The sequence below is a fragment of the Rhipicephalus microplus genome, unplaced genomic scaffold (assembly GCF_043290135.1).
Source record: "Rhipicephalus microplus isolate Deutch F79 unplaced genomic scaffold, USDA_Rmic scaffold_42, whole genome shotgun sequence".
Taxonomy (NCBI): domain Eukaryota; kingdom Metazoa; phylum Arthropoda; class Arachnida; order Ixodida; family Ixodidae; genus Rhipicephalus; species Rhipicephalus microplus.
In genome coordinates, this window is record NW_027464615.1 from 3,006,878 (window position 1) to 3,074,767 (window position 67,890).

Below are 67,890 nucleotides of genomic sequence, written 5' to 3' on the forward strand. Positions count from 1 at the left end.
GCATGCGTTTCTATAGCTATAGTAACAGCTGCCCAAATTTTAATACTGCGATAACTTCGATTCGTCGCAAGGTGGCTGCATATGGCACGGACGAGACGCTTCTTTGCGAAAGCGTGCAAGATTCTTTGCATCAAAGCTCATTTATGTTCTGCAGGTGCTGCACTGCTCTCTTGTGCACATTCATGCATGCCTCAGGATCTTGGCCTGTTTCATTTGGTGCTGTTTATGAGAACCCATGAGGAGAGACAACCCTTTTCTTCCGCCTGAAAAGGGGGGCCTCAATCAGGCGCATTTGTGAAGATTCACCCCCCCCCCTCCAAAACTCTGATACTGTAATTTTTATAACAGGGGTTTAGTTTAGAGTGTTTTTATAACATCGGCAGAACAACGTTAACCACTGCCCTTCTGAATAACATTTTCTCGAACCCCTTTATCGGCTGCCATATTCACATTTGTCTGGTCATGCCCCGCCGCGGTGGTCTAATGGCTAAGGTACTCGGCTGCTGACCCGCAGGTTGTGAGACCGAATCGCGGATGTGGCGGCTGCCTTTCCGATGGAGGCGGAAATAATGTATACCTTTGTGCTCAGATTTGGGTGCGCGTTAAAGAACCACGGGTGGTCAAAATATCTGGAGTCCTTCACAACAGCGTCTCTTGTAATTAAATGGTAGTTTTGAGACGTTAAACCTCACATATGAAACAATCAATCATTTGTCTGGTAGATTGTTTGGAGATGTAGATTGTGAATATCTCTTGCAGTGAAATTTTTTCTTTAAACTGCACTCTTTCACTCAACTAATAAAGAAGTGGTTCAATGAAAAACTCAAAAAATGTGCCACAGACAGCAAATTGTAGACTCTGCCGCTAACCTGAAATGATAGAGCTTTTTTTCCATTCATTGTTGTAACGAATTCCTATTTTGGGGTAATTTTACAGCAAACAATCAGAATATCACTTCCAATCACAGCTCATGGTATCCCGTTCCTGCTTTGCAAAAAAGCCCGACCAATACTACTCTATATGACCTGTTCAAGTTGTTTAGACTGTACTCACTATGCAAAAGTCACATCATCAATATACACGCTGGGCCACCATGGAGGACGAGATCCGTCTTCCAAGACGCCACTTTTCAAGTGCGCAGTGTTGTCGAGACTTTTGAACCCGTTCCGGAGTGACTTCCTCTCCTGGACGCTTGTTTGTGTTTGCCGGATTTCTGATGAGTGATGTTGTGCGTAGTTGACAAGTGATGGTGTTGATTCCATGCATTATAGATAAAAAAAAAAACCCGGCTAGGCTCAGTGGTAGAATACTGGGCTGGCATGTAGTTCAAATGCCATTGAGTTCAAATGCCATTGGGTTCTTGGTGTTTTAAATGTGACGCAGCTCTTCGACTCAAGGGTGTAACACCATTTGTACGTGCACCCGTACGAATGTGCCGCAACGCGTTCACCTCGCCACGGGTGTTAAAGCGATACCAAGAATGTCACGCAACAGCTACACATTGACGTGACACTCCGCTCACACACTTCCCTCGCAGATGCGTGCTTACGTCCCTCTCTACCTCAACCACAGCCCACCCGCTGCAGCTGCCGGCTCCTCCAGCCGCTCACAACACACTTCTTTCTCGCTTCACCATGTCCACCACCCTCAACGCTCCACCCCACGTGGAGTAGAAACACCCTTTTGGCTCGTTTATCTCCGATAAAATTTACATAAACCACAACACGCATCCCATGTCTTTGTGTTTTAAACAAACGTTTACTCGAGTAACGCTACACCGAGTTTAGCTTCAAATATTTCTTCCAGCAACCCAGTCGACGCCCATTTCCACCGAGTCAACGCCGTGCGCACCACTGCTGCTTCTGGTCCCATCAGGTTTACGTTCGGAGAGATGGTTCATACTTTTTTTTATTTGCTGAGTTTTCTTTCTTATGACATGCGGTAGTGATTACCGACACCGGCAGTGGCCACGGTGGACAACTACGGTGCCGCACGCGACGCTTGCTGTAATCTCATAACAGCTTTCGCTGTCAAACATGTGAGCAAACGCATTACGTTCTGGATTTCATTTGCGATAAATAGTTTCCATAGCCATCTATATCTGTATTGTAGTTGCGCAAAAGCGCAGTGCCTCAGTCAGTCGGCAAAGATCCATTTCGAGATGTGGGAAGTGACCTTGTTGCGGTGTCTGCCGAATGACAGCACACGGCGTGCTTCTCGCATGTTCTGAACAAGACACTAATAGTCACAGGTCTGTTGCAGATAGCCTTTACTGGACAGAAAACCCTTTATTATATATTCTACTTCTGCCCACACTCGCTGTTTTGCAAAAAAAAGATATTTAGCGTTTGCTGCAAGCTCGGCTTACAATCTGCAAATTGGGAGGAGTTGTGTACGAAAAAGGACGCCAGAGAACACAAAAATAATGAGTTACATGGTTCTTGTCTTGGCCAGCGTCGACTACATGACGTGTCACTACAACTATCATTTTCGTCGTTTATGTTAATGAAAATACTAACTGTAAAGGAAGTTACCAATAGAGGCATTGCTACACCCACTCCGGCAAGCAAGTTTGCAAGCATTTGTGGTTGTTATGCGTATATTTGTACTGGTAGTCGTTGCAAGACCACAAGTTTCATTTTATTTCGAGGACTGCTGGCACCACCGTAAAAACACCCAGTAAGTACACTCAATACCTCACTAATGTCACGTAAAACAAAGATTTCTTAACTGAAATTCGTTTTCCTAACTACCTCTCTGAAGCTAGCTAAACAAATCAGGTTTGCAACAAGAGTGAAGCGCTTCAATTGCAACTATTAGCATGTGGTAAAATAAGTAAGGCTAAAAGCTCACTTCTTGACTGCCTGTTTGGGTGCAACTAAATAGAAACGATAGCACAAGCAAGCTATGACGATTAAGCTAATAAAGCTACTTTTGTTCTGTGCTTGCTTCAAAGAAAATATTACATGATAACAGCACACATAAAGTAGTCCACGTGCTGATTTCTTGCAATATATGATGACCATGAGGTACTACGCCCCACTTGAGCCCTGAATCATCTTCTAAAGCCGTCATACATAGCCCGTGCTTCCACACATGCCATAGCTCATCTCGCGTACGACATGCGAGGCGAGTTGTGACCTTAATTTACGGTGAATCAGACATGATTCACCTTCTATACAAGCCCGACGTCTTCTACGGGGTGGTATCGGCAATACGAGGGCTATTCTTTCAGTAATATAGGATCCATTCGGCACCACCGACAGCGATGGTGATGCGAGGGATGCTCCTGAAATATCATATACTTACCAGAGCCACATTTATTCTACATCGCTACTGAAACGCACAATAAAGGAGCTTAGAAGGAATCATTATCAAAGTGGTTTCAGAACAGTAAAAGTGTATGTATTGAACGTTGCTATGATATGAGCAAGAGTTACCAAACAACATCACTGGCAGTAATCTTGGAAAGTGTTACGCGAACATTTTTCTTACTTTGGAAACAGAATTTAAAAAATTTTGCGTTTGAACGATTTATTTCGAACATGCCTGATCACAGTATTGCACATTAAAATGAACAAGTTTTTCGAAACTTCGAAGAAGAGAGGTAAAATCCTTACGAGGATGCCTTGACGCAACCATGCACAGTCTCGCGAATTGCTGCGGAATATTGCGGGTATTACAAGGTCTCGTAAAAAACTTGTCCAAGCTGGTCAAAACTGGACCGATTTTAGAAGCAGTGCTACATGAGCTTCTGAAAGCTTTAGATAAGAGCGCAGGAACATTGAAATGGACAAAACATCATACTGTCTTATTTTGCATCTCTTACACCATAGCTCATTAGGTCTGACAAGAGGATATAATGGCAACGTAACATGATGCTATATCATTTCACACTAGAGCCCCGTTTTTTTTAGGTTTCGGTGATCGTTAATGAACCTCTGCGGGGCGAAATTTCCAAAGCCATGCATTTGGGCCTCTCTCACTGTAATATTTTGTAGTTTCGGGATCCTAGATATCGCCAATATTAATATTGTTAGTAATACTCCTAGTTCATTATTATTATTATTATTATTATTATTATTATTATTATTATTATTATTATTATTATTATTATTTGATGACAAAGTAAAGTCCGCTGCCAAATTTGTCCCATTTCAAAGAATGCTTGAGATCTTCGGTATGAAATGTTGGACGTTGTGTAAGATGCGTGCATTTTGTTATTGATATGATCGACTGCTCATGAGAACACTGCGAGGTCAAATATTGATTGCTCAAAGTGTGTCGAATAGAAACAGTAGCCCCCTAACACAGACGTCTGTCTGCTGTAGCACTTGGTGAAACTTGATAGATTAGAATCACTCATTCATTGCCCTCTTGTAAAACAGCAGACCAACGTTTTAACCATATTTTTTCGTTTCATCTAGAGCAGTAGAAAAATACCACAAACTATTTATATAGCGAGCAGCTTTACGCTTAAATTATTGACTACAACTCATTGAACAAACAATTTGTGAAAGAAAGACGGCATGTTACAACGGCTGTCACATTGCAGGTACTGTAAGACATTTTTAATACCCTAAAATTATTTGTTGTAAAGCAAGAAGTTGCTTAAAAGATAACAGTAAATGTGTCCCAAGTTTGTTCGCAGGAGCACCACAGGATGATATAATAACCGTCACTAATGCCCGCGTTGTTTGTTTCGGGCCATATCCTCTTAGATGTTTGTTCATCTCCAAATTGTTAATGTACAAACAAAGGCTAAAGATGATATTAGGTAGCATTCAGTTAAAACATAGACTTGGTGAGTAATAAATGTAAGCAGCTTACCTGGAGGAGAAACTCTCATTGCATCATACGTGGCGTTAGTAAAAAGGCTGATGGTTATAAAAATCCCCTGCAAAGTTGTGTTGACCCTACAGGTGTTGGTTTTGTATCAGTGTATACGAATGATGTTTCTATGATAGACAGTAATGGTTACCATTCATGTCCTAAGCAATATTCCCTCTCAAAGAAAACAGAAGTATTAGTTGCATTATTCACGAAATCAACTTTGCAGGTTATTTTTCTTCGTGTTGTCAGCATAGTCCAGATAGTCGTATTTGGTGTGTAGAACTGCAAAAAAATAGAAACGTAATCGATGACAACGAAAGAGAAGGCAGAAGCATCCAGTGTTAGAGGAAGAAGTTTCTGAACCTTGTGAAACGTGCCGGGACAATTTTATGCTTTTATGCTTACTCATTTTTCTGTTGCTGCAACGTTGAAAGATATTGCGGGAAACGCTTGGTTTCATAGCAGGACAAAGCATCGTAACGGCATATGAGCGTAAAACAGTGGAATTACTCGTTGACTCATCAGATAAAATAACACAGTTTTCAAGACATGATAGTTTAAATAAATTTATTAGTGGACCTACGAAGCTTGCTATTCGCACAATGCTCTTGCAGTTGAGCCAAGGATATATGTACCAAGTTCACTTTGATGAATGTCGCACTTTACCAGCAATGTGTTTTTCAAAACGTAATCGTTTCATTCAGTATAACTATCTTTTTTCGCTAGTAATACGCACACATAAAAATTGCTATTGCCGAACAAAAAGAATACTTTTTCTAAAGAGGCACTGGTGTGTTCCGTATTACATACACGTTTTGTTAGAAATATATTTGCTAGTCTAACGTCCAGCCTGGTTGACCTCTACATCAAGTACAGCCACTGTGAGGACAGCGCCTCAGTGATGGCCTCACTTCATTCTGTTTGTGCCGCAGACCACTACTGCCAATCTACGCATCCTCAACAGGCAAGCACTGTCCTTGTACCTTGAAAGTATTGTGCCTAACGAGATTAAGGACATCAGGATAAACACGAGGAAGAATGTTTTGGCAATCGACATGATGAACCCGAGCGGACTGAACACGCTACAGCATGTGTCCGAGCTGGGAAACATTAAAGTCCGATCCATCATACCAGCAAATGGTGACACCGTAACAGGAGTTATCTATGATATGGACACTCAAATCATCAATGAAACTTTTCCTGTACTGATAAAACCAGTGAGTGAAAACAACGTCATTGTGCATGCTGGTCGCCTAGGCAACTCTCGTTGTGTGTGAATAACATTCAAGGGTGACTGTCTTCGCTCTTACGTGAAGGTTGGTCATTTTCGTCCCCAGGTTCGCCCATTTATTCCAAAGCCTATGCAGTGTTTCACGTGCCAGACGATTGGCCACGCTAAGGGCGTTTGTAGAAATTCCGCAGTGCGCCCCGATGCGCTGAACACCACCCAGAAGACGACTGTAGTGCAACTACGTTGAAATGCTCCAACTGCCACGGCGCTGACAGTGCTTCCTCCAATGACTGTCCTCAGATTAAGAAAGAGATTTATATTCTGAGGCGAATGGTGCGCGACAACTTGACTCACAGAGAATCTGCACAAAAAGTAAGGCGAAGGCGCCGTCATCGTCGAAGGTCCTCACGAAGGACAGTGCAAAATCTAACGAGAGAATCAGCAACTCAAGTGGAATCGACAGGCACGGCTCCTAGCGTGAAAAACATCTGCGCTGGAAGAGAAGATCCTTGGAGATCTCTCTCACCAAAAGAATTGCCACTCCTTCAGCCTAGACGATCTGTTGAGCCTCAACAGAAGCCGCCTACACGACCTGTTGAGCCTCAACAGAAGCCGCCTCAAGAACAAGCACAAGATGCTGCAACGGCCGGGAAGTCAGATCATCGCGTGATGGTGATGCTAAGATCATTTGTGGACACCATTCACGTGTTGTTAAGCGACATGAATACACCGTCAGCCAAAAGTGCCCTTCAAGTACTGGACTCGCTTAGTCCAGTGCTAGCAGCCCTAGAGTAGACCATGGCTTACCCACCACTGTCTTTCAGGGTTGAGGTTCGTAATGCAGCAATACTGCAGTGGAATGCCAGGGGACTGAGATCGTGCATTGGTGATTTTCATCGATTTCTGTACGTCAATATGTTTCCCGTAATCCTCATTTTTGAGGCAAACTTATCGAGTGCAATACGGCTCTCGGGATACCAACATTTTATGTTGTCTACCTTAAATAAAAGCAGCAAGGTTCTGGTGTTCATTCGCCAAGACCTCACTGTCACACCGGTCCCGTTATTAGGGAGGCAATCGCCGGGCTAATTCCAAGGGTCGAAGTATCGGCCCCCCGAACCGCACCACGAAAGCGTGGACAATTTAGAAGTGGTCCTTTTTGGCGCGCCAGCGGACGCCGGCTGTGGTCCAAAGAACAAGTCAGAGCCGAGAGTTGATAAACAAACAAATTATATTCTCAATAATGGCAGATCGAAAACAATACACAAAAATGCACACTCCACAATAGTTGCATACAATATGTCACCAATCAAACCAATCAATCAACGTACTACACAATACAATCAGCCACACTTGAAACAACGGACTCGGACAACAATACGAGCTACAATGCAGTCGCATGCATTCAACAACCAAGACACTTAAAGACTAAAGAGATAGAAAACCTATTCAGTCCAAAGTTCTTGGAACCAAAGTCGAGATGATACTCTTCCGAGAATCACTCACTCAAAGTCCAGCGTTGTTCTCGTTCCGCAGTCCTCGAAGTTTCTCTTCCAGGAAACCTCGCGTCTTCAATTGGCCACTCTTCCAACTTCAACTTCTTCGCCGGAACACGTCGGCTTCACACACGCAGCTGTTGCCCCGCGTCTTCGCTCGATAGCGGTAAACACACACTCTTGCCGGTAGCTCGAGTCGTCACCCCTCAGGTGGAAATCCTCTTCACCTCCGGCCTCGTCCCTACGGACCAAAAACTTCGCCGACTACACGGCGGAATCCTTACGCGCTCTGGCGTTCACTTCCGTCTCCTCCTGATTTTTCATCTCGGCCGCTCGATTAAATACCTTCCGCGCCACCTTCCAGAAATTTCTCGTCATTTCGTCGGCGCGATACGCAACGAAGGCTGGGGAGAGGTGCGAGACGGTTCGACTGCCCTCCCCGGAGGATGATTCAACTCGGTTTGACCACGCCCCGTTCGTTCTAGAAAAATCGCGGGCTTGCTGGGTCGCCGATGCGGGGTGAGGAGGTTCGTCTGCGACGCCACGCTTCCGCGGGGAGAGCGCGCGCCCGGGGACCTTGGATGTCTGTTTTCTTCTTTTTTTTTCTTTTGACTTCGCGGCGTCTCTTTCGCGCGTTATCGCAAGAATTTGGCGTCGCGCCCTTTTTTAGCGCTCGTTCTGCGACACTGCCCCCCACTTTAAGAATATTATCTCATAATATTCAAAACCTCACAGACGAGCGCGAACAGTCACCACACACTCTCACAGACTGTAACACCATCAGTCGCTCATGACACTTCACATTCACAATAGATCACTTAATACAATTGTACATTGTAATTCAATTACACAGCACATGAAATATACCCACAGGCACACGAGTACAACACTCCACCACATATTCCCAATAATACAAATGTACCAAGTTCTCGCATTACAACAATGGTCCAATACTATACATCACATCACAGCACAACACTTCGACACTTGTGACACAGGACAACCAGAACATTAACACAACATATGTCACCCAGCACTGTCAAACCCATTCTGATTTGACTTCAGCACTTATCCTGAGTACTTCGAGCAGCGCTTGCGCCCCTTTTTGCGGTGCTCGCTCGATCTCTTTTTGTGTTTCCACGTTCTTTTTCGGCGAGCCCTTTCCAACGACGATATCTGAGGCGTCGTCTCAGCCGTGAACGCGTCATTACATCCGACGGGTCCTGTCTGTTTATTTACCCGTTTGATCATGCCTCTACATTTTGCCCAGCTGGCCAACTCCGTCTCCTTTACACTGTCGGTCGGTTGAGGTCGTGCCGACGTAAGTCCAGTTGCTCTGCCCGTGAACTTATTCGACACGATCGTCTTCTCCTTCACTGTCTCTTGCGCCGCGGCTTCGCCTTGGGCTCTAGTGAGGTTCGTCACGGGCTGCTCCTTCACTGTGTCTCGCGGCCGCTGTGTTGGCGAGGGCTCTATCTTCGGGTCTTCTCCCAAACATTCTGGATCACTCGGCCCTCGCGCCCCGTCGATGTTTCCGATGACAAGGTCGTACAGGGGGGTCGTCATGCATAAAGCAGTAACCTTCCCGCTGAAGTACGGGGTTTCAATCTCGATTTCTGCTTCGGGAAGCATCCGAACTGTACGGTCAATTAAGCAAACCGGTTTCGTTTTGCCTGTTAACTCCCTTTCCCGTACCAAATCTCTCCGCACGATAACAGTGGAGCTACCGGTATCTCTTAACACCGTAATCTTTTTGTCCGCAACTTTTCCAAGCAGCGTTGGCATTCCTTTCGTAACACCGGTTGGCTGTTTTGACATTACAGCCCCCACAATAGGAATTTTCTCCCCATTCTTCAACTCTACGAATCCATCAGTGACGGCATTATTATCAGATTTCGGTGCTGCTTGCACACAGGATACCTGGTGAGTTTGACTCACTCCGTTCCGACAAGCGTCTGCTTTGTGCCCAGTCTGACCACACTTGAAACATTTTACTGCCGTAGGGCTCGTAAAGATCGTTCGACAGTTTTTCGCGCGATGACCCACTCGGTTGCACAGAAAACATCGCGGAATGCTCTCTGGTGCACGCTTCTTTTTTTCGGGAGCCAATTTCTTCGAATCATCGGGACAATCCTTCTTGACCTTGGCCAAATTAATGCCACCTTGCGCTTCCAAGAATTGATCAGCCAATTCCAGCATGTCTTCAAATGAGTCAGCCTTCCTCTCTTTTAAGTACAGTGACAGGCTTGGGTGGCAACTAGTAAGAAATTGTTCTCTGATTAGCAGTTCTCTAAGCTCATCGTACTCCTGCGCTGTCCCTGAAAGTTCAATCCATCTGTCGAAATAATGACAAAGTCGGGCGGCATACTGCGTAGCCGTCTCTCCATCAGCTGGCTTTCCTGTCCTAAATCTGTCCCGGAATCCTTCCACGGTAAATCTAAATCGCTTCAGCAAAGCAGCTTTCACCTTTGCATAGTTGGCTGCATCGGTCGGCGTCAGCCTACCGTACACACTGAGCACTTCACCACTCAAGCAGGTACTTAAAGCAGTTGCCCATTGATGTTCCGGCCAATTCTGGCTCTTCGCAATCGTCTCAAATCGGTGAAGGTACGTGTCAAGGTCGTCCTTCCTTTCATCAAACGCTACGAGCAGCTTGCTTGGGTTCAAGCGGAAGCCGTGATCTTCCCGTTCGCTGCTTTCAACTCTAGCTTGGACGGGAGTTTCGCTTCGCTGTTGCAAACGGAGCCGCTCGAGTTCCATCTCGTGCTGCCGCTGCCGTTCCCTTTCAGCCATCTCCGCTTCTCTTTCTTCTCTCGCCCTTTCGGCTGCCAACTTTTCTCTCTCCAGCTCCATCTTCAATTGCTGCTCTCTTTCTTCCTTCAGCTGTCGCTCTTTTGCCTCTCTTTCTTCTCTCGCCCTTTCGGCTGCCAACTTTTCTCTCTCCAGCTCCAACTTCAATTGCTGCTCTCGTTCTTCCTTCAGCTGTCGCTCTTTTGCCTCTCTTTCTTCTTTCAGCTGTCGCTCCTTTGCTTCTCTTTCTTCTCTCGCCCTTTCAGCGGCCAGCCTTTCTCTCTCCAACTCAGCTGCCTTTTCTTCCTTGGCCCTCTCTGCCGCCAACCTCTCTCTCTCCACCTCAGCTTCCTTTTCCGCTTTGGCTCTTTCGACCACCAACCTCTCTTTTTCCAGCTCGCCTGCTTTTTCTTCTTTGGCTCTCTCTTTTTCTTCTTTTTCCTTCTGGGTAACCCACTTCCGTAGTTCGGCGCCAGAAAGACCCATCTTTTCACCAAGAGCAACTAACTTTTCGAGATCCATTGTGTCTCGCAACTCGCAACTAAAACCTTGCCGCGTGCAAAAAGTATGTGCCTAAATCAGTCTATCGGAACACTCCCTTGCACTCGTTAACGAGAACACTGAACAACACACACAATCGTTTCGATAGCACTATCAACAACTCGAGGCTCTTTCTCACTACTTTAGACACACTGTGCACCAAAAGGTCCTGATTCGCGGACGCCAGATTAATTGTCACACCGGTCCCGTTATTAGGGAGGCAATCGCCGGGCTAATTCCAAGGGTCGAAGTATCGGCCCCCCGAACCGCACCACGAAAGTGTGGACAATTTAGAAGTGGTCCTTTTGGCGCGCCAGCGGACGCCGGCTGTGGTCCAAAGAACAAGTCAGAGCCGAGAGTTGATAAACAAACAAATTATATTCTCAATAATGGCAGAGCGAAAACAATACACAAAAATGCTCACTCCACAATAGTTGCATACAATATGTCACCAATCAAACCAATCAATCAACGTACTACACAATACAATCAGCCACACTTGAAACAACGGACTCGGACAACAATACGAGCTACAATGCAGTCGCATGCATTGAACAACCAAGACACTTAAAGACTAAAGAGATAGAAAACCTATTCAGTCCAAAGTTCTTGGAACCAAAGTCGAGATGATACTCTTCCGAGAATCACTCACTAAAGTCCAGCGTTGTTGTCGTTCCGCAGTCCTCGAAGTTTCTCTTCCAGGAAACCTCGCGTCTTCAATTGGCCACTCTTCCAACTTCAACTTCTTCGCCGGAACACGTCGGCTTCACACACGCAGCTGTTGCCCCGCGTCTTCGCTCGATAGCGGTAAACACACACTCTTGCCGGTAGCTCGAGTCGTCACCCCTCAGGTGGAAATCCTCTTCACCTCCGGCCTCGTCCCTACGGACCAAAAACTTCGCCGACTACACGGCGGAATCCCTACGCGCTCTGGCGTTCACTTCCGTCTCCTCCTGATTTCTCATCTCGGCCGCTCGATTAAATACCTTCCGCGCCACCTTCCAGAAATTTCTCGTCATTTCGTCGGCGCGATACGCAACGAAGGCTGGGGAGAGGTGCGAGACGGTTCGACTGCCCTCCCCGGAGGATGATTCAACTCGGTTTGACCACGCCCCGTTCGTTCTAGAAAAATCGCGGGCTTGCTGGGTCGCCGATGCGGGGTGAGGAGGTTCATCTGCGACGCCACGCTTCCGCGGGGAGAGCGCGCGCCCGGGGACCTTGGATGTCTGTTTTCTTCTTTTTTTTTCTTTTGACTTCGCGGCGTCTCTTTCGCGCGTTATCGCAAGAATTTGGCGTCGCGCCCTTTTTTAGCGCTCGTTCTGCGACACTCACTTACATCCTTCAACCTCTACCACCTCAAGACGGAAACCAATACGTATGCTTAAGAGTGAAAAAAGGAGGCTCAACATCATTGTGGTTGGCGCATACCTATCACCAGAAAGCCAGTTCAATCAAAAAGGACTACGAGATATCATAGCGTTAACTCCTGACCCGTGTGTTATCAACAGGAATTTTAACGCTCATCATACATTATGGGGAAGTCAGAATATCAACATGAAGGGCACAAACTTTGTGTCTTTTGCCTCCAACAACAAACTTTAGTTACTGAACAATGGCAGTTCTACAATTTTACGTGGCTCCACATACAGTAGCTGTCTCGACTTGGATTTCGTTTTGTGAAGCTCAGTGAAACATACTTAATGGTTTACGGATATAGAAACGCATGGGAGTGATCACATTCAAACATACGTCAAGATCAGAGGATTGTCGCCTTCTAAAGTGCGCGACATGGTTAAATGAGTGGGCTGGAAAAAAATTCAGTCTCGTATGGAAGACCAATGCCAAGAACACATATGCGATTTACAAGAGGCCATCAAGAACACTGTAAAAGACTGTGTGTACGATCCCATGCCCTCTCAGAATAATGGACATCAACATAGAGCTCCGACGACGAGCTGAAAAAAGACACCGGTGCACGAAGGACGTAGAAGATTTACGGACTGCTAGACGTATGCATAAGAAGATCAAACTTCGGTTGGACAAGCTAGAATTCTAACGCTGGATTACTTTCTGCGAGTAACTCGACCCTCGTAAGCCTTTATCGCAGACATGGAGGATGGAAGGAGGTTTGAGGTCATCCCCCATTCAGAAGTCACCATTCAAGGCCTTAGCCCTTTACCAAAATTGACCAGATATGGACGTTGCTGAAAAGTTCTGCGCCGGACTATCAGAGCAAACTACAGCACTTAGCTCACCACTATTGAGGAGTTGTCCGCCACCACGTGGTTCCTGTATAAACTTCCCGATCACCATTCATGAGCTCAAGGCAGCACTCGCTTCACGCAAACGTAACTCCGCACCAGGACCTGATGGAATCTCCAACAGAGCCCTGTGTCGTCTGGGTGAGCGCGCGAGAATAGCTCTACTTCAGCTATACAATGATTGTTGGCTAGAGGGCACTGTCCCCTTAAGTCGGAAAGCTAGTAGTCTCGTACCACTGCTAAAACCTGGCAAATAACCATTAGAACTCTCCTTCTATCGCCCGATCGCATTGGCTAGTTGCGTGGGTAAAGTGATGGAGAGAATGATTCTCGGCCGACTTGAGTGGTACTTGGAGTATCATGAGATCTACCCAAATGCCATGGCGGGCTTTTGACGTGGTCGACCATCGATCGATAGCGTCATCTACCTAATCACGTACGTTGAACACGAGAAAGGTCATAAGCGTCTTTGCGCCTTCCTGTTCCTCGACGTCAAAGGAGCCTATAATTACGTTACACATGAAGCCACCCTTACGGCACTAAAAAGAATTGGAGTGGGGGGCCGAATTCTTAAGTGGGTAAGCAGTTATCTCCAAATGCGACCCTTTTTTGTGAGTACGGAGGCCGGGAACACGTGTGCACATTTCAGTTGTCGTGGCGTCCCTCAGGGTGGTGTACTGGGCCCCATGCTATTCAATATAACACTGATCGCTCTCCATATGCACCTGCCAAACAATATTTATCTATCAACATACGCTGAGGACATCTGCATCTGGACATCTGCGGTAACTCGCCTGCAGTAACGAGCGACAATACAGAGAGCTGCTACTGCAACTGTTTTGTATTTTCGCAATCGAGGCCTGGAAATTTCCTCCGGAAAGTGCGCTCTTCAGGCATTTACGCGCAAACCCATGTCGAATTACAGAGTGTCAATTAACGGTCAAAATATACCATATCGTCGGTCTCACAAATTTCTGGGTGTCATAGTCGACAGAGACATATCATGGAGCCCTCATGTCGTATTTGAAAAAGCGATTGACAGGCGTATGCCATTTTTTTCAAGCTTCTCGCTGGAAAGACTTGGAGAATGCAGCCTAATGCTATGTTACGACTGTACAGGGTGCTTTTTCTTGGCTTTTTACGGTATAGTCTGCCTACATTATCAAACGCCAGCAAAACAAGTCGACGCATAATACAAAGCGTTCAGGCACAGGCGCTTCGAATATGTTCAGGTCTGCCTCAGGGTTCCTCAACAGTGGCGACTATTGCTTTAGCCAAAGACCACCTCGTGCTGACCCATATTGAACTTGAAGCTTTGAGAACACACATAAGGCATGTGGGCCGGACTCCCCATCACCACCTAGCCTCTCTGCCAGTGGATAGACCTCATACTTCCTTTTGTCGAACAATAACTACACATGGTGACTCCCTACCAACTGGTTTTACGCCCGCGGCGAGACCTTCAATTCCTCTATGGTGTCTCAAACAGCCAGTCATCAACTTGAAAATACCAGGCATCCAGAACAAACGAGATTTCTCAATACCAGCCCTCAAGCAGCTCACCTTTCTTCTGCTGTACGAGAATTACCAAGACGGCACCCACGTGTACACCGACGGCTCCGTCCTGGCACACAGCTCAACGGCGGCGTTAGTTATTCCAACGCACGCCACAACCATCAAATTCAGGACAGCCCATGCAACCACAACAACGGCAGCAGAGCTTGCAGCGCTTCGTGCTGCGCTGCGTTTCATTAACGACCAAAGCACGCAACGGTGGAAGATTTTCTGCGGTTGCAAGGCGGCACTGCAGTCACTTCTGTCAAATCTACGCCGTGCTCTACACGAGCGGTTGGTATTTGAAACAGCAGAAATGCTACACCATATAACAGAGAAATGGCACCACGTTATATTTCAGTCGTTTCCAAGCCACAGTGGAATTCGCGGTAACGAACGAGCTGATCAACCTGCCCGTTCAGCCCATACAGAAGACAACAACCAGTCAATACCTCTCTCAAGGAAGGACGCTGCTAGGAGGCTCCACATGCTTGCTCGTCAACGCTCCATGGCTCTTTGGAATGAGCCTCTCTTTACGCACGCAAGGTTACGATCCCTTGATCTAACGTTAAGCTTACGGCTTCCAAAAAAAAAAAAAAAACGACGAGGTGACGCTACTGCTCTGTGCAGGCTATGGCTGGGATTCGCGTTTACCCATGCGTATGCGTTCCGCATAGGGATGGCCGACACCACCGACTGTTCACACAGCGGAGATGAAGAAAGAATTCGACATATCCTGTGTGACTGCCCGGAATACAACCTGGAAAGACAACACCCTTGTAATACACTAAACAGGTTAGATGACCAGCCGCTGTCAGAAGAAAGAATACTGCGCCATCGTCATGACTGATCGTCACAGAAGAAAGCCGTGCAAGCGCTACTGGGCTTCTTGCGAACTACTGGCGTGTCGGAATGCATCTGAGTGGACTGATTTTGTGTGTGCGTGTGTGTCAGTGTTTTTCTCCTATTTATTTTTTAAGTCTATTTTTCTCTTTCAACCCCCTCTTCCTCAGCTCCAATGTAGGGTAGCATACCAGATACTAGCATCTGGTTACCCTCCCTGCCTTCCTTTTTTCTTGTTTCTCTCTCTCTCTCTCTCTCTCTCTCTACATCAAGATACTTTTGGCCTTTATTGAATTCAATCTACCAAAGTAGTTCAGACTATCGAATGCAGAAGAGCACTTTTGCAATAATTTCGAATACATGCATAGTTTAACCTCCATCCATATTGCACAGTGCGTGAGGTCCCAGCATTTTGCTTCCATTGAGGCACATTGCTAGAAGTCTTCCACCAACAATGTGCCTACAAAAGCACAGGAATCATACGTTCAATGTAGACTACACTATACTCTTTAAAAGTGGTGCTTGAATATTACGTGCAACAATGGAAAGCATGCTTACAGGCCCAATTTAATTGAAATAGAAAAGAACACGCACCACCAAATAAGAAAAAAAAGCGAAAGACAGCAGAGATCGGTCTTCCATCATCTGTTGTTCTGCATTTTTTGTTTCCTAATGGTACACGTGTTCTGTATTCTACTAAGCGTGTGCCAAATAACCCGAAAGAGTTTCATTACCTAGAGACCTAGTCTGAAGCTGTGTTGCCACGAAGCATTCTCTCTGGGAATCTAATTATCACGTATGATAGTGGTTTTTTTTTATCACGAAGGCCATCAGAGCATTCGTGCATTATTTTCGGCCAGTGTACTTTGCCCTGGATTCCTGCGGATGATTCAGAAGGGTAATCTTCTTTGGTTGATAGCTGATTTTAACTTTCAATTCAAGGTTACGGATCTTTTAGCAGCTCGCCGTAAACACAGCTCTTGATTGCAGTTGTGTCGGGCACTGCTGGACAAATATTTACTTAGCAGTTAAAACGAAGCCAGCTTATCCTAACCAGTTCGCAAAGTTGCTAGATCGATACACAGCTCTATACCTACAGAATGGACCCGGTAATACTAACATGGGCGTTTAAAAGGAGCAAAAATAAATTGGCTTTTAATGTGTTCTTTCATGATTGTTTGAACAATTCTTTTGTGTCCCACTTCCTAAAGCTGTGCAAAACATCTACCACGTGCAGCTTGTTTTGGAAAGACATTATATCTGTGAATGTGTTAAAACTTAAAAAATACCGAGCTACAGACGTCGGACAGAGTGGTGTTTTGAGAGACAACAGAAACAGCGGAGCTTGCACTAACTCTCGCGAAGCTTGGGCGCAACAGAGAAAGTGGGCTACTTACCTAGCCTGAATTAGATACGTTTCTACATTCAGACCTCTGCTTCTCCAAACACTTGCTGTACTATACAATAAATGACTAGGCTTTCGGTCTTTTAAACTCTTTTTGTGTCTGTTTTTCCTGCCTGTCTTTCTCTATGTTGTCCATCAGCCTTTATCTGTTTTTGGAACAGTGGAAAATTTGTTTTTTGTTATAATTTACTAAAACGAACGCAGCCGGATATAGAGTTTGTAAATAAATGCAGGGGCTGTTGTTGTAGGGGCATTGTATGAAGCCCTTCATGCTAAAATATTTATAGTCGACGAATCCAGTGTCTAATATACTGTCATCAGCATGACATTCACCAAAATAATAATTCTGCAACAGTTTCATTTCTACGCCTCAGTTTTGTTCAGTAGATAATAATGAATTATTGCCTTTAAACTGAAGTAAGCGCAGTTTTTTCACTTGTGGGTAATAAACATCTCGAAGGCTCTAGTTGCTACTGCGTTTGATAAACATTGCTGCAATTTTTGCCCGTTAAAAGTAACGGTAACTTTTCTTAATTGAAATGATTTACTACTGCATTCAACTGAATCGCTTTGGTAATGGTGGGTGTTTTAGAAAACAATTTTTAACTATTTAAAATCGGTTTGAAATATACTCGATTTTTATGGGCAGTTTATTTGGTTCTGAAATGCACTGTTTCTAAACCATACCAATTTTTGATCCAGAAATCGGTCGCAACGTTGCCGGTGCCGCGGAATTTGCACAGATTGTGTGGCTGAGCCAATGTGACTGACTGTGCACAGCGTTGTTGAACTGACATTTCCGCCAGTTAATATGGAGCGGGCCTTGACACGTGTGAGAGTCGCAAATATTTTATGAGATATTGGAGGTATCAAAATTATGATTAGAGTACACACAGTATATGAGAGGTCAGACAAGTTATGAAGATTGTACTAATGCTCACTCCTAAATGTTTCGTTGTTATGGTGCCACCTTTAGTAACCTGGGGCCTTATCGTTGTGTCACTCCTATGAAGGTCCTTTGCTCTGTCAGTGTTATGAAAGTGCCAATACGCCGCAGATGCTTTTTGGCTAAGACCGACTATAGGTGTGCGCACTGGGCAGGGGGAGGGGGGTCAAGAGGGGGCGCAAAGCCTGCTTCTTATATTGACAATATAGGAAGGGGGCGCTGCGACGAGCCTTCATCCCCCTTGAAAGAGAACTCTGCGCATGCTTAGGCCAAACACGACCTTAGAAAGGCCATGGTGCGCTACCACTTAATGCACTGGCAGAAGTGAGTGAACCATACTCGGGGACAACTTTCTGGGGCAATGAAGGGAAAGCTCTGTGGGCAGCGCTACTGTGCTTGTACTCCTCCGCGAAGTAGTCCGGTTCAGCTCACGTTTGGAATGACAGCCATTATCAAGTAATTCCGCTGCACACAATTAGATACATCCGCTCACTTGTGAGTGAAATACAGTACAAGCTCCTTCGGCGTGTCGTCCGATTATCTGAAGGGCGACTCGCACTCACCTAAAGACCAAGACAGGATTTCGATCATGAGGTGAACGTAAAAGGTCGGACGTTTTTAGGCGCACAAAAACGCGAAACGACTGTTTAGAAAGCAACAACAAATAATGATGCCTCCTTGGTGCATGTACCATCTCTTTATAAACAGCATCTAGTAGAAGATAATGTTGTTATTTTTTACCAATTTAACGCGAAAAACACGAACGCATTTGTAGCACTTTTATTCTACAGTGGTGGCACATGCCCACCTTGGCTCTGTAGCCTTTCCTTCATTGGCTCAGAACGTTATCGCTGACGATATCTGTTTTATTTGCGACGCCCCGCTACATGGTAAAATACCCTTATTTGAGAAGGAAAAGACAAAGTAATTATTCTAGCGCGGACAAATGAAACATCCCAAAAATAAAGCACGCTCCTAAGTAACAGAGAAGTCTATTTGGGCTCAGACTTCGAGACAGCCACACGATGTGTACAGTTTCAAAGCTTCATTATAATGTTGATGTTCACCAATGTCGCTATTATCTTTTCTATCATTTCTTCGCTGCCATGATGCTGTGTGTCGAATGATAGGGCCGTAAGTTAATTATTTAGGAAACGAAACCATTAGGTGGCATCCAACTTCACAATCATGCCTTTACATGTGGCGCAGTCTTTGTGCGTAAATAATTGTGTCCATTCATTTTCTACCCCACCTGGCTATTTTGTAGGGATGAAATGTCATTGATGGGAAGCGTGTCAGCTGCTTCACGTGCCGGTACGGTGTCATCAAACGGCGATGCTACCGTGCTCAGGTAACTGCCCTAAACGCTGAACTCCTCGCTGGTAACTTTGGATGAGCTGGTAGAGCTGTTTTCTCGTCGGGAAACATCGTTAGTCCAGTTGTTCACGTGACAGAAAAATAAGCTGAGAATATGTTGGCGTGAAGTGTACTTAACGACGTCCAATATTTTACACTAAATAAAGCAGTTCCCTATTAACCTTTTGGTCTGCACACTTTGTTTATAGTTTATTAGAAATTATTTACCAGTCTCTCGGCTGAATGAGCCACGCTAGGTGTTACAAGACCAATAATGCTATTTAAAAATCACATCAGTTCAGTATGGTCACGTATGTACCCGTGTTTCCATGTAATGGTAAAAAAACGGCACATTGATCAATATATGGATGAGTTCTTAAAAAAATTATATAAGCAAAGTTAGAGCTAGAATTCACGAACGATAAATAACAACACAAGTGAGCTTTCTTTCGGAAAGCGTGTGCATCATAAGTAAATTGTCAGTGAGCGATCGTAGAAGATTGAATTGGCTGTAGAAAGCGGAGAGGCACATATACTGCCAAAACGTTTGTCAAAATATATATTCCCGTTAACCACGCACGTCATGCTGTAACTATAGGTGAATCCTGTATGACTACCAACCTGTGTGATGTCTGGTGCCTGAAGCCCAGGAAGGTGAAGAAGGTTATGACATTTTATAAAAATAGTTAGAGCTGAAACTGTAAGCGCTACTAGAATATCGTACCTTGTCATCTTCGCGGTACAATAAATAATAAATCCTTGCGCGCTTAAGTAGCTGCTTAGTAAGGCGCAACCAGTTGTTACAGTGCTTTCATATATCTTTTGTAATGAATATTTTTTTCTTACAAAATCTCGAAAGAATACAATGCCTATTCAATATACAAGGCACGGCTCATTCGTTTGCCTTCTGCTCACTTGTGTTATATTGGTGAAATCAAATGATGAGTTTATGCTAGGCGGAATAGCTGACTGCACATATACTACAATAAATGAAGCTTTAGTAGTCGTGATTACATTATATGGAGGTATTATGAGCACTCATTTGAGAGTTTGTGACACCCGCGGCCAGGGTTCGATACCGCGACCTGTGGGCCAGCAGCCGAGTACCTTAGCCACTAGACCACAGCGGCAACGACAGGCAATAAAACATTTTAAAAAGGACAACCAGGTGCATATATTGCGCATTGTGCAACGAGTGGGTCGTCGAATGCTCTAACGCTTTACAAAAGTTTATTCTTGTTCAACTATTAACTTTTGCGCATACCCACTGTGGGGACTGGCGTGGATTACAAAAACTTCTGGTATAATTTTCTTCGTTGTCAGCCACATCACACACAAAAAATGAACAATTTTTCTTGCAGGTATGCTGCGAGTACCACGCTTCTCCGAAGAATCACGAAGGATGGCATAGTGGATGCCTGCCTACTAAGTAATGATTATTAACGTACCCTGCAGTTATGCTTGCAGCAGGCTTTTAACACTATTAGGGCAACTGCTATAGGGCCACTTGCAAGGTAATCACTACGCCATAAATCATCATAACTTTTATGTAATGGAAAGACATTCACTAAGCCATCCTTTCAAGAAACGCGGTACCCGCTACACACTTGCAAGAAATTTGGTGCATTTTTTATGCTGTGGCTGACGACCTTAAAGAATTATGCCAGAGCCTCTACCAATAGGTGGGAACAATGGGTGACAAGGTCGATAAGCAATTCACAATGTTTGATGCCGAATTGTTCCTTGGCTATCCTAAAACGTTTTACAACTCATATTAACACAATTCCCTTCGCGACATCAAAACTACCTACGGTTAGTTAGCAACATAGTTTCAAGCACCGGCAAAGCACAGTGGTTTAACACTGGATTGGCACGCAGGAGACCCGAGTTGGAATTCCATCATAACCCTGGTGTTTTTAATCTCTTAGTTTTTTCCCCTTTCGCGTGATAGTGATTACGGACACTGGTGGTGGTGTGGGTAGCGGTGCTGGTGGTGGCGGACAACTATAGCGCAAGAGATCCTTGTGATCTCAAACAGCTTTCGCTATATTATATGTTCTGCACAAAGTGATTGTCGCACTTTTACAAACTGCTGCACCGAATTCTGTGTGCCCTCTCTTAGTCGATTTTTTTCTCAACTCCCTACTGATTAGCACAATTCCTCACTACAGTTAAAAATCCTGCGATGATGTATATGTAAGATGCCCTTCTTGGGTACAAGTCAACCATAAATACGCTCCAGCATGAAAATGAAACACGCTGCTCACACAGCACGAAAAATACAAGAGACGATGATGCACCAGAGAAGAACAGTGTTCCTGTCCCTTGTCTCAGTTGCTGTGTGCCTCTTATCGCTATGAACCAAGTTGCCAAGATGAAAGCCATCATTCCGAAGTTGCCCCCTGACCTCAATAATGATACTTTTCACAGTCCAAATACAATTACCATGTAAAAACTTTTACCATTGCAGCATATTTAATCAATAACATTTGTAAAATAATACAGCAACATATCAGATTTAACTACGTGGGGTTCACTGTCTTTTCTAAAAAATGGCTGCTGGTTGATGTCGGAGTATCTAAAAAAAATTGATCGTAAAAAAATGACAGCTTTAAAGTGTTACTGTGCAAACCACCAGGAATGCTTTTAGCTACACGCACGCAGTGCGTGTTGAGAACAACCACCGAGCTCCGCCTGCTGGGAATCACGAACACTGCGGTAGCCAACGACAGGCAATCTTGTTGTTGCGCTTGTCACGCTATCATGTTTTGAGTGCCCGCGCCATGCTGTCTACGTGCACGAGAAATGCAGGCAACGAATCGAGTCTCTAACATGTCCGGGAAGCCAGCGCGTGGCCACTATGTTTTGCGCATGTGCACTGCTTACACGTAGAAGATCGACGCATGCGAAGCCTCGACGTACGTGAAACTAAAACGGTCTATTATGTTAAAACCAAATTTACAACAGATTCCGCACACCAATTTCGGAGTCGTTCCACGGTCAAATTGTATCGGCCGCAAAACAAGGAACGAAAATTGTTGAAACCTTATTGCCACAGGGCTCAAGGGCCGCCGACGATTGAAGCGCGATAATAAGTGAAAAGGGTACAAATAATAGAAACACAAAAAAAGAATGAAATTTTTCCCGATAGTTGTAACGTTAAAAGTGCCGAAGTTAGCTCTAATTTTTTTTTGCAATTTGTCTTACACTTAGCTAGGTAGTTGATTGCTTCATTTTATAATACAGTCCCTTTGATGGCGGGTGTATCCACTCAATCTGCTATAAGGGCTTGCGATTAGTTTGGCGCAAAGGCAGATCAATGACCCATCAGTCAATTTTGCGTGGTGGGTTGTGTACCCTTGTTTGCTGCTTTTCTTATGACCTGTTCACTGGCGTGACGTTTCAGAGCTGAACTATTTCACAAAATGTGTAGATAGACGTTCCTGTGACTGTTGACTGCTTCTGCTGGCGCACGGCTGGCGTGCCTTCACTTTTTGTGCAGGTGAATGCGCCACGCGAAGCGGTGAAAAGTTATAAGGTTCTTAGAGTGATATTCTCAAGGATGCTTACTCGCTTCCATAGTTTTACACGATAGGATAACGTGGGTTTTCTTACTTTTGACCTATTGGGCTCGTGAACAAATGTATTACAATTTCTCCTTGTCCAAAGTTTTTGGTGTACACTGAAGTACACAATTGAGGTAATCAAGCAACCTTTCTTCGTCAATCTTTCTTTTTAGTATTTTCCTTTTCTCTAGTTCACGCATATTCCTAACTATAAAGACGCAATGAGATCGCGTATATATAGGCACCTAAATAAGGCACGCTTATTTAAAGGCACGTACTAAAAGAAACTTAAGAGATCAGCAGTTTAGGAAAAATTCAAGTTCTCGCCATGAAGACAAGTGCGCACGTGACGTCTATACTAATTCCTGTCTTGAAATTATATATTCTTTGTCTTTTCGTTCTAGTAATCCCCTCCCCGCCATACGTAGGTGTCGACGGTGACAACAAGGCGCTGACTATTAGATAGAGGGGCATATGTGAAAGTTACACTATCAGTTTCCATATACCTTGCTTTCCTCGCTAACCCTGGACCCGGTGGACGACACGCAGTGCACACGCGCACTCCTCGCAACATACCGCCAGCAACATCTCTTCCGAGGCCGTTTAATGTGCTGGCTTATGAAGCATGCGCGCATGACGGCACATGCATGCACAGTGGCACGAATGGTTCTTTATCAACACCGCTGTGGGTGAGGGTGCGAGTTGATCGAAGATTGCCACAACTATTAGAATGCCGAATTCGAGCTGTGTATTTCTATTACAAAACTGTAGAATGTCCTAACTATACTGGATACCTGTTAAAGCGGCGACCGACGATCACGCACTGTATAGGCTGGCAAACATCCCGCTCTGTAAAGCGGCGAGTACTGCTACAGTCGGCAGTATAATCTGAACCATAATGATACACGTGATCTTTATGCATTATAGATAAAGCGTATCGCTAGTATTTGCTTTAGTTTGTCAATAAACTCGAATATTCGTGCTATACGCGCCATCTCACTGAAGCTGCCTGAAGCATGCAGTCTGGAGATATCGCGAAAACTGAGGGAAGGCTTGCGTCGTGTGGTGGTAACAGCTTTTTGTAAGTGAAGCTCAATCACATAACAATAAGCAAAGCAGCGTGAGTGACAATACTTTCTTCGATGAAGCATCATCCCGATGGTGTGAACGAAGACAAACGTGAAAAAATTGTCTTCTTTGAATTTCGAAAAACGCAATATGAAATTAGAAATAATTTTCTATAACTTTGTTAGCTTGCATATAGTACGAACGAGAAAGCACCCCTTGAATGACCTCGGAGCACGGGCAGTGCCGCTGTGCGTTCGATATGCTTTTTGAAGCAACGTCGCACTCTTATGTGCCCAGACGTCGAAGTACTCTTTACGGTCCAAAGTATCGCCTAAGTTTCTGGATCTGTCCACTCTGACGCGCTGGCGTTTAAACACAAACATGGTCTACGGGATTGTAATGTACGAATCATTGTCAGATATCATAGTGATGGCAGTCAGGAGTATTCTCGCGGCCATCATATACAAACGGCTGACCTATTGGGCTTCATCGGCTCATTCTGGATAAGAGAAAAAATCAAGGTTGTCTTAACCTGTGACTCTTGGTTACATGGTGTCAAGCGTCCTTGCAGCGTTCTTTCCGTATAAACTAGCCTGAAATGTACCATCTGTTCTTTCCTGTACCACCGTATAGTAGGCGAACGTTGCATGCAAGAAACAGTGTCCTGCTTCTTTTATTTAACGTCTAAATAGAGTACGGCTCACTCTTACAAGAAACACAAGCAGTGGTGGTTTTCGGCTTTTTGAATTGACTAGGAGAATGCAGCTTCACAGAAGTATTCATCGAGTACAAGCATATTTAGCCGTTTATTTGTCTGCTGCACTCCGTTATTAGTCACTCAGTCAGTCAACAAGCTTTATTAATGTCCTAAGGAACTACAGTGTCATAGTTACAGGTGCCACCCCCGTGTGGATAAAGGGTGTGTAATGACTTTGTTGGCCAGGCTATACAAAAATCGCAATTCCCGGATAAATAATAGATGGCTGTACCTCTCGTACTTGTGTCATGCTAAAATGTTTTATCTCACAATTGCTGAGAAATGACAAGCTACAGGTTTTCCGAACAATTTTATTCAAAGCAAATAGCATGCGAAAGCTGCAAGTGCGCTTCCTTATGTTAAAGTTTTGTTAATTCAAAAAGACCCATTTATCACTTCAGATGTGGTCGCCATTACCAACGGGACCTCTGTCTCTCATTTACAGACAACTTTACTTGTAGTGCAGGTGGGCGCATATGCGTCTACATAGTTGTTTTCAGCTTTCTTCCTGAATAACGAAATACATTTTGCATTGAACGGCCTATCGTATGAATCGCGCACGCGCAACTCGTAGATTGCACCTGCAAAATAAATAAAAATTCAGACATTTTATGCAAATTCACGGACAATCGCGAAACTGACGACTATTTCAAGAATTATACTTTATTAGAGCATTACAGGAATTCATCGAAATAACAAAAATGGGACGTTACCAATTCGTCCAGCTTACATATTTCAAGTCTCTTTTTTTTTGTTCAGCAGGGCGGGTGCGCATACGTGTACGAGCAGTACAAGCTAGTAAATCCCCGCTGCATCAGCAACTATATTTGAACATCGTTCAAATAAATAAGTCAGTGCAAACATTGCTACGCATGCGGTTCCCCTTAGCGGCATCATGTCATTGGTGCACCCAGCTATGTTAGTAACGCACTGTGACAAATTATTCTGTGCATTTAGTCGACCCAACAAGAGCGAGATGATTGGAATGCACGCAGCCTATATACGTCCGGCCAAAATGCTATCTTTATCTCACCAGCACGGACGCACATACGCGTGCAAGTAATAAAAGCGAGTCAATATTGGTTACAATAACGACAAAAGTATCACAATCATTTTGCGAAACCTGTAGGAATCGTAGAAGATAAACGCCGAGTTAAATACTAGCAAGCCGTGAGAGCGAATGTTTGTTATTATTGTTCGTCTTTCATTATTTCAAAATATTTACTTAAACTGTTGTATTGATCGATTACGGCGACCCCCTCTCCTAACACGGCGTAGTGGCTGAAGCACTTGAGTGTGAGGCAGATGATGCCAAGATGAAGAAGTAGAGAACCAATCTCCGTTTCCCACTACAGTACTTAAGTAAAATGAGCTTGGAGCTGGTGGCAGCGCCGCCTCTAAGAGTTAGAAGTGAACTCGCCGAGTTGCTATCGCCGTCATGTTCCGGATATGAGGAGGCGTCTATGCATACATAAAAGGTACAAAGAAAAAGAAATTAAAAAAACTCAAGGCAGCCACCAGAGATCCGAACCAGCGACGCTTTGCTGCCCAGCGGGCTGCAGTAACCAACTATGCCAGCTGTTTTCAATCAAACAAACAAAAGTACAATCACAGGGAGACAACAAGCACTCAAGCATTACAGATGAACACTTAACGGCTAAGACAGCATGAGTTCTTAGCATCGGGAGCTCTTACATCTTGTTTTACAAACAAGAAAGGGGTGAGGCGAAACATCTCTCTAAGATAGAGTACCAGTACGGTGTAAAGCCTACACTGTAAGCAAAAACTATCCGAGTTTGGGGTTTTTGCGGCTCATGACCTCTGAAAACTCTCTCGGGTTAAAAATTACTACCTCGTGTAGGAGTAAAAGATGGTACATGACATAGTTTTACCACCACCTCTCAGGCAAGTAGTAAAAGGGTGTCAAAATCCAGTTTTACCACGTAGGGAGTTTTCTATCACGTGATTTTTAACCTGCGTTTCAGAGTTTATTACCACGTGACTGCAAGGTGCGGCTGCTTCGGCGGCTTTTGCCCCATACCCCCCATTGTGACGCTCTCAGTGAATCATGAAGGTACGCGATGACCACTGTTTTTTTTTTTGGTATCGCCGTGCCTCAGGACTGACCTCGAGTCAACGCACTTTCACTGGAACTGGGGGCAGCATAAGCACAACAAGCGAGAACAGCATTCTGTGAACGGAAAAGAAAAAAAAAGACGGGGGGGGGGATCTCAAAAGAAGGAAAAAAAAGAAAGAAAACCTGCTGTGGAAAGTTGTGCTGCATATTCTCGCAAATTGTTGGCTTTTCTTCGGTGGTGGCCTTGGAGACAGACGGTGCAAGAAGCTCGGTATCTGTGTGTCTCGTTGGGCTGATGAATCTCGCGTGTTTCCTACATCATCGAGCGATTGTGCGCTTCCGAGCGCCTCCGAACCTGCACGTCACGGATATCTCGCTTCCGAGCCGAATCGCGAACATCTGCCAGTGGTAACAAAATCAATCTGGTGTCATCGTCCATGCTTGCCTACTGGAGAAGCAATAAACAAAATGCTTCACTCTGTCGTTGGCACTGAGCCGCGGCCGCCAGTGACCAGTGGGAGTGTGTCGCCGGGACAGGTGAAAGAAGCATCGCATATATTTTGTTGCACAGTAGGCGATGTCTGCATGAGTAAAGTGCTGCCCGAATCACCCACCTCATGCACCAACTGTTCTCAAAGAAGTAGCGCGAAGCCGATGCGAGGCAGACGGAACCAACAAGTGGCTGCCGGTGAGCACGAAGAAAACCTGGACGGTGGTCTTTCGTTGGAAGTATGCATACACCACCCCGTCCCTGTAAGATAGCGGTCACGTGTTCATTTGTGTCTGAAATGACGACGAAATTCGCACAAAATGTGTGTTCTGCGATCGCCAGCTGTGTTTCATTGGATAGCCGTGTGCAGCTTGTGTGCAGGCGTGCACCGCTCCTCTACGCCCGTTGTGATGAATACGTGCTGCTACTGTGTTTGTGCATCGTCACTCAATGAAAATCATTGAGCTACTATGGTTTGTGCGTAATTAGATATATTTTATGGACTTGTGCATCAGCAGTGCTAGCACGCGTGGGGCCATGAGCCCGGTTTGCCAAGTAATTATTGGATACTCAAAAAGGTGAGATCGGGTAGATTTATAATGAAATGTCGGTGTGACATTTAGTGCCCTGCAGCCCACCTTAAGTTTACGCTTGCACCTTCAACCGTTGTTGTTAATCAATGCAAAAAACGAGCTCTCCTATTGGTACTACAGGGCCGGTCGAAAAGTCATGCCTATATATATACCGGATTGTCAAAGTGTAGTTGAGCAACGCGTGCAGTCTGTTCGAGTGGTGTATTATTTTGCAGTTGTTGTGTGTGCGTGTTCGTCTGTATGTGTATCTATGTGTCACCAATTCTGCCGTTCAATAAATTCAATCAATTCTGCTATTTAAAAAATTCGTCGACTCTGGGCGAATGCACTCGTCAATTTTTATTTTTTTACCACCAAAAATAACTCCCAGAAATCGCCTCAAAAACCTTGTGAAGGCAGTAAAAATTTACTCTCTCGATACCCGCTCAAAACCTCAAGGGTGTAAATAATTACTACTCTCCCTACGTTCAAAAACTCAGTTAGCACGAGAGTAAATTTTTACCTCGATAGTAGGTGGTAAAAAAAAAACCCAGGAAAGGTAGTGCGTGAGAGGACAAATGGTTTACCCAGTTTTTGAGGTTATTTCAGGTCATTTTCGTTTAGTGTGTAGGTCTTCGTAAATGTCTTTGAGGTAAATAGCCATTTTACTGAAGTGTGTACTTGAAGAGTTGGTGGGTTCTGCAACCTCGGACTTTTTAAGTGAACTCATTGAGCGATGCGCCGAGGCTATTCGTCACACATGCAGTTTTTTACCGGAACCGAGAGCGATCGACAGGGTCCAGGCCGAGATCCGGCCAAAATATGAATCGTGAGTAACCCTTCTGCAACACTGAGATGCCTTTCACTCCGGCTAATGTTTACATAAGCTGCTTCAAAACAGCGATGGAAAAAGAATGGTTCCTACACGCAGCGTTGTTACGAGTACTTGTTTCTTATGTTCAGCACCGATAGCCATGCATTCAAATATGATAGCGAAGAAACATCTGCACACTTTACCAATTCCTTTGCGCAATGTAGCACTTGCTCGTTAATGCAGCGTTGACGAATCTTCGTATGCAAAGCTCGCTTGTGAAGCTCGCGTGCTGGAAATAAAGCTACTTATTATTCGCGAATGCCGTCTGCAACGTGTGCCACAACGCCGAGCTCATTGGCGTTTAGCTTCGCCCCGTATTCGACGCTTTGATCTTCGCTTGAGTTGGTGATGATGGGGTCGAAGTCAAAGTGCCCAGCGTACGCGACGCCGAGAGTGCTTCTGCTGCTATGCTCTGTTTCACCACTTCGGTTCAGCACTACCAAAGTGACGGGGTGTATGAAAGCCACACGCTTGCGCCGCAAGACATAATCACACATGCAAGTGCCTTAAAATTAACAGGATTGGTTACAACTTCCCCGTCCTTTGGTGTGTTTTATGCTACTTCGATACATGATATGTTTATTCTTCTTCGTATTTACTTGTTACGCAAATAAATATATGTGTCAGCTACCCCAGATTGCCGTGCTTACAAAACAACTTGGCATCATCTATGCACAAGTGATTTCCCACTTCGATCTGGACTTTCTATTGCTACACGTCCACTGCGCTGACAGAAATAAAAAATGATAAAATCTGCCGTCGATTTGTTTCATTTCACTCTGGGACTAAAGTATCAGATACGTCTTGTTGATACTAACAATATATGTTACTTTCTTTGCAGCACCTTACACACCGGACAATTGTTCGGACAATATTTGAGTGTAGCGTCGTGTACAAAATTGCAAGAAGAAGTAGTTAACAGGAAATAGGTGCTCGTTTCCTGTGAAGGAAAGGGGGCTCTTATCTGACGTGAGTGTCAACGTTATGTCACACTATAGCCCCGTTTTCGGTATCAGTGTGTTTGCTGCGTTTGGTTTAGCCCACCATATGTGCACTACATGTGCACAGCTAATCAAGCTACGAAAAAGAGCCACCGCACCTGGCAACGGTTCACTCAAAATAAAACAACTGTGGCATTCGCTGCTGCTCGCTTACTGATTTGCTTGACATCCTTTCAAATAATGCCTAGGACCAGCCATAAACTTTGCAACAAGGAAAAATACTTACGAGGGTGACTGTATGTGGATATAAGGTTGAGGAATATTTTAAAGACTCCACAGTGAAATCCTGGGTCGGCATAGAGTAACTGCTCGATGCGTTTCCCCATGATGCCTGCAGGAAATAAAACATCTTCCCTCTGGAAAATATATTCCTCTGAAATATACACTGTATTGGGAACATACTGCGGTAACAGGTTGCCATGTTCGCTACTTTTGCGCAAATTTCACTATTTCATGCGCTCGTAGCGGCAGCGAATCATCTTGGCTACTCTGTATTTTGCGGCTCGTTGTTCAATGAACAACTCGTTGAAGAAAAAATATAATGATATGTAGTGATATTGCAGCTACTAGTGTTGAAACATTCAGCGTCAAAAGAGTAGCCCAGACATATTTTCATCTCCTAAAATACAATACCGCATTTTCTTTGCACAGAACAACACGATTTTAGACACATGACCAGTATACATGGTAAAAAATCTAGCATGGTACCTAATTTTGGGCCAATGCAGTGTTGAACGCGTATTTTAGAATAACTGAATGTATGAATTCTTCAGTAATCAAATGAGGGTTATAAAACATGGAACTGAGCAGTATACTTGCTTATTGAGAGTTTTGTACTCACTGGCTCTGTTAACTCGATATCCGACAAATTTGTTGCGTCTCCCGTTATAATTAGTCGTCTCGTGCAATGAGCATTTAGGCAGCTACATTAACGTTTGAATCAAAGAAACTTTTCGGGGAATCATTATTGGCCTGACTTAATGCATGGGAGGACAAAGGGCTCGAACTTGTTCTGTCGATCAATCCATATCTTTTGCTTTATAGCTGCAAAACCCTTACTCTTCTGCTCACCTAAGTTTCTGTCTTGCCCTCACCCGTCTGCTTCGTCATGCAATCCAGTCTGGTATTCTTGATGACCAGTGGTTTTTTTCCTACGTGCTGTGTTAGCATGCCTAGCCCATATTTTCACGTTTTTTTACCAAAATCTTTTTGAAACCCTTTGGTCAATGACCACTTAATGCCCCTGTAGCTTGCACGTTTTCTATTCAACTGATCGTGACGTTGTCCTAAATTTAGGCCACTGGTTGCTGCTCCGTAGGCTAGTAGCAGTATGATGCAGCTTTTGTATACATTTCTCTTGAGCAATCGATCATTTACGATTTGAGAACGCGTGCTGAATATACTCCGCCTAATAGTTGTTATTCTAACTACTGCACTCCTACATTTCTGTGGTACCACGGAACTCATACAGTTCCGCGGTATCACTACTCCTGAGTAAATGTATTACTTTAACACCATTTTCACTCGGCAATCATTGCTGTGTTAGAAAACGCTCGAGAATGTTTGCGAAAAAGACAAGAAAATCAGAATATGAACTGCGAGAACTTTAGGTTGAGCTGAAATATGAGAAAAAGATACAGATTAAAAAAGAAAAAGATATACAGAAGAAAAAACAGGAAGAGAAAGAAACTGTGAAATACAGAGGAAAAGAAGACGCGAAGAATTGAGAGAAAGTAACAGAAAGGAGGAGATAAAAACTAAGATATAACGAGGAAGAAATCGAAAAGTAAACGGAGGAGGAAAGGAATAGACTAAAGCAGACAGGAAAAGCAGAAAAATCACGATGTGAATAAAGCAAAGGACAGAGCAGAAATGAAAGAGCAAAAATAAATAGAAACAAAAAGTTGCTCCACTCAGCACTTCCGTAAGGCTTGCGAACCAAGACTCGCGAACAAACTGCCGTGATGTTTTAAGCAGGCGTTCTGTCACACATTGTGAGAAATTCGCAATGAATGATGTTATTGTGTGAAGTTCATAAAGAAGCCATTCTCGCGATTATGCATGAAAAATGTCTACCGTGTTCTATGCTTCTCTCTCCGCAGATATGATAAGGAAAAAGCAGTCAGAATATAAATTTGGAGAATAGCGATAAGAATACATGACAGGCATTTTTATAGCTGTAGACTTAAAAAAAATTTCGTGAAAGGTGACAGTCCACTCGTATCGTAGGATTATCCTACCATCCTACGTTGGCTGCGCTTCACACGCCAACACCAGCAAATCTGAGTGTACTCGGCATACACGAAGTGTTTGTTAGACTATATCGCAGGTAGTCTGTAAATTATGCCATATTAATTTTAAGAGCAGCTGCTAGGTAAATAATAATATTGTAAAGGGGTTGGTGGCATATGTACGATATATATTTAAGAATAAAAGCGCAGGCAAAAGTCACGATGGCTGATCGACACACTCGCGAACCTGTCAGCTTTTTCTGCCTTTCGTTTTTCTTCACTTAATCGCTGTAACAAGACCCCCAGGCGTTGGAGTGCCGTCTCGGACTTAGCCTGCAGAAGTGCGAGAGAACAAGGGCTTCATGCGCGAGACATGTACAATGTCAGCTGGTGACAATCTTGGTGACGTATCAGAGTCAATGGCGCTAGCTCGTAGTTCACGTCGCTAACTTGACGTAAGGCTAAATAGGATCCTACGAAGCGGGACTAGAGTTTTTCAGAGACCTATACTGCGACACGGTGATCAGATGAGCCCGCGATTACCTGGAGCAAACGTTATATTACGATACCGGGGGTCGTAGGGGGCTTTTTGGATATCCTGTCATCCGGAGAGACAAGACTGGGCAACATGAGGAGCCATGTGAGCCCGATCATTGACTTCGCGAGCGTACACGAAAGCAGATGGCGCGAGATGCAAGGTGGTTTCAAATGGCAATATGGGGTTGCGATCATACAAAAAATAAAAAGTTGAAAATTCCGCCGTTTCATGTGGAGAGGAATAATATGAGAAAGCCACATTGGCCAACGTGGTGTCCCAGTCTGGATGATTTTGGGAGACGTACATCGAAAGCATCTCTATGAGCTTGCAGTTGACACGTTCATTTAGGCCGTTAGTTTGTGGGTAGTAGGTAGAAGATAGCTTGTGCTCAATAGGCCACCCTGAACTGTAAATTATTATAAGTAGAGCTGTGCAAGTAGCAAAGTTTTGATGATGAAGCAACAGTAAAAGCATGGCCCAGAATGGTAATACGAAGCCGGCCGAATGAACATTTCTTAAAATTCAGCTCTAGCCCAGCTGAATGAAGACTGCAAGAATTGCAGCGAAATGGGACAGGTGGCTGTCGAAAGTAGATGAAAAGAATATCACATTGCCTAGGCAGCAGAGACAAGTACACCCCTTATAACCACACAGGAGAAGGTCCATCATTCGTTCGAATGTCGCAAGGGTGGTACATAGTTCGAAAGACATGACCCCAAACTGGTATAAATCATCAGGCGTAATGAGGGCCGCCTTCTCGCTGTCCATTTCATCGGCAAAAATCTGCCAGTAGCCATACGGAAGATAAATAGACGAGAAGTATGTAGCTCCGTGCAGGCAGACTAACGCATCATCAATGCGTGGTAGCGGTGATACCGATGTAGGTGGCTGGTGACGTGACAGCCGCACATGCTGAAGAGAGCACAGGCGTGGTGGGGCAGTGTAGGTTTCAGCGACTCTCTGAGGCAGCTCTAGCTGAAGGACGCTGGTAGCACAATCGATAAAAGCGGAATGATTCGACAAGAAGGCCAGGCCTAGGATAACATCATAGGGGCAGTTGTCAATCTCGGCTAAAATGACAGCAGTAGTGTGGTCGACTATACCTTATCGGGCAGTGCACAAACTGACAACCATCGGCATGTCGCCATCGGCCACACAAAGCAATTGGTCAGCTGCTGTATGGTGTCAGAGCTATCTTTAAACGTGTGCGTAGGCTTGAACTCATGACCGAAATGCTTGCGCCGTTGTCGATAAGTGCTTGCACATGTACGCCATCTACTTTAACGGCTATTACACTTCATCTGGTGGGAACAGAGAGATTTTCTGCAGAAATCGTCAATGAAGCACCACCTTCGGTGGCCGATTTCTCAGATTTCCGAGACAGTGTGGCCGGAAGCCACAGGGGACGAGAAGCGCCATGGCTGTGGGGAACGGGATCATGGTTGACGTGTTTGCGGTGAACAAGACTTGTGCCTACATGGTGCAGGCGAGCGGCTGTCCAAGTGTTCCGAGAATAGTCAGCGGCATTGGACACATGGACAGCTGAAAAGTTATGCGCAGTACCATTGACACGGGTTGTATTGGTCGTCACACGGAATGCCGGAGACCATGCATGTGTTGCGGCAGTAACGAGAAATACGGCTAACGCGGTAGCACCTAAAACATATGGGGAGGTCATTCGTAGTTCGCCACTCAGCTTGGATGCGAGTGCGTGGAGGAGAGCGTCGCGTAGAGAAGGCAATCGCAAAAGGGCGTTCGTTGACACTGCGTGCGGTGACGGGACACACGGAATGCACTCCGATGTTTTCAAGCTCCTGGCGCACGATGGCTTGAATAAGAAGTGGCATCAGTGCTGCGCCAATAGAACACTAAGGGCGCCGTTGCGTCCTGTTTTCGACGAACGGTGCATGTCAGGTCTTCCGGCGGCAGTAAACGTCGTGGTGCGGATTGGTCTTCGCAAGTCGACGTTGCGCTGGTGTTTGAAAGTCTCGCGAATGGTTAAAGGATGTCGTTACTTTTCACTTGTTCGAACTGTCGACACTCTTAGATGATCGCGCCCATGGTGGAACAGCCCTTGCACGTAAAAAGCTTGAATGAATCATCAGCGATCCGTTTCATCACATGCCCCACATTGTCGCCTTCCGTCATGTCACTGTCGGCCTTCCTCAGAGGGCCATCACGTCTTGAATGTATGAGTGGTATGGTGCCGTCGGGGACTGGGCACGGCAGGCCCATTCCTTTTTGGCGGTGATCTTACGGCTGGCAGGCTTGCCAAATACCTCTCGTATCTTTTATTTGCATTGGCCCCAGCTTGTGAGTTCGTTGTTTTCATACCACACCTCTAATGTGCACCTCAAGTATAACAACACGTTAGACAACTGAAGTGCGGGATTCCATCTGTTCGGCCCACTCACGCATTCAAACATGACCAACCAACTGTCAACGTCGATGTCATCGGTCCCGCAGAATGTACCGGGATCTTTAAATAGCGTGAAAACGTAAAGTGGCGATCCCATGTTGACGTTGACACGGAGAGCTCAAAGTCAGCTATGGCTGGGAAAGTGATGTGACGTCCGCTGCGAAGCTCTGTTGCCTGATGTACTCAGCACCTCTCACCATTATGTTACAGGGTTGGTGTCATATGTACGAAATATATTTACGAGAAAAAGCACAGACAAGAGTCACGATGGCTGATCGACACACTCGCGCACCTGTCAGCTGTATCTGTCCTTCGTCTTCCCTCACTTCATTGCATTAACAATATCGCTAACGTGTGGAAAAATCACACCGTATGCACGAAATGAATCATAAGTAGACGAAATTTGAGAAGGGTAGGTCCAGGTTAAACCACAATGTTTCCGTGAAACGTTAGCCCATTAAATCATTAGAAAGATGCATGACTCTGTGTATAGTAAACAAATCAATTTTATTTTGTTCTTGTCCGGTTGTTAATTTGTTTCCTTGTTTGATCTGGATTGTGAGGCCCTCTCGTTATACGGATTTATCGTCCATGAAAAGAAGGGAGAGAGGCACTAAAACTATGCATGTCCATCGGATTGGGGTAGGTTGCACATGGAAACATCAGTGAGCGCGTATTTGGGAAGCATGTGTTGTACGATGCAGACATTGGCAATGAGGCCCATCCATCCTTGCGTTTATCCATGCATTCATCTGTTCGTGCATCAGTTCATTCATGGTGCGTGCACCAGTTCATTCATGCGTTTGTGCGTCCGTCTGTCCATGAGTCTATATGTCTGTCTGCCTACCTCTCTGCCTGTGTGTGCTTGCCTGTCTGTCGGTTAGTCTGTTTGTCTGTTTGTCTGTCTGTCTATTGGTTCGTTCATCAGTCGATCACTCACACTACCGCCACCTGCTGAGTGAGTCATACAACTAAGGGTTACGAACCGATTTCAAAGAGACTTTTATGGACAGACCCACGGCTTTAAGAGCTTCACTCTTAATACATTGGTTATAACTTATTGGGCATGAACTTTAGCATATCGTTTTTTTATATAATGTCTATTACCAAATGAAAGTTCAGCTAAATAAAAGAACGAGGTATTTGAACCATAAAAGTTCTGCCTCTATACAGTAGCAATATTGTCAACGCCACTTTTAACTGAGAAAATTCTGCCTCTGTCACGGTTTACGTATATACAGAAAATTCCAGCTGACAGTTAGTTGGACGGTCCATAAATTTTACACTGAGTTTGAATTACCTTCCGCCGAGCTTGTCGCCATATAATAAACCCTTGTATCAAATTTGTTGATCGGTCATATTTACATTTATAAAAGTACACCGGGAACTGAATTAATCAAACGCTAAATACATTTAGCTCATTCACCACTTCATTCCTAATAGTCTACGACATAACCTTCTTTGTATATCATCTCCTGCGTTTTAACAGCTAAGTCTAAACAAACCGTTTCTTCAGAGTAGATTGCCGAAAGGTATGATTTTAAGAAGGAAGTGAAATAGGAAAGGGCTTAGCTCCACTACTCACTACTGCTTCAATAAAACTGAAAATGGAAGACAACAGTTCAGTCAGCACACCGAACTGCTGCGAAGCGATGGTGGTGAGCCGAAGACGACAAGTACGTAAAACGTGAGAATACTAAAAGAACCAGAAAGTCAAACAAATCGCAGCATTGAGAAGACCCCGAAGAAAAAAAAAAGCCGTTATTTACTTAAACAGAAATATATGATTTCATCTCTATTCAGGTGATTGTCTATATTGCTCTCAGGCTAATATAAGAAATATTTCAAATTAGTTTTCTTATGTTTGGGAGCGTTGCGCATGGGTGTGTATTTTGATCAAGCGTACGTAGGAAAATAACGGATTTCATTTGTTGGCAGAAAAATAATGTTGTGAATACTAAAACTAATGTGATAAGAACTCATTTAGCAAGTACTCTTAAGCAGAAATGGCTGCCTTGAAATGAATCCTCCTGGCTGATTTTGCAGTGGTTTTTTAGTGGGAAGCGAGTCGAGGTAACAGCGAAAACAAAGCCCTGGTCCTCATTCTCAATATTGATGAATTTTTTCTGAAAGGAAGGTTTTATTGCCAGGGGAACGATTGTAAAGTTAGCTTCTGTAAAAAACGCATAGTTGAAAACATGATTTGTGCTTGCTGAAGACACCCTACGACAGTTTTTGCGAATTCAGAGCATCGCGCGCACATAAAATAAAGAAAAACATCTTGGTCACAGTAACTTAGCAGCAGAAAACTCGTATTATGATGTCTTGTGGGTGTTACGTTTCACTTTGATATGGGGCGATTTTGAGTATCAATCATAAAAGATCGCAAATGGCATAACATACCTGTGGTTCGGGAAACGATTGTGGTGGGAAAATATACTCAGAATAATAAAACTCTGTGTGATCAAATGTGACCACCTTAGACTAGTGACCGCAATAGTCTTATTGTGCTGCATATCGACTGCGTGTTAATCGAAATATTTTTTCTACACAAAGTCAGGAATAGTATGTCAAGAAATGTGGAGCTGCTAAGTAACAATGATCCAAAGACTAGAAAAAAAAAACGCTATAGTTGGTAGTTTTCCACACCCCCTCCTCTTTTCGCCACCTTCGCCTCTCATTATCACCAGTTTTCCTACCATTATGGTTGAAAATGATGAGACCTCGCATAAAATGCCGCATAAAAGTTTCTTTTGACGTAAACATACAGCCTGAACATTTGCGTAAAAAGAGCAGGAGTATGCATTAAAGGTAGAATTGCATTTCTCATGCCAGAACATTGGCGTCAGGTCACTGCAGCCAGCTGAACGCAGTTTTACGAGAAGGGTAGTGAAATGTAAGTACGCTTTCTGACAGCCCCGCTTTCAGTCTTGGCACCACTTCTGCCTCATCGAAAAAACTTTCTCAAAACACTGCATTCTACAATGCAACTTAATCCTATTCTATTTTTATTTAAAGGCGTAAAGTACAGGCACCACTCTCCAGGCTATAAGTTTGTGGATGTGGAACACCCATTTTTTCTTGTCACATACTTTATGCTAAATGAAAAAATAAATAAATAGATAAATTTTTCCGCGAGTCCTGTGAAGTTTCCTGCTCTTCTATTTATTTCTTTTAATTTGACTCTTCTACGTAAATGTCAAGGTATGTACCTTGAGCAACATGAATGTTATTTATAGCAGAAAGACAGTGTAGGAGCGACTAAAGTGAGTTGGATGCATTTGGAGCATCGTAACCTTCTAGAAAAAAAAATAATCATCGTTCTTTCACTTAGTTGTATACAAGAAGTTCGATTTTCATAGGCGTTTTAACGTGTTGCAAAGGACTCTTTAGGAATATGTTCGAAGTTAGACACTGTTGATAATACAGAGCCTTCATTAACATATTTGAATAAAGTTATGCATGTGAAGGCCACTAAGCTTATATCAGACATTTAAAAATACCATATGAAAGCTAACGGCTGAATAACGAGAAATAAACATCTTACCTGGTGGGTGGACGATCATTGCGTCAAAGGTTCCTCTAGCGAAAACGCTCACTGATATAAAAGTTCCTTCCAAGGTCTTGTTAACCCTAGGAGTGTTTTAATAGTGTCAGCACAGCATGATGAGTGCTTGATTGCACACGATGATGTCTTACCATTTCTCCCCTTTGCAGTAACTTCTCTTGAAGAAAACGGAACTGTCAGTTTGATTAGCAACCTCGTCGACTTTGCATGTCACAAGCCGTTTTGTTGTCCGCAAGGTATATATTGTCGCATTTGCCGTGTAGAACTGTAAAACACAGAACATTCCTGTTCAAATCAAAATCAGTTATCTGCATTACCATTAGAAGAGCCGGTATGATAATTACGTAGCATAAAAAATTAATAAAGAATCAGATTGATCATGAAACAGTGTTCTGCCACCCGTGTGCTAACTTCTTTCTTAAAGGAGTGCACATTTCACCTTTTACTTGCAGTTTCTTTTTTCACCTAGCTGGGTATACATGCATTTTATGTTACAATGTGAGTAAATATGTTTTCATCGCCACAATACTAAGGAAGCAGAAGAACACTATTTGCTTACTAATAAAATATAATCGTATAAGCTGGGCTGTCCAGAGGGTCTTTTCCTATTCGCGTTCCGTTCTATCGGGTGCATATAAGATGTCATACTACTGCATTCATACATCTCTGTGAGATCGCTTAGAAATCATTCGAAACATACAATAAACAGACACATTGTTGTTTAAACCATTCGCGATTCACATTCTTCTCGTACCTATGGTGATTGGCATAGTGGTATTCCTGCCATGCTAACGTTGTGGGGAAAGTTAATGATGCAAACAAAGCTTTACTGTAGCAATGAACCTCCAACCCATCAACAGGCTATTTCAAACGTTCTTGTTCTTTAGTTTTAATGCGAGCCCTGCCGTGGTGGTGTAAGGGCTAAGGTACACGGCTGCTGACCCACAGGTCGCGGGATCAAATCCCGGCTGCAGCGACTGCATTTTCAATGGAGGCAAGAATGCTGTAAACCCAAGTGCTCAGATTTGGGTGCACTTGAAAGAACCCTAGGTGGCCGAATTTCCGCATGCCTCTACTTCGGCGTCTCTCAAAATCATATGGTGGTTTTGGGACGTTAAACTTCACATATCGATCTATCTTTGTTCTTATGTGAATACAGATGTCAAGACCACAACCATTTGCCAACATACTGGCAGCTTTAACACTTTGTTCAAAATCGCCCTTTTAACAATTTATTACATGACACATCATTGTTGCATTGTTTCATTAGGCAGCACCATATTTCTGGTATACATACGCTATTGATTTTACATACGGTGTGCCAACTCAGTATTGCTTTTGTGATTATAGAGGTAAAGTAGGTAGTCCTGTGACTGAGTTACGCATAATCCACAGCAGGAAAAAACTTGCGTACTAGGCAATAAAAACAATTCGGCAGAACGCACGTACCTGGCAATCGACGGTATGTGAAGCATGCGAAAACGTGTTGCATTTTTTTTATTTAGCAACACGTCATGAAATGATGCTAAATATAATTAAAAGCTTTGCATGCACTGACATACGTTGAAGATTTGCAGATGTTTGTATAACCAGTTGTTTGAACTTGCGCAACGATGCCTACTGGAACACGCGTATTAGCTACACCAAAAACTAATATGAAGCGCTGATGCTTTCGAGGTTGCTGGCCCTGGACACTGCTACATAAATAAACTTCTGTGCATTGCACCTAACCACAATTGATGTTAACCCGGTGTGACGGCTTTGTCAAAGAAGTAGGACTGTAATGTTTTTATTGCTGCCTACCCAATAAAATTGGGTAGGCAGCACTAGAACCACTATTGATGTTTCCAGAAGATTAGCGCCTATTTGAAAAGTAGTATTGAGACCTGGCGGTGCTCTGTGGTACAGTGCTTTATTGCCACGCAGAATGCTTGGGTTTAATTCCAGCTGGTACCCTGACCTTTATTTTTTGCACTAGTCTGGTGTACGCTAGCGATGTCGGATATCTCTGAACGTTTCCGCATTTGCATTGCCCATGTGTGTTCTCGTCGTGCCTGGGTAGATACAAAGTTTCAATCACCTGTGACACATACCCACATACAAGTGGCACATACCTACCCGTAGAAGGTCCCCGTCCTGATTGTAATACTTATATGCATGCCTGGCGGGAAGTGTTTAATGACGTACGCGACGGGATTGTGACGTTATTCATGTCTTCACCAGCGCGTCATATTCGTCAAATAATCTTACGTTCCATGTAAAGTTTGGTTCACGCCAAGTTAAGGGGTTGAACACGAGAGCACCCAAACGTAAGCTGTTAGATAGATAGATATGCTCAAAGTCGTCCAAGTTCGCTAGGAAAAACTTCGCTTCAAGTAGTTGAACGCAATAGGGGGATCCTGTTCCTAGTGCGTACTTCAAACACTTAGTGCATTAAACCTTTTCGAATTGCTATGCACCCACTACGTTGCCTTAAGGAAGTAGGCCCAGTGGCGTGTGGGCCTTTTTTAGTATGGTAGTGGCTTTTAACCATGGAGCCATTAGGATAACCAAATATTCTGACGCCTATTGGCTATGGACCCTTGTACACGCATTATTGGTGCAATATTTCATGCTGCACTGTGAAGCTTGTGCACAGAACGCGTGTGTTTGGGAAGTATGAAAGCTACTTTCGCTGCATTTTCAAGCAGAGGAAGGTGTTTTGACTGTTTTCACAAACAGAGGCATGGCCGTGTGGTACAACATCCGCTGGTCGCGCAAACGACGCGGATTCGATCCGCACTTGGACCGAAACAACACTAGATCGGTTCCCACTCTGCCAACACCGGATCTTTTGCAAAACGAGCTTTTTGACGCTATCACGTTCATACATGAATATAGTGTACAGTGCGGAAACACATAAACAAATGTTGTGTAGAGAACACGCACAAAGGCCCAGTTGCTACTGACATTTATTCACCCCGGGATCTTTGAATCGCTTTCACTCTCTTGTGACGCTCAATGCGAAGCTGGTGAGCTGCTCTTCACCCACTTGTCTGCGGCGAGTGCCTGATTGACGCTAACTAACAGTCTGCCCTGCTAGAATTAAAAATCATCAGTGAAAAAGCTGAGAAATATAATTTTTGGACAAAGTTTGCAGATTTGCAGATTTTGCATTCAAAGCACGTGCTGTGTCCATGACTTCTGGTGTCGTCTGATAACATCAATGTTTACGCTTGAATGTAGAGCGAGGACGTTATTTATGACTGTAATCTTGCCTTTCTGTGAGTCAAAATAACTATGGTCTGTTGTAGATGACTCGCCATAGTTCTTATACCTTGGTTTCCATGTGTGCGCTGCAGAGCCATAGATGTATACAAGTGGCTGCGTGCATTCGTTTGTGAAGCCTGGTTGCTTGGTTGAATTACGTTGATCGGACTTTAAAGCGTGTCACATATGGCGTGTCACGTCATACAAATAATTTACGTTATCATTCCAGGCAAGAACCTTCACGATATCAAAGTTTTAAGCAGAGACTCTGTATGCGCGTCGTAAATGCCTAAATTTTAAACGGGAAAAGGCTGAGACTACGAGGAGAAATTGAGCGCACGATGGTGATTTGACATATTATGAAAGGCAGTGCCAAGCTCTTTTATGCAACATACTTTTGCAACTTTAAAAATTCGGCACATTCCACGCAGCTTGAGCATTGTAGTTATTTGAAGCATGCGAATTCGAGGTCAATGTGTTTTAACTTTTATTAAGCAAGGCTTTAAGTCGCGCTCATTATATATACAACTCCACTCCCCGACATACGTTAGACAGCCACGTATGTTTCATATTAGCAGTTGTTTAGAGTTGCATAACGATGCCAACAGCAACATGAATATTAGCAACACTAGAAGCGGTAAGCCAATAAGAAGCGGTGGTGTTTGTGCTGGGGATCACAAGCATGGTAGGCCTCAACACTGCTACACAAATCAACATTAGCAGATGACATTTAACTACAGTTCACGTTAACTTAACATGACAGCTGTATCATAGGAGTATATTTGTAATGTTAATAAAATTTGATAGCCAGATTTGACCACAATTGAAATTTCCCAACATTAGCGTCTATTTGCAAAGTATTTCCAAGACCTTGCGTTGCTCTGTGATCGATTACTTGATTGCAACGCAGGATGCTGGGGTTCAATTTCTACTGTGACACTGACATCTATTATTTTCATCCGGCCAATGCTGGCGATGTCAGCTTTTTCCTGATGCCATTTTTGTGCCACATAGCCGCATACGAGTCGCAGATACCCACCCTCGTCTATGTGACACTGTTTCTTGGAAAGTGCTTGATGACCTACGCGAAGAGATTGTGACAGCATTCATGTTAAAACCAATGCGTCATATTCGTCAAGCCATCTTACGCTCCCACAGTAATTTCGGTGTATTTCATGTTAAGGGGGTGATCATAAGAGCACGCAGACATAAGCGGACGGATGGACGGATGGAGAGACAGACATACGGACGGACGGACGGACGGGTGGATAGATAGATAGATAGATAGATAGATAGATAGATGCCAAAAATGCTCGCAGTACACGAAAAATTCTTCGCAATAATTAAATAGCCATTTTTCTTGTTCATGGTCCTCTAATACCAGCGTCACACGGGCACTTTTAATTGCGATCAGGGCAATTCAGATCCGTTTTATTGATCGTGATGAAGTTTATGACCGCTGCTATACGGTCAAAGCTAATCCTGTTCGAGCTTGGTTGGGTCAGATAAAATACAGCAGGTGGCGCTTGCGAGCCGCAAAACAGGGTAATACAAGATAAGGCAAGATATAACTGCTCAATTAGAGTAAGTGAGTGAATTCCAATAGAAAGCAAACGTGCGAGGAGAATAAAGAAAAGGGGGGACGTGAATGAGCACAAGTACGCGGGTATTATGTGCCAGCGGTCAGCGCAGAACCGTGTTTGTTGACGGATTATGAGAGAGGCTTTCGGCCAGCTCTGGGTGTAAGCAGGCTGATAATGCTGATTACCAGATTCAAATGAAAAACGAAAAGTGGAGCTTGTTGCGCAAGTGTTCAGAGCTATACAGAGCGTGCCAACCTGCCATCATCACTGACAGCCATGCATTTCTTATCCGGCAGCTCTGCGCCATCAAAAGCACAAATGTTACTCAGGAGCGATCAACCGCATGATCTTATTTATCTTTAATCATAGCCTAATCACGCATTCCCCTAACAACTATTTATATAATTGGATGTATAACGAAATTAAATAGAAGTATTATAAACTCTACGCGTCACTTTTCAATGCGTGTAACGTTCGAAGTAACCTGTTTTCCATGCATTGTTCTTTTTTATTTAGCAATTTGTTAGGTAAGTTTATTCTGTGATCCCAGTTTTATTACGATTATATTAGCTGCTCTTGATTCAATATAATGAGTGAACATTTCCTAGAGAGAGAGAAGAGACGTAGCAGAGGTAGGGAGCTTAACTAAACTATGCGTCCAGTTTGTTACCCTACACATGGGGAGAGGGAGAGGGGAGAAAAACAAGAGAGAGAAGGATAGACACATGTCACATCACACACACAATGCCGACTTTCACAGACGGTCTCTCAATGAAGTTGCTGTCCAGTATCTCAGGAGGGCTCGTGTGGCTTTCTGGGCTGATGTGCTGCGCGACCAGGCTCCTAAGATCTTTGCTTCATTAAATGGCCGGTCATCAGTCTATTCAAGGCACACCGGAGAGTCCGGTGATCTTCATCAAGTTGGGCACAGTGGCACAAGAGATGTTCAATAGTCTCTATAAACGTGCAGCTTTCACACATGGATGAATCTGCCATGCCAATGCGGCGGTTGAATGACTTAGGAAGCGCTACCCAAGTCCACAGCCGGCACAGGATTGTAGCGTCCCGTCGAGTAATCTTGGATGGCAGTTGTTTCTGGAGTAATGGCTTAAAGTTCTTAGGGCGATGATTGGAGTTAAGTGGAGAATTTCAGTGCGCAAGCGTGGCATTATGCGCGATGTGACGAAGTTCTCTAGCTGCGTCTACTCTTGAAAAGGGTATTAACAGTGCGGGCACACCATCGTGGGCACATCGGGCAGCGTCGTCGGCGAGGTGGTTACCACTGATGCCACGGTGGCCCGGCAACCATTGTAAAACAATGTCGTGTCCTTGATCAGCGGCGCGATGACAAATTTCATTCATACGATACACCATCTGGTAGTAGTTTTCACATCGTAGACTTCGCACGCATTGAAGGGCTGCCTTGGAGTCGCCGAATATGGCCCGTCTTCTAGGAGATTCTTGCGCAACAATCTACACAGCGGATCGAAGAGCGGTGAGCTCGGATCCCGTAGATGTCGTGACGTGTGATGTCTCGAATTTGACGGTAATTGATCGAGATGGTATGACAAAGGCATCTGTCGAACTTCCCGAGAACGAACCGTCCGTGTAAACATGAATTCGGTTAGCATACGACAAATGCCAAAGGTCTAGTGAGATATGTTTGAGGGCTGCAGATGACAGGTTTGCCTTTTTAGATATCTCCGGCACTTCAAGGTGCACAGTGTGTTTTTTCATGTGGCACTCTGGAGATAGATAAGGTATGGTTGCGGGCGAGAATCTCCATGAGATGAAGTTCTGGTTAGCCGCAACAACTTTGGAAAACGCTGCCTTTGGTCTTTCTAGTGGCAAGCTAGCAAGGTGGTAGTTAGGCACTCTGGATATGGGACGGATATGTGTCCAGAGTGTGTCGACAGTTATATATGTCGTTATGGGATGGTATTTAGCAATACCAACTGTTGCTAACGCATTAGCGCACCGAGGTAGCCCAAGCATGTGCGGAGGACTTGGCCTTGAGTGCTTTGCAGGACCCTGATGTTAGTTTTTCCGGCGTTGGAAAGCACGGGCGTGCTATACCGCAAATTTCCCAAGAAGAGCGCTCTGTACAGCTGAAGCATAGACGACAGTGATGTGCCCCACGTTTTACCAGCGAGAAATCTCATCACGTGTGTTATAGAGCTGAGCCTCTTCTTCAAGTGCGAGATGTGAGCACTCCACGAGAGATCTCTGTCGATAATGACGCCCAGGAATCGGTGACGTCTCATATACGAAAGGTTCACGTTGTCGATGGAAACAGGATAATAGATTATGGGCTTGCGGGTAAAAGGGACTAAGGCGCACTTCTCGGTGGAAATTGTGAGGCCTCGAGCATGGAGGTACGTCGACTTTATTCTCACTGCTTTTTTGGAGCCGTGCGCGTACCTGGGGTTGTGTCACTGCTGAAGCCCAGATACATATATCATCAGCGTATGTAGAGAGATTGACTGATCGAGGTAGACTTTGTACAAGGCCAATGATCGTGAGGTTAAACAGGGTAATACAAGATAAGGCAAGATATAAGTGCTCAATTAGAGTAAGTGAGTAAATTCCAATAGAAAGCAAACGTGCGAGGAGAATAAACAAAAGGGGGGACGTGAATGAGCACAAGTACGCGGGTATTATGTGCCAGCCGTCAGCAGAGGACCCTGTTTCCTGGATCCACCGATGGGGGGGCGTGTGGGCTACGTGAAGATATAAGTACAGTTCGTTGTTCAAAATAAACCAGTTGTTGCGCCCGTGTTGTTTGCCTCTTTTCCTTGTGTCCGTGTACGTGTTTGCGCAAAGAAGTCATGAATGAGTACCAACTCGCCCAACTTTCAGTACTGTTGTTAAACAGCGTAGGCCTACAAACACCGCCTTGTGGAACGCCACGAGTGGTGTAATGATCAATGGTGCGGCCTTCCGCAGTAAGCACGAGGACGATCTCCTCTGTAGGTAGCTCCGAATCCATCGAAACATTTCTCCACCGATTCCAATGTTTGCCAAGGCATCTAGGATGGCATCGTGCGTTACGTTGTCGTATGCACCTTTTACATCTAGGAACAATGCAACCGAGATGCGCTTGAGGTATTTGTATTGTTGCACAGAGATTAATTTTGGCATAACAGCGCGGTGAAACTACAAACGTTATCTATAAAATTACCATGACCCATACACTTCGAGAACAGAATGACAGGCTCAAACGCGCTTCACTCAGCCACTAGATAAGTCATGGCTTAATATATAACGCTTCCATATCTGTATTTTCCTTCTCTTAATAATATGTGGGGCTGTGACACTGACATCAGTATACAACACTGATTATATATGAGTTAAGACAGGAGGACACTGCAAATGTGCAAATGGTTATTTTCGCATGTTTACGTATTACATTTTCAGGAATTTGATGTCCAGTGATTGCGCCGACAGAATCCCTATGTGCGAGACCGCGAAGCAGAAGCGCTCCATGAAGCTTGTTGATACTCACACCGCGCTGGAATTAAACACACAAATAAAAGACACACTGAAGCACAGGTAGGACACACACGAGCGCGAACTAACAACTGTCAGTTGTTAGTTCGCGCTCGTGTGTGTCCTACCTGTGCTTCAGTGTGTCTTTTATTTGTGTGTTTAATTCCAGCGCGGTGTGAGTATCAACAATGTTCAACCAACTAGCCCCCACTCTTGCCCTTCTATCCATGAAGCTGCGCGACGCCGCCGCCAAGATCCCAGCGTTCGAGAACGAGAGGCCCAAGCGTCACGGCAACGGCGCGAGGACCCTGCCGTACATATACACACACAGTGTTTCTCACGTCTTTCTTGGTGATGTCGTGGGCGAACGTTCACTGAACAGTCACGATTTTACCGATGATTTCCCCTCAGGAGCTTCGCCCACTCATCATCATTCACCCCGTGGATATGCTGTGAATTTTTTTGTACAACAAATGTATGCCTCATCGATAATGGAATACCAATTTATACATTTTTCATGTATCGATATTGGTTTGTTCAAACTACATAACAATTTTGGCAAACATCAAAAGAGAGATTTCTTATCGTTCTTATATTCGTGCGAGCCTGGTGGCACACATGTCACCACCCAGTTATAAAAGGGGTGCTCATAGCATACCATATGATGTTCTACAGGCCCCTTAAGTTAAGGTATACGAGCTCATTTACTTGAGTAGATGTATTTGTTTTGGTAGAGATAGGTGACAAAAGTGTTTATGCAGTCTCGGTAAAAAAACCTAACACGCCGTGAAGAGGCATCAGCATGCATTCTACGTGAATGCCTCTGCTAATTTCGGCACAGGTTGCTTCACGTATTCTATATAAAGATATTTGTGCAGAATTCTCTGCTGAAGATCAAGGTGCGTCGCGTTGTTGGGAAACGACAGCTCACCTTTGTAATATCTGGCACCGTCTTAGGAAAATCAGGAAAATAACTAGTTCCGGCGCATTTTACCGATACTGTAAGGGCTACAATAGTCAAGACAGCTAAAATGCATTGATTTATCATGTCTAAGACATCAAACTTAACGTGTTCCTTGCTTCGCGAGTTCTTCAGTAATATTTCTACCGCGCTCAAAGCGCTGTTCATATATCTTCATGTTATATTTATCCATATAAGAACAGTGTTTCACGACGATAGACCACCTGGACAATGTGTGGACGAGCCTCTTCCTTGGATTGTTATGCATCAGTTTAAGGACAATGAATACAAAAATAGTGCTAGCGATACTTTATAGAAGAACACTTCAAACAATCCCCACGCAATCGCAACTACGCTGTGATGGTTTCATAACAATAAAATAACACAGAAAACATGTAAAACGTGCGTTGTGAATGCATACAAGGGCGCGCGAGGGTACTTTCTTTCGTCCACGTTTTCTGCACACTTCCATCTGCCTTCTACATTTATTGAATACAAGCTAAACTTCTCAATTGTTTGAGGAACGTTGCGTTTCGCTTTGCTTCATGGCGTAAAGCGTTATCCATTGACTCATGCTATAAAGGGCACGTAATGCACGTATCCTCAGAACTTCTGACACGTCAGAATACCTAACGCGAGCCTATAATCTACATAACACAGGTCATTAGTATCTTTCACTCGACTAAAAGTAAAGTTTCGTTGGATGAACATTGCAAATGACCGTGTGCGGTGCGTTATAAACTTGCGTTAAAGATTTCGTTGCGGCAAAAAAGCTAAAATTATGTTGAATTGCTGTTTTATTGAATGTAGCTATAACCACTTGAGCCTCCGCGCTGACCATATGCAATGTTTAGTAATGACAATAAAAACAAAGACAAAAACAAAGATAGCCATGCCTAACAGGGTTCATGTGGCGCTTTCTGTTGGCGTTGTGCCGAAGTTATTGGATTGTGGCATCGAATTGCATTGCTTCATCGAGGGCGAAAGTTTGCTGGCCACCGCCCAACTCAATCTCATCGGCATAATTGAATTTACTGATGAAACAGCGCAAATAGCTGCGTTGTACGGGCAAACATCGGGCCTTCGCGGCGGACCGAATTAGGTTTACTTCAAGTTGGAGAAACTGTCCAGCCAGCCCCAGGTTGAAGAAAGTACCTAAACATGTTTAGCGGTCCTTTCTAAAAGCAGCAAGCTCTTGTGCAGTGCATGGCTTCAATACTACAAGCAAGACCTCAATGGTTTTCAAGGTAGCTCTGCGATGCGAGTCTGCGACTCGTGTCGCCGATTGCATGTATTTCATGGAGTTTCACTGGCCCGTCAGAAGGTTAATGCGCACTCTTTCACTTGAATACAGAACGGAGCTATGCAGGGTCAATATATCGTTGAGATAAGGTAAATCATAGTTTGGCATGTAATAGGATGGCTTTTCTCTTTTTTTCGCATATCCGTGTTACTAAATTTTAATGAATATGATTTTGTTATTCCGAATATTTTCCTATTAGGATTGACAATATTTTTTGTTTGAAACTTACAGGCACACTACGGACGCTACGCACGCACCAACAGGTAGAGCCTGGTTGAACTCCATCCTACCCCTAAATAAACGTCAGTCTTGTGACCCTGGTGAAATTATAAATATAAAACTCTTAGATATATACAACAAATAATTTTTAATTACTCAGGTAGCTTGTTGGATGTAAACGATCATATATAAAGTGGAATGTTGATAAATGTGTTACTCGAAAGCAAGCCTGTTCGAACATAAGATGCGCAGCACTGTGTCGGAAAAGAACTGAAAAAAACTATGCCATGCAGCCGCAAGTCGAACGCTCCGAAAATTAGAACAAGGCTTTTCCAGCTCCTCCTAAATTTCTGGCGAATTGAAGCACGTTAAATGTCTGCGGGAACACAGCACCATTTGTAGGCACCGCAGAGAAAACGTAGTGACAACGACTGTGCACTTGTTCATTTTAAATAAATTTCAGGTTTCACTACTACAGTTCACACGAAAAAAATCATTCCCAGTTATATGCAACAGAAATCCACTAGAGCATCTAGGTAAAATTCTAGGGTAGCGCTACAAACCACGTGGATTCCAAGTGTCTATATTATTTTCCAATAAAACCCTTCAGGTTTTCTGCAGGCGGTCTTTGAATTGTGCTGCGAAGCCGGACGTGCTGTAGTGCAATGCGGCGACCTTACAAAGATCTTCCACTGTGTCTCTGCTGCATATAAGTGGGAGTAGCTTTTGATGAAGTGTGTTATTGTGTGTGTGCACAACGCTGCTGCTTCGCACTTCATCTGGGTTCATTTAAGGAAGATGTTATTATTTGTTGCACAGCTAGGACAGTGAAACACGCAATTTCTTACCAATATATGCTGATTTTGAAACATCGAAGCTGTGAAATATGCAACAAAATGGCACGCGAGGCTTACTTGAAGCTTCCCGAAAGGTTGACATGAATCAACAGGGCTTGTTACCGATCTAGTTGCTTCATACTTAAGGAAGATATGGACACGGCGTGGTGCAAAGCACACAAGGACGATATGAAGCCTGAACTGAAACACAACAGTGCTGTTGTCTCTCTCTTTGTTTCTTCACTTCATCCGCGTAATCTTCCCGCCCTGTCAGTTTTGTTTTCTTTCGGTTGACAAGACACTGAGCAAGCTTCTAAGCCACTTATCAAAACACAAGCAAAGGGCACATAATATACATCTTCGATAGATGCTACAAACATAATAACAAATTTTTCAAGCGTGCATGTTCATGTGAGCAGGTTGGTGTTACATAAATATATCCATTCATTATAATTTCACCCAACTGACACTCGAATGAGTGTAAATCGTCGCGATTGCGTGAATTCGTTCTCGTAGGATCACGCACATGTCGCAATCCCCTTGGGTTCTTGAGAAATACACAGAAGTAAATGCAGTAATGCTGAAAGAGTGAAAGAGTGACAATGTTGCATGTCACTGATCCCGTTATTATGGAGGTGATTGCCGGGTGAATTTTAACGGCGGACGTATCGTCTCTCATAAACGCCCCACAAAAGAGCGAACAATTTAGAGAAGGTCCCTTTGGTGCATCAGTGAACGCCGGTCGTGGTTCATAGACCGAGTCAGAGCCAAGACTTGATAACAAATCCCAAACATATTGTCAGATTAGACGGTACAGACAATGCACAATTATGCACACCTGGCAGTTACCAAGTACATTACAACACACAAGATGTATTCAACATAACGGGCAAAAACAGCAACTCGCGCTACACTGTAGTATAATGAAATAACTCGAACGTTGCTCCAAAGTATATATTGCTTAATTCTTAAAACTAATATTCAATGCTGCTCTTCCAGGAAACGTCCGCACAAAATCCAGCACACAAAATTAATTGCCCCTTGAAAAACAGCAGACCTACGTTTCAACCATATCTCTTCGTTTTTTCTAAAACAGTAAGATACCGCAGAATATTTGTATAGCGAGCACCTCTTCTGTAATAAATGGCACAAAATTTACGCTTAAAATGTTGATTACAACTTACTGAACGTATAAGTCATGAAGGGTGGCAGTACTGTCATCTGTAAGAGTTTTTTATATGCTGAAAATATTAAGCTTTGAGGAACAAGTCGCTCATGGGATAACAGTAAATTTGTCCTCAGTTCATTTGTAGCAGTACGCCAGGATGATTCAGTAACCGCTCGCACGTATTCGCCATTGTTTCGCTTGGACCGTTTCTTAGTAGTTCTCATTGACCTCCTAAATATTATTCACATACAATTGTTTCAGGTGATGCACAATAGTTTCGAGTTGAATATATAGGCTGGGTAACTTACGAATGTAAGCAGCTTAGCTGGAGGAGCAACTCTAATAGCAGCATACGTGGCGTTAGTGAAAACGCTGATAATTACGAAAATTTCCTGCAAAGTTGTATTGAACCTACAGGTGTTCGTAGAGTGTCAGCGTAGAAGAATCAATTCCTTATGATAGATAGTAATGTCTTACCATTCATGCCCTAAGCGATATTCCCTCGCCTTACATACGGCCTGGTTCTTACATACGGCCTGGTTGACCACAACATTGAGGTATTTATCGCTTTTACGGAACTTAATCTACGAAATTAGTTCAGCCTATCAGACGCAGAAGAGCACATTCCCAATGATTTCGAACACACGCTTTGGCCGATCTTCCAGCGTCGGTGTGTGCCAAAGTTTCCAGGCACTTCATTCCTTCCTTCCTTGTAACACAAGGGTAGTTCAACCTCCATCCATGTTGCACAGTGCATGAGCTCCCAGCTTTTCGCCTCCGTCTAGGCAAACTGCTAGAAGTCTTCCAGCAATATGAACAAATGCACTGACACTTTGTCATTCATTGTAGTCATGATTGTGTGCTTTTTCGTATTTGTAAGGTCAGTGTAGCATGAAAACTTCACGACAAAAAGTAGCACACAACACTAGACAGGCCTTAATTGCAAGTCACGATTTGAAACTAGGTACGTATTGAAAGCATCAATAAGTTGCTTGTGTCATCTCATATGATTAGGATTCCAGTGTGCTTAAAAAAGCAGAGGTGTCATACGTTCAGTGTAGACTACACTATACCCTTCAAAAGTGGTGCTTCGCGCGCAGTAACGAAAAACATGCTTACATGTCCAGCCTAACTGAAATAGAAAAGGGCGTATGTTATCAAGGAAAAAAAAAGGACATCACAGTTAGGTCGTCCTTTATTTGCTGTCCGGATTTTTTCTCGATGGTACGTGTCTTTCTTTAGTTTGTTAGACATGTACAGACTAGCTCAAAAAAGTTAGATAATATTGAGTCTTAATGTTAGGTGCGTTGCCACGAAGCGTTCCCTCAGGGATTTCAGTTGTCACGTATGGTAGTTTTTTTATCAAAAAATGCCATCGGTGCATTTCTGCATTATATTTCGCGGGTGTACCATGCCCTGCATTTCTGCGGACGATTCAAAAGGGTAATCATTTTTTGTTAATAAGTCATTATACCTTTCAAATCAAGGTTATGGATGTTGTAGCAGCTTGCCATAAACACAGCTTTTGATTGCAGATACGTCCAGCATTGCCAGACAATTATGAACGCAGTACTTCAAAGGTAAACTGTCTATCGTAACCGTTTCACAGGCTTGCTAGATGTGCATCTCTAGACCTGTAGAAGAGACTCGGTGATACTATCATGGTCATTCAAAAAGAGTGAGAATTGAATTGGTTTTTCATGTGTTAGTTCAAGGCTCTTTCAACGATGCTCTTATCTCACATTTAAAAGCAGTGCTAAAATATCTGCCATGTGCGCTTTGTTCTGAGAAAGCACTGTGTGCGTGAATGTGTTAAAGCTATTCAAAAATATTCAAAAATGGATTGGTGACTTTAGGGACAATGGTAAAAGCAGAGATTGCACTAACTTTCGCATAGCTTGGGCACAGCACAGAGAGAGTGGGCTACTAGCCTATTCTGGTTTGGATATACTTCTACATTCAGACCTACGTCTTACCCAGCACTACCTGTGTTATAGAACAAATGGCTAAGCTTCCGCTATTTTTAAATCTTTTTTGTGTCTCTATTTCTGGCTGTTTTTCTGTACCATTGTGTATCTGCCTTTGCGTCTCTTTGGAAAAGCGGGGGAGATTATTTTCACTGTTTATTGTTACGACTTAGTCAAGCGAACGCTGGCTATGAAGGTTAACAATAACTTCATAGCCATAGATGCAGGAGCATTGTGTAAGTGCCCTTTATGCTCAAACGTCTAAAGTCGACAGAAAAGTGTCTAATAAACTATTATCAGCATCAGATTTGCAAAAAGTTTATTTGTGAAACAGTTTCTTTTTTGCACCTTAGCTTTGTTCTGTAGGTGATAACGAATAACAGCCTTTAATACTTAAGTAAGCACTGTTCTTCTGCTTGTTGTTTTTAAAAATCTTGAAAGCTCAAGTTGCTACTGCGTTTAAGAAACATTTCTGCTATTTGTACTCGTTAAAAGGAACGGTAATATTACTTCGTTGAAGTGATTGATTATTGCATTCAAAAGAATTGCTAAGCTGACGAACGGATGTTTTGGAAAAGTATTTCTGAATATTGAAAATCAATTCGAAGTATACTCGAGTTTTACGGGTGTTCGATTCGGTTTAGAACTTCACTGTTCGCACAGCCGTAGGATTTTTATATCCAGTAATCAGTCGCAACGTTGTCAGTGCCGTAAAAGTTGCACATATCGCGCAACTGAACCAATAGGACTGAGCGTGCTGAAAGTGTGGTTGAACCAGCAATTCCTTCAGTTGATAAAGAGCGGACCATGACATCACAGTCACTAAATTTTTAAAATATTTTTGACGGTATCAAAGATATGAGCAGAATAAAAAGTATGAGAGGTACGGCAGACACATCGTAAGATAGTACTAATGCTTGTTCCTAAACGTTTCGTTGTCCTAGTACCACTTTCGGTGAGCTGGGGCCAAAAGGTGACGTCGCTTACACAAAGGTCGCTAACTCCGTCAGTTTTATGAACGTGCCCATGCACGGAAGATATTTGGCTAACACTGACAAAAGACCACAGGCGTGCGCACTGGCCGGGGGGGGGGGGGGGAGCCGAAAGGAGGCGCAAAGCCTGCTAAATACATTTACATTATTAAAAGGGGGTGCTGCGACGAACCTTCATCCCCTTTGAAAGGAAACTGTGCGCACGTTTAGGCCAAAGACAATCTCAGCAAGGCCTTGGTGCTCTACCACTTAATGAATTGGCAGAATTGAGTAAACAGGCTGTACTCGTTGGAACGCACCACCACGTTTTGAAATACCTTTAGTTAAGAAGTGAAACATGGAGTCATTGACCTAGTACGGAGAAACTAAAGAGCGCATGAAAAAAAAAAAAAAACACGGTCCTCAGTTAATGAATAGGTCATTTGCGCTAAAACCTAGAGACAACCACATAATATGTACGGTGTTCGAGTTCCGGTGATATGTAGTTATTGACCAATGTCAATAAGATTTTCATCTTATGTTTTCTGCGGTACCCGAATGTCATGTGCCAAATGATAGGACCCTGAATAATTTAGTTTTTTTTCTATTGCGAGACAAATTCATAATACAGTATCTAACTCTGGAATCATGCCTTTTTCTCCGAGCAAGCGTGTTGGCGTCAAACATCGTTTCTATTCTTTTTTCAACCCACCTTTCTTCTTTTTGTCGCGGTGAATTGGTGCGAGGCCATCAATGCGGAGCGCGTCTGCTGCTTCACGCGCCGGTGCATTGAAACCAAGGGGCGACACTACCACACTCAGATAGCAATGACAGTTAAGCGAATTGGTGTGAGGTGATAGCTCCGAGCGACGAGCCAATTTGTGCGAGAGTTTTTTCAGGGCTTAACAATCTGCAACAAATATGCGCGTGCGTAAGAAAAAGTAAAAGAAGGAAGTGACAAGATATGGCAGGATGCGGCGTCAGAAACTATTCCAAAGTTGTTGACTGCGCCACGGGGTTATGTCGATTCCGCCTAGAATAATATTTTCAGGCCTGCTCACTGCCACCGTGACGTCACTCGTATTGCCAGAGCGTGGGCGCTTACGGAAGGCTGTAAATTCATTGCCATTATCGTTTGCCGTCATAAGAGAGAGTGTTCTTGCCATGTTTTATAAGCTAAACAGCTTTATTCTGCCTTTTACGTAAAAAAAAGGTGCTCACTTAAGTAATGTATTGCTCTTGAAAGCGTTTGCAGAGTTGCCTCTGAGCCATTTTTTTCCACAAAAAAGTGAAAGACTGTGCACTATCGAACATGTGGTCGATATAGAGAAGCCAAGTTTTATGGAGCAACAAAGTGACAAAATAAATAAGCAACGTTTTATCCAGTCTTCACCTATTTACACACATGCACGCACGCCCTATCTAGAGCATGCAGAGAAACTTCCTACTCACTTGCAAAGATTCTGCCCTTTTATTTGTACTCTTTTGAAGGGAGAGTGTGTTCTGAGGCCGCAAGTATGTTATTCAGCAGAATATCAGTGTGATGATCATCGCGAGAGAAAGTTAACTCTTTCGTTTCACAAAAATCTCTCACAAAGAGCGGCATATTCCCTTTTTCTCTGGCCCCTCGCACACTGTTGCTAGTCGGTCATATAACTTAGGGACTGGGAAAAATGTTAGTACTCGGTCTATATTGAACCCGGATAATTACACTGCACTGCGTGTTCTTGCATCGGTATATTTTTGGTAGTGGTTCTTAAAAATCTTGCTTGTTGTAGAGCTCATAGACCAAAAGTAGAATTAAAGCGCTTTATTGCAAGTGTCTACACGCAGCTAAACTTCAAGGAAACATATAACACGAAGGTGCTTACGAAACTGGTGTAAAATTATATTACCGCAATAAAGTAGTAAGAACATCGACAAGAAAATATTAACCACAAAACCGATGCACTAAGTAATGCAACAACATTGCTTCCATTTTTCTCAACCAAGTGAACAGACGTAACAAGTCCACGGCAATGATCGCCAACAGCAAAATGTTTACCGACCCTGAAAAAAACATGCATGTTTTGAAAATGCACTGCCATGCACGCTTATTATTTTAATGCCAGGGCTTAAGCCACCGAGTCGGAAGCACACAGGGTGGCTTTATTTTAGAGCGATAACTGAACATGGGGAAGATGGGGCCATCGGAACGATTTATAAGTATGCAGTATGGGCACACGTACGTACCTTCGTGTCACAAAGAAAGCGCGTGGCGACGTATGCGTGACGAATGACACGCTTGCATTTCGTTCTTCGGTTCTTAGAAGACCTTAGAAAACTAAAACAGTGACAACTTAGGTCTCTTTGTTTTGAAGATTCGCCACGCACCATCGCTCAACTGTTCGGGTTTGCAGCCGTATAGATTGCGAATATGCAGTTCACAAAGCGAATCACGTATCCATGCTGCAGTTCACGAACACAGAAATACATGGTCTTCTCGAGTCGCCAACAAACACACCAGCACACCACAAAATTGTTCACCCAGGTTAGCAATACATCTCTGTCGAGCGACGACGGCAAGCGTAGGCAGGTCTGCGGAGCGAAACACACCAATCTAAGCGGAGTGACGTTACATCCCGCGGCAGAAGCAATGAACAGGCCTCAAATTAGCTAGGCGGCGTTGTTTGCGTTCATGATTCCCTTTTCTTGTGACGCTATATACATCTGACAAAACTGGTACATGCATCAATCTGAGATTGAAGGAACAATGTCAATTGTAGCACCAAAACATTTTCGTAGATATGCGTGCATTGCATACAGTATGGGTGCATCCCTCAATTTTAATATACTATCATCATCGTCAGGGTTATTAATCACGCACCTCGGGAGATAATGAAGACTTTGAACATTTTAACACTAACTCATGTATAAGGGTTTCATCTATCGCCCTGCAACAAAAAGAAATATTAGAATAGGAATCTGCCGGTCCGTACGGGGGAGGCCCGCAAGGACTTAAGCACGTCCTGCAGCACCAAAATATTCTTTTTTAATTCCATTCCATGCGTTAAAATACTTGGCATGCTGTTTCACCTAGTTTTTGTGACCACATGCCTCTATATATGTGTGAGTTGACGTGAATAACCATCTGTTGCGTGCCCAGCATCCGTCCTTGTGTTCTCATTATATTGTGTTTCATGTTTTTTGCTCATATAGATACTCTCATCGCTGAACTCATCGCTGGCAACTTTGGACGAGCTGGTACGGCTTCTTTCGCTGTCAGAAAATATTGTCAGTGAGAGTTTTCGTGTGATAGAATAATCAGTTTATGCTATAATGGCGTGAAATTTACTAGATGACCTCAATTTATACACTAAGTGAAGCTGGTTCTTATTGTAGATTTGGTTTTGACACTTCGTTTATTGCGTATTTGGAATTGTTGACCAGTCCCTCGGGTGAATGAACCACACTTGCTGTTGCAGGACTGTTCAATCTATTCGAAAATTGCATTATTTCAATATGGTCAAGTATAAACCCGACTTCTCATTTGAGGGTAGAAACGTAGTACTTACACCAATACGGATGACTTCTTAAAAGAAAAAATATATGCAAGGCAGACAATTTGTGCCAAAACTAGTGCCAGAACTCATGAAAGACAACTAACAACGAAGACGGTTTTCGGTAAGAGTGTGCATCATAAGTAAATTGTCAGCGAGTGATAGTGGAAGACTGAATAGGCTCAAGAAAGCGAGGAGGCACAAATACTGCTCAACACATATATTGAAGTTAACCATGCACGTTATGCTTGGACTAATGATGAACCTTTTATGACAACTTACCTTTGTGATGTCTGGTGCCCGAAATTTAGGGAGACGAAAAACTCCATAATATTTTACAAAAATAGATAAAGCTCTAACTGTAAATGACACTAGAATATCATACCTTGTCATACCCTAGCGCGCAACGCATTCATCCCTCGGCTTTGTGTACGGCGCGCGTCGTCCTCCAAAACGTTTTGTACATCGTCCAATTTTTATTCAACCATCTTGCTCTCATCACCTCAACCTAGGTAAGAATTTATCATCATGTCATGAACCTATCATCGATTGTTCTCGTGAGGAAGTGTCCCTTGTGCCAACAAGTGAATTTCCATCGCCCGACCGTTCTCCTCTTCTCTGCAAACTTATCACTGACGACGACATCACCTTGCCTCCGGAAGCTTCAGTCCCTATTAGTCTTTCATGTGGAGCGCAACCTGACACCACGGTGATGTTTACGCCATCTCCAGTTTTTACCAAAAACAAGGGCATCGTACTCCAATTTGCCGTTCTTACAATTGCGTCTGGTTAAACTGTATTGCTGGTGACCAACCACTGCAACTACCCCATTGGCTTACTCCGTGGTGAAACCTTAGGATATGTACAACCTGTCGACCATATCGATGATATTGGTACAAGTCATCATTAACATCAACAAATGCACCATGAAGGCGACGAAGATGACAATTTACGAAAAGCTCGTGGTGTTGTTCCCACTCCGCCATCTTGCTTCAAGGACACTGTGTACTCCGTGTAAAATCTAAATATATTTCTACCCTCTGCCTACTCTCAGCCCGTGACATTTTGGTGGAGGTGCTGGGTAACAAGATGGAGCTACGCAGCGGCCGATGCTTGGTTTCTTCCACAATGACAGAAGAGGGTCCAGCTGCTGCTCCCGCAGCGGCCACCGCAACGGTGACTGTTGTTATGCCCCAGCTGAAAGACCCTGACACGTTTCGTGGGACCGACAATGTCAATATTGAAGAATGGTTGCCACTGTACGATTGAATAAGCAAGAATTATCGCTGGGACGAAACGCCCATGCCGGCGAACATCCTATTTTATCTGAAGGGGACAGCCAACGTGTGGTTTGAGAACAATGAAGCGGAAAGTGGCAGCTGGGATGCGTGCAAAGAAAAGATGCGTGCACTGTTTCGCAAATTTACTGGCCGGAAGACCGCGGCCAAGCAAGATCGGCATCTCGCGCTCAAAAGTCATCGGAGTCGTACCTGTCTTACATAAATAACGTGCTCGTCCTTTGCCGCAAAGCAGACGACGGCATGGAGGAGTCCAAGAAGCTAGCGCACATATTAAAAGGCACTACCGATGACGCATTCAATTAGCTGATTTGCAAAAACTGTGACACTGTAAATGCAATTATCCGAAAGTGCCAGCGTTTTGAGGCCGCCAAGAGCCGATGTATTTCCCATCAATTCGCTCGACATCTCTACACCGCGGTAACATGGTCGTGCGAAGACATGTCTGTGCCACAGGCACCGCTGACTGCAGAGCACACCACGAAGATCATGCATCGAGAACTTCAAGCTATGTTTCCCGCTTCAAACTTCTCTCGTGCCTGAGAGTCCAGCTCCCAAATGGTGCCTTTAGTGCATGCCATCATTCACCAAGAGCTTTCAAACGTTGGCCTGGAAACTGTGTGCACCACCGCCCCCTCCCGACCGACATACCATCGGCCACCAGTTTCCTACGCCCAAGGCCAAAGCCTACCAGCGCGCTCTCGCAATCCCGCTGAGTGGAGGACTGCTGATGACCGGCTTATATGCTTCAACTGCCATCGTTGATGATTGATTTGTGGGGTTTAACGTCCCAAAACCACCATATGATTATGAGAGACGCCGTAGTGGAGGGCTCCGGAAATTTCGACCACCTGGGGTTCTTTAACGTGCGCCCAAATCTGAGCACACGGGCCTACAACATTTCCGCCTCCATCGGAAATGCAGCCGCCGCAGCTGGGAGTCGAACCCGCGACCTGCGGGGCCAGCAGCCGAGTACCTTAGCCACTAGACCAGCGCGGTGGGGCTTAGCTGCCATCGTGTTGGCCACGTGGCCCGCTATTGCAATAGCAGGTGGTAATGTCACGAGCCTTCCTATGGCTATAAGCGTCGCGCATAGGCAGATGATGGCCACTTCGGAACTCGCCATGAGTCGCCTCGGCCAGCCGGTGGTGACGGTTTGTCGATGGTGCGTTGTCGGTCGCCATTCTCTCCCAGCCACTAACAGAGTCCCGCTCAGCGCTGTCTCGTCGCCCATCGTCGCGCTCACCCCAACTTCGCCGTCCTCCTTTGCCGACTGCACATCTGGCTCGAGAAAACAAGAAGATGCAGCTCACAGAGGTGATGCTGCAGTGACGATTTGCCAGCCAAGTTCTCCGGCAAGGCCGACAGGACGCAACCTCATAGACGATAAAGTAGACGATACACTTGGTGCCCTTGTAGACACAGGGTCGTACATTTCGGTGATGAACTCGGAGCTTCCCCACCACCTCAAAAAGGTTTTAACACCGCCCACAGTGCCGCTCATCTAAGTCGCCGACGGTGCAACTTTACCTGTGCTTGGAATTTGCTCCGCACGTTTTAGTGCTGCTGACCGCTTCTCAACTGTGCTTTTTGCCGTGCTCGAGAAGTTCTTTCATGAACTCATGCTGGGCATGGACTTTCTTGCGGCACACTCTGCCTTGATTGACTGTGGAATAGGCTTGCTTCAGCTTGACCTACCTTATTGCTGTGACACTCCAACTACACCTCAACCACGTTTGTGTTCTGTTGAGTACGTTCGCCTACTGCCCCAAGCCGTTACTTATGTAACCATGAGGTCTTTTCTTCCGGTACCCGACGGCGATTATTTGCTGGCACCAATTTTGGACGTGTTATTAGTATTGTTGCCCTTCCTCATACTCTTTTTACGATTACGATTAATGTGGCATCGCTACCAATACTGAAGTTCAATTGGTGTGCTCGAGTTGTTCCAGATGGCATGACTCTAGCCAACGTCTCTTCCATCAGTGAATATTCTGTTTCTGCATTCATTCCAGACGCTCCTTTGACCACTACTGCATCCTCTTCACAGAGCTCCACAGATGCCGACTTTGACAAGATGATCATGCCAGACCTCGTTCCAGCGCAGGCAGCTGATCTCCGACATATCTTGGCATCCTTCAGGGACGTCTTCGACTTTGGCGACAGCCCTTTAGGTCAGACGTCAGTTGTTACTCACAGGATCAACACTGGAGACGCCAGTCCAATCCGACGGCGTCCTTATCGCGTGTGACATGCAGAGCGACAAGTCATCCAACGTGAAGTTGATAAAATGCTCACAAAAACGTAATTGAACCAACTTGCAGTCCATGGGCCTCACCAGTCGTTCTAGTAAATAAGAACCACGGCAGCTGGTGCTTCAGCGTCGACTACTGCCACTTAAACAAGGTCACGCACAAGGAAGTCTACCCACTGCTACGGATTGACGATGCCCTCGACTGTCTGCACGGGTCTGCCTACTTCTCCTCTATCAGCCTGCTTTGAGGATACTGGCAGATTTCCGTCAACGAATCAGACCGTGAAAAGACTGCATTTCTCACACCGGAGGAACTTTTCTAGTTTAAGGTAATGTCATTTGGCTTATGCAATGTTCCCGTTACATTTGAGAGAATGATGGGCTCCCTGCTACGGGGTTACAAAGGTCAAAGTGCCTCTGTTATCTCGATGGCGTCATTGTATTCTCGCCGTCATTTGAAGGTCACCTTAGCAGTCGGTCAGCTGTTCTGGAAGTTTTCAGAAGGGCAGGCCTACATCTCAACTCCTCCAAATGCCGTTTCGGTCGCCAAACAATCACTGTGCTAGGTCATTTTCTCAGTGCTAAAGGCGTGCCACCCGATCCCGACAAAATTCGCTTCGTCAAAGATTTCCCCACACCGCGTTCAACGAAAGAAGTACGGAGCGTTGTCGGCCTCTTTTCCTATTTTCGGCGTTTCGTCCACAACTTCGCCGACATTGCCCATCCAGATACTGAAGAAGATACTGAAGAAGGACCACCGTTTTCTTGAAGTCTCCAGAAAGCCAATTCGTTTCGCCGACTTACTGTGTTGATCACTTCCCCGCCCATCTTAGATCATTTCTATACCTCAGCGCCCGCTGAAGTTCGCACAAACGCCAGCGGACACGGTATTGGCGCTGTGCTCGCCCAGCGGCAATAGGGTCAAAATTGTGAAATTACCTACGGAAGTCGCCTCCTCTCCCCATCCGAGGGCAAGTTTTCTATCGCTGAGCGCGTGTGCCTCGCTCTTGTATGGGCAGTAGGAAAATTCTGATCATACTTGCTGGGCTGCCACTTTTCAGTCATCACGGATCACCACTCCCTGTGCGGGCTGTCCTCCCTCAAAGATCCTTCTGGACGCCTGGCTCGTTGGGCTTTAAAGCTACAGGAATATAGCTTTGACGTGACCTAAAGGTCTGGCCGAATACACCGGGATGCCGACAGTCTATTTCGCCATCCCTTTGATCCCCCTGACCTGTTAGCGCACGATTCTGATACCTGTGTCTTTGCCATTTCTGATTTCACGGACATATGTAGGGAACAACTCAGTGATGCCAATTTGCGGTCTATCATACGCCGTCTAGCTTCTGACAACTCGGATCCTTCCCTTCGCCTGTTCACGCTTCATGACGGAATTCTCTATCGGCGCCGCGCAAGCACCGAAGGCCCAGAACTTTTTCTGGTAGTTCCTGCAACACTCAGTTTAACAGGGCTCGAACAACTTCAAGATACCCCAACTGCTGGACATCTCGGAGCAACCCACACGTATCGCCGCGTACGGCGTTGAGCCTTTACCGCTCTGTGCGCCGACACGTGGCATCTTTTAAATCCTGCCAGCGCCACAAGCACCCTTCAATTGCACCACCTGGCCAACTTCAGCCTATCGACATTCCAACAGAGCCCTTCTACCACGTCGGCCTCGATCTCATTGGATCATTTCCAACGTCTCTGAGTGGGAATAAGTGGGTAGAGGTTACAACAGACTACGCGACACGCTTTGCCATCACGCAAGCGCTACCAACAAGCTGTGCTACTGATGTCGCAGACTTTCTCCTTCATGACGTTGTTCTACACCATGGAGTGCTGCGTCAACTGCTGACCGACCTTGGTCGTTCACTTCTCTCTAAGGCCATCGACGACATTCTTCACTTGTGTTCCACTCGTCATAAACTCATCACTGCGTACAACCCGCAAACAAATAGACTCACCGATTTCCTTAACCGCAAACTGACGACAATGCTATCCATGTATGTCTCCGCAGATCATCGTGATTGGGATGCCACTTTGCCTTACGTGACGTTTGCCTACAACTTGTCACGACATGACACCGCTGGCTTTTCGCCCTACTATCTCCTTTACGGCCGTCCCATCACTTTTCCTTTTGACACTCTTCTGCCATTGCATACTGACACTCCTACCAAGTACGCTCGCGACGTAACTACTCGGGCTCGAGAGGCCCGCCAGATTGCCCGGGATCGCCTTTCTGCCTCGCAGCTATCTCAAAAGGATCACTATGACAGCCGTCATAGAGCTGTCTCTTATACTCACCAGGATCGTTGGTCTTGCTCTAGACACCCTCCCGTCACGTTGGCCTGTCCTAAAGGTTCCTCGCTCGCTACAACGGGCCTTACGTAATCTTGCACCGATTGAGTGAGGGCACCTATGCGATTGCCCCCTTGTACATTCCAACCTCATCGTCTCTGCCGTCCACTGATATTGTACACGTCTCCCACCTTAAGCCGTACTTCTCTTCCCAGGATCGCACGCTTTCTTAAGCATCGAGCGGTGGTCTAGTGACTAAGGTACTCGGCTGCTGACCCGCAGGGCGCGTGTTCGAATCCCGGCTACGGTGGCTGGATTTCCGATGGAGGCGGAAATGTTGTAGGCCCGTGTGCTCAGATTTGGGTGCACGTTGAAGAACCCCAGGTGGTCTAAATTTCCGGGGCCCTCCACTACGGCGTCTCTCATAATGATATAGTGGTTTCGGGACGTTAAACCCCACATATCAATCAATCAAATCAACTTCTTAAGCCCCGAGATGGCGCTTTCACCGGCGGCGGCTATATGATACAAGTCATCATTAACATCAACGAATCCACCTTAAAGGCGACGATGAAGATTGAACAAAAGCTCGTGTTGTTGCCACTACACCAACTTGGTTCAGGAAAACTGTGTGCTCCATGTACAATCTGTAAATTATTTTTACCATCTGCTACTCTCACTCCGTGACAACATTATTCTTCCCGCCAAAACCTCATGTGACATTGCCACAATCACTCATGTGTCTGAGCCATCAAGTTTGTCAGCCTTCGACAGTGTTATTGACGCAGATCTCCCCCCTCGCATAGCCGCCAGCTTGTTGCTCTCATTAACAAGTTTCGCTGTTCTTTCAACTTTCAAGAACCTGCTTTGGGCCGTACCATGGCTACCACTCATACTATTGACATCGAATCACACTCGCCCCTGCGACAGCGTCGTTACCGCGTTTCCGCCGGAGAGCACCGCGTCATTACAGAGCAAGTAGATGACATGCCTAAACGTGGAGTCATACAGTCTTCTCAAAGCACTTGGTCATCACCTGTGGTTCTGGTAAAAAAAAGATGGCACCGTTAAATTTTGCGTGGACTATCGCCGCTTAAACAAGAATACAAAGAAAGAGGTCTACCCGCTACTACGAATAGATGATGCTCTTGACTGTTTACAAGGCGCCGAGTGCTTTACATACTTGAATCTGCGTTCTGGGTATTGGCAGGTACAAGTGGATGAATATGATAGCCCCAAAAACAGCCTTTGTAATGCCGGATGGCCTATATGAGTTCAAAGTCATACAATTTGGGCTCTGCAACGCGCTTGCGACATTTGAGCGCATGATCGATACCATCTTGCGAGCCCGCAAATGTAAATTTTGGTTGTGTTACCTGGATGACATCGAAGTCTTTTTAGCTGATTTCACGACACATCTTGGTCGTCTCCACGAGATGCTGACAGGTGTGACACCAAGAAGTGCTACTTCGCAGCATGAAAACCAACCATCTTGGAACATGTCATCAGAAGAAATGGTGTTCTTTCGGATCCCGATAAGCTTTGAGCTGTCGCTGTCTTCCCAATGCCCACACAATTGAAAGCCCTAAAAAGTTTCTTTCGTCTTTTCTCTTACTCTTGTTGCTTCGTGCGCAACTTTGCGTCAATAATCGCACCTCTGAAGAGTTTGCTTTCCAACAGCAAATGTATATTTGCAAAGTCACCTGCATGTGACAACGCATTTTTGCCTGATACGCCGCCTGCTGACCTCGCCACCTGATCTTCGTCACTACGACCCCACTGCTGCCACAGAAATTCACAACAATGCAAGTGGCGTCGGTCTTGGTGCAGTTTTGGCACAACGGAAAGGCACCCAAGCCGAATACGTAGTCACTTATGCGAGTCGCGCTCTCAAGAAGGCTGAATTGAATTACCCGGTGACAGAGAAGGAGTGTTTGGCTATAACCTGGGAGCTGACGGGGTTTCGCCCGTACCTTTGCGGCCATCCTTTTGACGTGGTCACAGACCACCACGCTCTATGTTGGCTGTTTATCTTGAAAGACCTGTCCGGACGCCTAGGGCGTTTGGGCACTTCGATTGCAGGAATACGACATCCGTGTCTTATATTGTTTCTGTCACAAGCATGCGGATGCCGATGCACTTTCCAGATCACCATTAACACCAGATGTGGCTTCTTTGTCACCCCCTTTTACCACCTTGTCACCACTCGACACCACTGACATGCTTTCGGAGCAGCGTAAAGACCCCCATATCTTGCCTTGTTAGCCGACTACCTTGACAATCCGTCTGCTGTCCCTTCTACGTGAGCACTACGCCGGCAAGCAGCACACTTTTACTTACGAGACAACATTCTGTACCACTGCAACTACATGTCTGGTGGTCAAAAGTGGCTCCTTACTGTCCCAAGTAATATGCGCTCTGACATCTGCATGAATTTCCATGCAGATCTCTAAAGTGCTCACGAAGGTGTCCTGAAAACCTGCGAAAGGCTGCGCCAACGATATTACTGGCGAGGCATGTATCGTTTTGCGCAGAAATCCGTTCAATCTTGCACCACTTGCCAACAGAACAAGACACATCCACGGCACCTTACTGGCACTTTACAGCCGCTCCCGGGCCCGGCTCGCCCATTCGACCACGTGGGTATTGACCTATAAGACCCCCCCTTACTTAGTGGCTCTGGAACTCGATGGATTATTGTCGGCGTCAATCATCTGGCACGCTACGCTGAAAATGCAGCTCTACCGGCAGCGACCGCCCACGAAGTTGCACTCTTCATTCTCCGCAGCTTCATTCTACGCTATGGTGCTCCGCGGGAATGACTCAGTGATAGGGGTCTAGTGTTCCTGCAGGAAGTCATCCAAGCTATCCTCGCTGAATGCAACATCACCCACCGGAAATCTACCGCATGCCATTCAGAGGCAAACGGTCTCACTGAGTGTTCAACCACACACTTGGCGACATACTGAGGATGTACAACTCCTCCGACCACACTAATTGGGACGCTGTATTACCTTTTGTTACCTTCGCTTATAACACCTAGACGCTAGCGACTACCGGTTTTACCATATTTTCTATTTTTGTTGTATAGCTGTGAACCTCCCAGTCCACTCGACACTATACTCCCGTAGCGCGATGATGCATCTGAGTGCTCCCCGCTTTCGGAAGTCCCAGATACGCTTAAGACTGCCGTCAGTTGGCTCGGTCTCTGAAAAGTGAGGCTCAAGGTCTACAAAAGACACGACATGACGACGTTGATCCCGTAGCTTCTATGTTTTGTGCTGGCTCCCTTGTGTGGCTGCGGGCGCCCCCGCACGTTCCTGGCCTTTTTTCTTAACTTCTGGCCCAGTACCATGGTCTGTACTGTGTCATTGACGCGACCTCACCGGTGAATTACGTCAGCGAACATACAAAACCCAATGAACAAGGGAAACCAAGTAACGTTCTACGAAACTTTTGGCTGCCTCAAGTTGTGCCAGTGATAGCTAACAGTCACATGTCAAATAAATGGGCACCGAACAGGTCATATAATTATCCTATCGTTTCCACTCGGCACTTTCCTGGCGCTACCTTGTAGAACCGTAGAGAAATTGAACAAGAGTGAGTCACCGCGGGAACTTTGGAGTACATCTCGCATACGAAAGTTTTGTTTGCTAAGGTACGCTATGAGTTAAGCAGGTGAAGGCATGGGGTTGAAACTTAATGCACTCACAGGAAAGTGAAAAAATGGTAGATTCCACGTACAGTAGAAATCGATGATATGCAAAGCATGACTGAGATAGGTTGCTATGTCACCTAAAATCAGCACAACGTTACGAGGCGAAAATGAATTATGTTGTGCATGACTTACATGTCATGATTATCACATGTGGACGTGTCATTTACACTCGTCATCTATACACGTCACCTGATACCAAACTTTTTATATGTGGAGCTAGCGAAATGGCCACGAGCGTGCTATGAGCGTAGCATGTAGTAATGTTACATGAAACGCATCTAATGATTATCATGTTTTCACCAGCCACATACGTTCGTCGCCCATTCACGCCTCGTAATACAATACTTGGTTTATGCGAACCTAGCGAAACGGTCGCGAGCGCATGATGAGTGTGGCATGTAATCAAGTTGTTACTTGACACGCATGTCATTAATATCATGTTTGGACGTGTCATTTACCTGTGTCGTTCGTTCGCGGAACGTAAAACTGAATTAAGTACTAACGAAGCTAGCTAAACGGCAGCGAGCACATCATGAGCGTGGCATGTAGTCATGTTGTTAGATGGCAGTCATCTCGTGATTATCATGGTTACACTGATCACATACCTTCGTCATCCAT

General features: G+C 44.7%; 1 protein-coding gene and 1 long non-coding RNA gene across 2 annotated transcripts; both read right to left on the reverse strand.

Moving 5' to 3' along the window:
* Positions 1-4,829: 4,829 nt before the first annotated feature.
* Positions 4,830-19,989, reverse strand: LOC142761781 (uncharacterized). The gene is made up of 3 exons (XR_012889223.1): positions 19,877-19,989; positions 4,982-5,115; positions 4,830-4,916 (listed from the first exon to the last, which is right to left on the reverse strand). It is a non-coding gene; the product is annotated as an uncharacterized LOC142761781 (long non-coding RNA).
* A 5,054-nt stretch (positions 19,990-25,043) lies between these two features.
* LOC119167336 (uncharacterized) lies at positions 25,044-47,806 on the reverse strand. The gene is made up of 5 exons (XM_037418800.2): positions 47,669-47,806; positions 38,548-38,681; positions 38,396-38,481; positions 29,887-29,991; positions 25,044-25,227 (listed from the first exon to the last, which is right to left on the reverse strand). Exons 1-5 carry the CDS (start codon positions 47,783-47,785, stop codon positions 25,082-25,084), a joined length of 588 nt encoding a protein of 195 aa, XP_037274697.1. The 5' UTR covers positions 47,786-47,806; the 3' UTR covers positions 25,044-25,081.
* Positions 47,807-67,890: the final 20,084 nt, after the last annotated feature.

Excerpts from the sequence above, each read along its gene's own strand:
- LOC119167336 (XM_037418800.2), bottom strand. The coding sequence starts at position 47,785 with ATGATAAATCAATGCATTTTAGCTGTCTTGACTATTGTAGCCCTTACA. Across the intron at positions 38,682-47,668 it reads CGGTGCCAGATATTACAAAG|TTCTACACGGCAAATGCGAC; the intron begins GTGAGCTGTCGT and ends TGTGTTTTACAG. Across the intron at positions 25,228-29,886 it reads ATCCACATACAGTCACCCTC|GTGCAATCTACGAGTTGCGC; the intron begins GTAAGTATTTTT and ends TTTATTTTGCAG.